Consider the following 71,806-nt stretch of genomic DNA (forward strand, 5'->3'; position numbering starts at 1 on the left):
TCAGATAACGCAGGAGCCCTTCAGGACTCAGTTCAGCAAGGTCACGGCTCAAGCCTGAGATCAGGGCCTCTTCCCTTGACTCCACAGAACCTCCTCAGACCTCCTTCCTCACCATGGGCATCATTATTGGCCTGGTTCTCCTCATGGTGGCTGTGGTGACTGTGGTGACTGGAGCTGTGATCTGGAGGAAGAAGCGCTCAGGTAGGGAAGGGAGGGAGGGACCTAAGTTTTCTTGTCTCAGTGGGGTTTCAAGCCCAGGTAGAAGTTTACCTGCCTGGTTACTGGAAAGTACCCTCCACACACATGTGGAGACTGGAGCTGATGCTAACATTTTCTTTTCTAAAGCATGTGTGAAAATGAAATACAAATTTTTCACCTTCCCAATTCCAGTTGGGGACCAGGTTTCCAGCACTTGAAGGTCAGAGGGAGGTCCTTGCTGAGGACAGACGTCCAGGAGGGCAGGTGGCCCTGTCTTTACACGTCTCCCTTCTCTGTGTTCCTGATCCTAGCATGAGTTAAGATCACAGTTCCAGAAGGTTCTCTGGGGTCCAGGACTAGGGGTTGCTCTAGGAGCTCATGACTCAGCCTTCTCCCTGGCCTCTCACATGGTATTTTCTTATCACAGGTGAAAAAAGAGGGACCTATACACAGGCTTCAAGTAAGTACAGAGGGCGTGACTCCTGAGACCCTTGTGAGGGTACAGACAGGAGGCCATTGGGGACTAACCCTCCTCAAAGTTCCTTCTCCAGTTTCTCATCTGTGGGTTCTGACCATGTCCTGGTCTTGTTCTCCCGCAGACAATGACAGTGCCCAGGGCTCTGATGTGTCTCTCACAGTTCCTCAAGGTGAGACCCAGGAGGGTCTAGATTGGAAGGGGGATTGGGGCAGAGGGGACACACTGGGTGGTGGGGATCTTTGAGTGGGACATGTGAGCGTGTGGGGGGCTGTGGAGAATATGAGTGCTTACATGACCGACCTGAACTGGTTCCTGATTCTGTTTTCTCACAGTGTGAGACGCTGCCTTGTGGGGACTGAGTGATGCTGTATCCCGCTATGTGATGTCAGATCCCCGGACCCCTCTTTCTGCAGCTGCATCTGAATGTGTCTGTGCTCCTAGTAGCATAACGTGAGGAGCTGGGGAGATTGGTCACCCCTGCCCACCACACCCCCTCCCGCCCTGACCTATGTTCTCCTTCCTGATACACTGTCCTGTTCCAGCAGAGTGGGGGCTGGGCTGTCTCCATCCCTGTCTTCGCTTCATGTGCACTGAGTAATGATGTCTTATTCCCTTATTGAAAATAAAATCTGTATATATGAATTTGTTTTTTTCTAATTGGTGCCATGAAGGCGGATCAGATAATAAAGGTGAGGATTCCTAAAGTTTGAAAGAGGAAATAAATGGAAACATTGAGAACCTTCCAGCTCCATCCACATTTGCTGTGCTGAGTCAGCTGCAGGAAGGAAAGGCCGAGGCTGTGAGGAGCTGAGTGTGGACAGGGCTGTGCCCAGAATCGGTGCCTGGTGGGCATGCATGCACTGTCCATGCACCGCCCATGGTCACTCCTGGGCTGGGTCCTCGTCTCCATTCCTTTGTCCTTGCCCCTTCAGTAAATCCTTGTCCCACCAAGAACCCGTGATCAAGGGATTCAGAAGTCACCTGGGCCTTGTTGTATCTCCAGGACCATGGGCAGGGTGCGTTTCTTAAATGGGTAAGCTAGGATCAGGCCTTGGTCCAATCCTTAGCTCCTGTCATTTTTGAATGTGTTCATATTTTGCTTATTTAGTTATTGCTATTATTGTTGGTGTAATAACTGTTCTTTTTCACGTGTAGAGTCATGGTCTCATTTGTCTCTGGATGACTCCATCTCTGACAGCAGCAGGGGTCACTTTGTCTGTCATTGTCCCCACAAGTGCAAGGGGTCCATGCACACAGGATCTCAGCAGTGTCAACAGAGGAATTTCAGAGTCATCCAGCTCTTGCCCTCCTAGAGATTTTGCTGGATTCTTTCCAACTTTTCTCCATCTTTTTAAAGAAATCACATGCTGGAACTTGCATAGTTTCATATCTTGACTTAATTCTTGATGGACTTCTCTCTTCTCTGCAGTCTGGCCCCTCTTCTGCCCTCACATCATCATCTCAAATCATGGATTTAGAAAGCAGAGTCTAATAAAAACACAGCAGGTTGAATATAGGAGCCAGAAGCGAATGATCTTCCTTTCTGAAGAGATAAAGAGCCTTGTGTGTGGTGTGCAGGCTGATTGGTGGTGGAGGGAAGGGAGATCAGCCTTTGTGAGTAAACTACAAGCAGCATGGAGGTCAGTGCGAATGGATGTTGTACAGTAACTGCCACGAGACAGCATGTGGCCTGAGGTCACATCAATAAAGACACTCTCTCTGGAATAGGGAAGCACTTTACTGATCATTCAACTGATATTTGTTGTGTGACGGAGACATGACACACTCTTTTTGCATCTAGGAGAGCTCAGCGAACTGACAACAGACAAACCCTGTCCACCATGTGCGGTGTGTTCTAGGGGGAAGGGGCAGAGCATGACTATGAGCCTAGTGAGTGAGGAGTGTTTCCCGTACAGGTTGGTAAGTGCCCTGAGGAAGGTGACCCAGAGTATGAGTGTGTGGGGACAGGGCAGGTGGCTGTGTTACTAGGCGGGAAAGAGGCCTCACTGAAAAGGTGACTTTTAAGTAAAGATGTCAAGAACATGAAGGAATGCCCACAAGGAGGTCTAGGGGAGGTCCTGTCCAGGCAGAGGAGCCTCCAGGGCACATGCACGCGAGCAGGAGAGTGTCTGTGTTCAAGGGAGAGCCAGGAGGCAGCTGGGGCTGAAGGAAAAGGAACTGGGCTGAGAGCCCTTGTCCAGCCAGATCCTGTGGGCCTCCAGGAGGTTAGAGGGGGTTGATTTTATCTCAACAGGATATGAAGTTATAGAATGATTTGAACAGAGGAGGACCTGGTGTGCCTGCTCTCTGGAAGTGTCAGCCAGGCTGCTGTGCAGAGTCAGGAGGTGAAGGACGAGGGAGGCACAGAGGAGCCTGAGGGAAACAGCGCAGGGTCCAGGCTGGGGAGGCTGCTTCTTGTCTGGGGTGTGGGCGGGGAAGATAGTGGTGAGTGAGTGGATTCTTGATCTGTTCTGAAAATGCATTTTACAGCATTTCCTAGAGGATTAAATCTGAGTTATGAGAAAGAGTAAAGGAGGACCTCAAAATATGAGATTTGTAAGTAAGCATGTGGGGCACCTACTGTGGAAATGAGGGGACTCTGGAAGGATCATATTTGAGGAGGCATCACCATCAGCATTTGGTTTAGGAAAGTGGCAACTGAGTTGTGTTTACTAGTCTGGGGTTTAGGTGACTTGACTGGAGAAATAGATGGAAGAGGTGACACCATGTAAATGATGTTTAGAGCCTTGAGAACAGATGAGGTCACAGATGAGGGGAGAATTGGCTACAGAAGCAGAGGGGCGAGGACTGAATCCTGAATCCCCTGTGCTATGGGAACTGATCAGACCACACACCTGAGCAGACAGCACCATTCTGACACCGCGTCTAGACGGTACATGGAAAGGGGTCCTGATCTTTGGTGAAGGACCTGAAGGAATGTCCTTCACCTGCTCTCCTTTTAGAGACAGAAGGTCTGGAATAGACTTATAGCACGGTTGGTGCTGATCTTCAGATCACACATTTCATAGCAAGAACACAGATTTCGATTCCCACCTGGCTGTGCACCAGCCTCCCCTGTATGGCTTGTCCATGATAGATTTCCTGAACTCTGAGCCCTACACTCTGAGATGGTGGACCTGGGAGGAGTCCTGAGTATTTGGTAACAATCTCTACAAGTGGTCTTGAGCATTCTGGGATCCTCTGACGTTAGAGATCAGAGAATGATTAAGGTGGAGAGGGGTCTTAAACACACATTCAAATGTTTGTTGTTTTTTTTTTCCTGAGAGGAAAAAGACAAAACATTTGGTGTGAGTTACATGTTGTTTCTGCCATGTGCTATCGCCAGGCTGAAACTTTAGGAAGTGATTATCAGCTCACCATAAAGACAGTCTCTACGTTGCTAAGAGAGTAGATCTAAATTTTCTCCACACACGCAGAAGAGGTAATTATGGGACATGATTCAGTTGTCAGACAAAGCTATGGTAGTGATTATTTTGCAGTACAGAAGTCTATCAAATCAACAACTATACACCATCAACTGACTCAATATTGTATATCAATCATAATAAAGCAGAAGGAAAAGTCTCTGAATCCTGCTCTCTGAGACTTCCCTGCATGGTACTCTTAGGTAGTTCTGGGTGGAAAAAAAAAAAAAGATTTCAAATTGTTCTAAATGGAACAGAGAGAGGCACACTTGTGGTTTTGAGTTTATTGCAGGGAAAACCAATGAACAGCCCTGAGGCCACAGCCGGCAACAGAATCCTCAGTCCCACTCAGGTCGGGTCCCACACAGGAACCCCTTCCCCTGCAGCTGAGCACAGACACCACTTTCACAGCAGTGTCAGCCTGATGCTGGGCAGTGGACCCTGTGGTAGACCTGCTCTCTGCTGCTCCTGACACCTGGAGGGCACCCTGCCACCTCTGCCCCGTGTGCCACGTGCGCCTAAGGCATTCAGTGCAGTTCCAGTCTCTCTGTGGCACCATGTCCTAAGGAAGAGTCCAGCATGTGGTAACCTGCCTGGTGGAGCCTCAGCCTCTTTCTACCTGTAGGGATATTTAGGAAGCAAGGTTTTCTCTCTAATGGAGGAGGGTGTCTGCCTTCTGCCAAGAGCATCAAGTGTGAAATTCCCGTCATTTGGGAAGAGGGTACAGATTCTGGGGTTGGAGAAGGAGAGTGAGGGAGGGGAAAAGAATGACAAATTTCAGTTTTTTTGAGCAGTAATCTAGATCAGAACTTGGTCTGCTACGTTGTAACCAGTCAGGTTGGATGAATGAATCATATCTTTCAAATTCTTCTGTGATGTGGCGTTATGAGGGCCAGTTTCTGTCTACTCTAGTTTACACTCTCAGATAAGCAGAGTGCACTTCTGAATGATGAAATGATTACTCACAATATCCTCCAGCTGCCGTTGTCTTTTTCCAGGCTTAAAAAAGGAGATCTATAAGTCTTCATGGGACCCATACATATATACTGACTTTTTATTGCATGTTTATTTTGTAAGTTAGGCAATGCAAAAGAAAGGCAATGACAATGTTCAAACTACTGCACAATAGCACTCATCTCACATGCGAGCAAAGTAATGCTCAGAATTCTCCAAACTAGGTTCAACAGTATGCGAACCTAGCACTTCCAGATGTACAAGATGGATTTAGAAAACGCAGAGGAACCAGAGATCAAAGTGCCAACATTTGTTGGATCATAGAAAAAGCAAGAGAGTTCCAGAAAAACATCTACTTCAGCTTTATTGACTACACCAAATCCTTTGACTGTGTGGATCACAATGAACTGTGAAAAATTCTTCAAGAGATGGGAATACCAGAACACCTTACCTGCCTCCTGAGAAACCTGTATGCAGGTCAAGAGGCAACAGTTAGAACCTGACATGGAACGACAGACTGGTTCCAAATTGGGAAAGGAGAACATCAAGGCTATATATTGTCACCCGGCTCACTTAATTTATATGCAGACTGAATAGTTAAAGTGGTTCAGTTGTGTCTGACTATTTACAACCCCATGGACTGTCTGTGGAATTCTCTAGGCCTGAATACTGGAGTGGGTAGCCTTTGCCTTCTCCAGGGGATCTTCCCAACCCAGGAATGAAACCCAGGTCTCCCGCATTGTGGGCAGATTCTTTACCAGCTGAGCCACAAGGGAAGCCCAAGAATACTGGAATGGTAGCCTATCCCTTCTCCAGCAGATCTTCCTGACCCAGGAATTGCATTGCAGGTGGATTCTTTACCAACTGTGCTATCATGGAAACCCTATATGCAGAGTACACCATGCAAAATGCTGGGCTGGATGAAGCACAAGCTGGAATCAAGATCGCTGGAAGAAATATCAATAACCACAAATATGCACCACCCTTATGGCAGAAAGCGAAGAGGAACTGAGGGACTTCCTGATGCGAGTGAAAAAGTTAGATAAAACTCAACATTCACAAACTAAGACCCCATCCAGTCCCATCATTTTATGGAAAATAATGAGGAAACATTGGAAACAGTGACAGACTTTATTTTGGGGGGCTCCCAAATCACTGCAGATGGTGACTGCAGCCATGAAATTGAAAGATGCTTGCTGCTTGGAAGAAAGCTATGACCAACCAAGACAGCATATTCAAAAGCAGAATCATACTTTGCCAACAAAGTTTCATCTAGTCAAAGCTATGGTTTTTGCAGTAGTCATATAGGGATGTGAGAGTTGTACCATAAAAAAGGCTGGGCACCAGAGAATTGATACTCTGGACCTGTGGTATTGGAGAAGACTCTTGAGAGTCTCTGGGAGTGCAAGGAGATCCAACCAGTCAATCCTAAAGGAAATCAGTCCTGAATATTCATTGGAAGGACTGATGCTGAAGCTGAAACTCCAATATTTTGGCCACCTGATTTGAAGACTTTACTCATTGGAGAAGACCCTGATACTGGGCAAGATTGAAGGCAGGAGAAGGGGATGACCGAGGATTAGATGGTTGGATGGCATCACCAACTCGATGGACATGAGGTTGAGCAAACTCCGGGAGTTGGTGATGGACAGGGAAGTCTGTCGTGCTGCAGTCCATGGGGTCGCAAAGAGTCGGACACAACTGAGCAACTGAACTAAAGTTTTGTATTTCTTTGCATATATGCATTTTGCTGGGGAAAGTATCTATAAAACTGATCAATTTACATGACCCACACAAATGTCTTTTAAAAGTACTAGTTTCGACACCAAGCTAGAATCTCTAGTCCATAAGGACTATAATCCAACAGTCTTAGCAGATCCAGGACATGATAAAAATGCTCATTTTTTTCTTGGCAATTTCCAGTCTGGGTCAAGATAAGGTAGTTTACTTTCTTATGCTCACTTTCAATGTCTGTATGTTTCTTATTGTGAGCTGATAACAAGCATTTCACAAAAAAGCACTGGCTCACAGAAGAGATAAAGTATCATTGGTTTGGGTGGACTTGTATTCTGACAACTCCCTGGTGCCAGAAAAATAGCAGGATTGAAAAAATAGGCCTCGAAGATTCCATTTTTAGTAACATGGTTGGCCTGGTTTTAAGGTCTACTTGTCCAGTGAAAGCAAATAAAAATAATAGATTAAGTATAAAAAGCTTCCATAAGTACAGTACCAAGAGAATAAATGTTTAGGCCAAAATATAAATGTGGGCAATATTTCAGAGGGAGAAATTGTTTTTACCCTTAAGGCATTAGCCAAATCTGGAAAAATCTTCCCTTTCGTTTTCTCAGGCTTATGAGCTGTGATAGGAAATGTAACCCAGAGCTTGTTCATGTGGGAAGCATAGGTGACATCCCCTCCTTAAAAATCCAGAAACCAAGATTCATATCCTCAGAGAGGATGTGGAGAGTTTGGAAGGATGGAACCTGCTAGTAGGAATGTAAAATGGTGTTGGAAAACAGTCTGCAAGTTCCTCCAAGTTTGAACCTAGTGTTACTCTAGGACTCACAAATTCCATTCCTAGGTATTCACCTTGGAGAAATTAAAATGGTAGTCCACACTATCATGTTTATAGCTGACATTCACAGCAGCATTAATCATGATAGCCAAACAGCAGAAATAACTCAAATCTCCATCCCTTCATGAATAAATTAGTAAAAGCGATACAAAGCTGCATTGGAAAATGACTTGAAAATGAGAAGAAGGAAGTACAGATGCCTAGTACATGGATGCCTAGCATGGTGAACCTTGAATACATTATGCTCTGTAAAAGAAAATGAGAATAAAAGATATTAATTGTTGGATTTTATTTATAGGATTTATAAGCAAATCCCTTAGACAGAAAGTAGCTTAGTGTTTGTCTAGAGATGAGGGAAATGTTAAAGGGAAATAGAGGCTGACTGCCCAGGAATAAATTGGTACCTCAGTGCATGCTCAGTTGCTTGTTCATGTCCAACTCTGGATCTCTTGGACTGTAGCCTGCGAGGCTCCTCTCTCCATAGAATTTTCCAGGCAAGTATACTGGAGTGAGTTGCCATTTCCTTCTTCAAGGGATCTTCCCAACTCAGAGATCGAACCCATGTCTCCTGATTCTCTTGCACTGCAGGCAGATTCTTTACCACTGAGCCACCTGGGAAGTTGGTACCTGGATAACAATATTCTAAAAATGCTTCTGGGTGATGAAAACCGTTCAAAATTGACTGTGGCAATGGTCACACCTCTCTGTGAATACGCTATAGTTGATTCTTTTCAGCGGGTGAATTATTTTTCAATATTGTTGGGAAGATCCCCTGGAGAAAGGAATGGCTACCCACTCCAGTATTATGGCCTGGAGAATTCCATGGGCTGTATAGTCCATGGGGTTGCAAAGAGTCGGACACGACTGAGTGACTTTCACTTAAAGTTGTTCTAACAAATGCTATGTTGTTGTTGCTCAGTTGCCTAGTCGTGTCTGACTCTTTGTGACCCCGTGGCCTGCAGCATGCCAGGCCTCCCTGGCCCTCATCATCTAATGGAGTCTCCCCAAGTTCATGTCCATCGCATCAGTGATTCCATTCTGCCATGTCATCCTCTGAGGGCCTCTTCTCCTTCTGCTCTCAATCTGTCCCAACATCAGGGACTTTTCCAATGAGTCGGTTGCTCACATAAGGTGACCAAAATACTGGAGCATCAGCTTTAGCATCTGTCCTTCCAATGAGTATTCAGAGTTGACTTCCTTTAAGATTGACTGTTTGATCTCTTTGCTGTTCAAGGGACTCTCAGGAGTCTTCTGCAGCGCCACAGTTCGAAAGCATCAATCCTCTGGTGCTCTTCATGGTCCAGCTCTCACAACCACACGTGACCACTGGGAACACCATAATCTTGACTATACAGACCTTTGTTGGCAGAGTGATGTCTCTGCTTTTCAACACACTCTCTAGGATTGTCATAGCTTTCCTGCCAAGTAGTGATCGTATTCTGATTTTATGGATGCAGACATGATCTGCAGTGATTTTTGAGCCCAAGAAGAAGAAATCTTTCTGTGGAAAGCTCTTAAAGGGATGGGAATACCAGACCATCTTACTGTCTCCTTAGAAACCTGTCTGCGGGTCAAGAAGCAACCATTAGAATGCCATGTAGAACAACAGAGGGGCTCAGGATTGAAAAAGTATGACAGGGTGACAACAGAGCTTTCCGCAGTTTGTCATGATCCACACAGTCAAAGGCTTTAGTGTCGTCGATGAAACAGAGGTAGATGTTTTTCTGAAATTCCCTTGTTTTCTCTGTGATCCAGAAAATGTTGGCAATTTGATGTCTGGTTCCTCTGCCTTTTCTAAACCCAGCTTGGACATCTGGAAGTTCTTGGTTCGCATTATTCTGAGGCCTAGCATGCAAGATTTTAAACATGACCTTACCAGCTTGTGTTGTTGTTCAGTTGCTCAGTCGTGTCTGACCCTTCGCAACCCCATGGACTGCAGCACGCTAGTGCTGTTCTTCCCTGTCCTTCACCACCTCCCGGTGCTTGCTCAAACTCGTATCCATTGAGTCAGTGATGCCATTCAACCATCTCATCCTCTGTCGTCCCCTTTCCTCCTGCCTTCAATCTTGCCCTGCCTCAGGGTCTTGTCTAATGAGTTGGCTCTTTGTATCAGGTGGCCAAAGTATTGGAGCTTCAGCTTCAGCATCAGTCCTTCCAATAAATATTCAGGGTTGATTTCCTTTAGGATTGACTGGTTGGTCTCCTTACAGTCCAAGAGACTCTCAAGAGTCTTCTCCAACACCACAGTTCAAAAGCATCAATTCTTTGGCACTCAGCCTTCTTTATGGTCCAACTTTCACATCCCTACATAATTACTGGAAAAACCATAGCTTTGACTAGACAGACCTTTGTTGGCAAAGTAATGTCTCTGCTTTTGAATATGCTGTCTAGGTTGGTCATAGCTTTTCTTCAGAGAACAAGCATCTTCTAATTTCATGGCTGCAGTCACCTTCTGCAGTGATTCTGGAGCCCAAGAAAACAAAGTCTGTTACCGTGTCTATTGTTTCCCCATCTGTTTGCCATGAAGTGATGGGACCAGATGCCATAATCTTACTTTTTTGAATGTTGAGTTTTAAATCAGTTTTTTTAACTCTTCTTTCACCTTCATCACGAGGCTTTTTAGTTCCTCTTCGCTTTCTGCCATAAGGGTGGTGTCATCTGCATATCTGAGGTTATTGATATTTCTCCCTGCAATCTTGATTCCAGCTTGCGCTTTATCCAGCCTGGAATTTCGCATGATGCACTCTGCATATAAGTTAAATAAGCAAGCTGACAATATACAGCCTTGATGTACTCCTTTCCTGATTTGGAATCAGTCTGTTGTTTCATGTCCAGTTATAACTGCTGCTTTTTGGCCTCCATACAGATTTTCCAGGAGGCAAGACAGGTGGTCTGGTGGTCCCATCTCTTTGGGAAATTTCCACAGTTTGTTGTGATCCACACAGTCAAAGGCTTTAGCATTGTCAATGAAGCAAAAGTAGATGTTTATCTGAAATTCTCTTGCTTTTTCTATGATCCAGTGTATGTTGGCACTTTGACCTCTGGTTCCTCTGCCTTTTCTAAATCCAGCCTGAACATCTGCATGGGAGGTGAGTGCAACTCTCTGACGGTTTGAACATTCTTTAGTACTGCCCTTCTTGGGAAGTGGGATGAGAGAATTGACCTCTTCCATTTCTGTGGCCACGGCTGGGTCTTGCAGATTTGCTGACATATTGAGTATAATGACATATTGATGCACTTTGAGAGCATCATCTTTTAGGGTTATGAATAGCTCTACTGGAATTGCATTGCATCCACTAGCTTTATTGACAGCAGTGCTTCCTAAGGCCTGCTTGGCTTCACACTCCCAGAATGTCTGGCTCTGGGTGACTGACCACATCATCATGGATATTCAGTTCTTTTTTGTACAGTTCTTCTGTGTATTCTTTCCATCTCTTTTTCATCTCTTCTGCTTCAACTAGGTCTCAGCCATTTCTCTTTTATTGTGCCCATCTTTGGGAAAAATATTCCCTTGATATTTCCAATTTTTCTAAAGAGATCTCTAGTCTTTCCCCTTCTGCTGTTTACCTCTATTTTTAAGCATTGTTCATTGAAGAAGGCCTGCTTGTCTCTCCGTGCTATTCTTTGGAACTCTGCATTTACTTGGGTGTATCTTTCCCTTTCTCCCTTAGCTTTTCACTTCTTTCTTCAACTATTTGTAAAGAATCCTCAGATAACCATTTGCCTTCTTGCTTTTCTTTTTCCTTGGGGTGGTTTTGTTCACTGCTCCTGAACAGTATTACAGACCTCTGTCCATAGTTCTTTAGGCACACAGTTTACTAGATCTAATCACTTGAATCTATTCATCACCTCCACTGCATATTTATAGGGGATATGATTTAGTCATATGTGACGTCCTAGCAGTTTTCACCACTTTCTGTGGCTTAAGCCTGAATTTTGCTATAAGAAGCTGATTATCTGAGCCACAGTCAGCTGCAGGTCTTGTTTTTGCTGAGTGTATACAGCTTCTCCATCTGCAACTACAAGGAATATAATCTGATTTCAGTTTGACCATTTGGTGATGTCCATGTATAAAGTCGTCTCTTGTGTTGTTGAAGGAGAGGTGTTTGCTATGACCAGTGAATTCTCTCAGTAGAATTCAGTTAGCCTTTGCCCTGGTTCATTTTGTACTCCAAGGCAAAACCTGCTTGTTACTCCAGGTGACTCTTGACTTCCTACTTTTGCATTCCAATCCCCAATGATGAATATATATATTTTTAATATTAGTTCTAAGGATGTCTTCTAAATCTTTATAAAACTGATCAACATCAGCTTCTTCAGCATCAACAATAGGGGCATAGACCTGGATTACCATCATGTTAAATGGCTTGCCTTGGAAACGAACTGAGATCTATCTGTCATTTTCGAGGTTGCTCCCAAGTACTGCATTTCAGACTCTTCTGTTGATAATGAGAACTACTCCATTACTTCTATGAGATTCTTGTCCACAGTAGTAGATATAATGGTCATTGGAATTAAATTTGCCCATTCCCGTCCATTTAAGTTCACTAATCCCTAAGATGCTTGTGTTTATTCTTATCATCTCCTGCTTGACCATGTCCAATTTACCTTGATTCACAGACCTGATATTCCAGGTTCCTATGCAATACTGTTCTTTGTAGCATCAGATTTTATTTTCACCCCCTGACACATCCACAACTGAGCATAATTTCGCTTTAGCCCAGCTGCTTCATTCTTTCTGGGGCTGTTAGTAGGTCTCCGCTCTTCCCCTGTAGTATATTGGACACCTTCCAACCAGGGGGACTCATCTTTCATTGTCATACACTTTGTCTTTTAATACAGTTCCTGAGCTTCTCATGGCAGTACACAGGGGTGGCTTGCCGTTCCCTCCTCCAGTGGATCACGTTTTTCAGAACTCTCCACAGTGACCCATCCACCTCGGGTGGCCCCACACAGCATGGCTCATGGCTTCACTTCAAGCCCCTCTGCCACAGCAAGTGCTATGGCTCATGTTAAATGAAGCACTGATGCCTGAACCACCATGGCAACTGTACAGAAAGTCATGAAAAAACTCAGAGAAGTAGGCATGCTGGTATAAAAACAAAACTGGAAAAAAAAACAGGTAAATATTTCCAAAAGGAAAGTGTTTATCAGGCAATAGGGAATGAACAAGCGAGTAGTATTAACCTCGCTGTCCTGTGTAGGCAGAGCTGATCTAGGAGATAACACTACAGCAGCAGCGGAGATAATATGATCCCAGAGGGCAGGGGAAGAGGTGACAGCAAGGCAGGAACAGGGACCAAATTTCTGAATTAACCAACAATGTCAGGATAGAAGCAGGATATTCTAACTGTAAGGGGTCTATGGAAATGGTTAATAGATGGTGATGTTTCTAGAGGCAAGGTAGATGGACAGGCAGCAAGAGTGTTGCTTAGTATTATATTGATAGACCGAATTGAATGAGTTGAAGGCTGAGGTCAGCTGCCTAATAGAAAGTTCCCATCCCTTATCTAGTTTCCAGACATGAGCCAATTCTCACACCCAGAACTCACTTGCTGAAGAGAACCTAAGCACCCTGAGGACATACCCTGCAATATGGAGCAGCTGTGTTCAACAGTAATTCCCCACATCATTCCATGTGGGTGCCAATGGCCATTGTTCTTATTTCATTCACTGATGAAAGGGAAAATCTAGATCCTTCTAGGTCTATGGATACAAGTCAAATTTGACCCTGATGCCTGCCTGCAATCACGAATCCCCAGTATAAGTGAGGCATATGGGGAACAGAAAATAATGAGCATCCTGTCTTAGGGCTACACATATCTCACGGCTTCTATGAATCTATACATCCTCTTGGTGCCAATTTCTCCACCTAGAGTTACTGGTATAGAGGTATTCAGACTTGGCAAGAACCCACATGTTGATTTGTGTGTGTGTGTGGAGTAAAAACACTTTTAGTAAGAAAGGTTTAGTGGAAGACCCTGAAAAAGCCTTTGAAGTTCAGCCAAGACAGAGTATTAAAAGCAATATTGTGTCCTGGGGATAATGAAAGATGTTAATGTCATCCTCAAAGACTTACAGGATGCAAGCGTGGTGGTCACATCATATCCAGTTAATTCTCCACTGTGGTTCTTGCAGAAACTGGCAGGATAGTTGCCAGTGATAATGAGACAATGGTAACTCTCAGCCTGGCTACTTTCGTTCCATTTCCTACCTTTATGTTTCTACCTACAAAGCTCTCCCATTTAATTCCAAATAACCTGGAAGACTGCACTAGTATTTTTGGAACAAAATTTTGATCTGGATACCTGCGGAGTGAGACCCAAAACCCTGGACTTGAACTATTTATTTTGGTCTCTGCCTTAGTTCTGTGAGGAGCCATGTGGTCAGATGATCCCATGTCATCCTGTGCTTGGCAGATCTAAGGTGCTCCCAGTGTTCCCTCCTCTGGTAGCAATACTTCTGTATAATACTCACTTTTGGAACATAAGCTGGACTAGTGACTCTCTGGTAACAATTAGGAAATTAATAAATGTACATTTTGGGATCACAGGGAAAAAAGATATGAGGGACCCGTGATTAGCTGTCTCAGGACTGGCTGTGCAGGCCAGGCTGGGGAAGCAGATTCCAGAAGGAGGATGAGTGACCTGCATCCCTTTCCTCCCTGAGAAGTTCCTCCTCTAGGTCTCAGCCTCCGCAGGCCCTGCCCTCAGACAGGAGGACGAGGAGGAAGAGACCACCAGCAGAGATTCTCATCCTGTCTGGAATGTGAAGGAAACTGTCTGTAAAGAGGACAGGAAGGAAAGTGAAGACACAAACTCCCCCAAACGGATACCTGGGGACCAAACCCTCCCCTGTCAGACCCCATGGCTGGGGAGATGAGGAGGGTAACATCTTCAGGCTCCCTGTGCTGCCCACCACCCACAGCCCAGCTCTCCCTTCCTCCAGCTCACAGTAATGTCCCGGGAGCCAAGGGTGACACTGTAAATACATCTCTGCTCATCTCACAACACACCATCATGAACACACACTCCTGGGAATCCTGTTTTCCCGATATGTATTAATTCACTCTGTGCAGCCGAACCCAAGTACCACTGGTCTCACAGGAAGGAAGCTGGTGTGTGTCTCCCAGGACTGAGGCAGGGAGCTCCAGGGCTGCTAGGGGGGCCCTGCAGGGCTGCGTGGGCTTCCCTGGTGGCTCAGGTGATAGAGAGACCACCCCTCACGGCAGGAGACTCGGGTTCGATCCCAGGGTTGGGAAGATCCCCTGGAGAAGGACATGGCAACTCACTCCAGTGTTCTTGCCTGGAGAATCCCATGGACAGAGACTGGAGGGCTACAGTCCATGGGGTCGCAAAGAGTCAGACACAACTGAGCGGCTGACACTTTAACCTTAGGGCAGCCCTGCAGCACGAGGTTGTCCAGGCATCCAGGTCCCCGTGACCTTTCCTCTCTGCTCTCCCTGGGACGTTGCTCTTGTTGGCATGGACCGAGGAACCCAAGACCACGTTCATGGTTTGGGACCAACCAGGGAAAGCAGGAAAGGAGCAAAAGTTTCTTCCCTTGAAGATCAAAATTCAAAAATTTACATCTGCTTCATCATATTAGCCAGAAATTAACCACGAAGACAAGTAGTCTCAGAAAGATTGGAGAATGAGTACTTTTTAAATCTGATGACTTTGTCTAGAAAAAAATTCTATTATTATGGACGATGTACGATTTCTCCTATACTTAAATGTTTAAAATCAGCAGTGGAGAATCACTATTATCAATATCTTAAACTCAATTAGATTTGTATTTTAAAAATGGAATAGTCTCAGAATATATTGCTATTGATAACAAAGTTGTAGATAGACTGTATGGAAAATACCATCTTACATAATGGACTCTCCTTAGAATACTATCTAAATTGTAACACTTACCTTGTCCAGGGAGGAAATGTGGAAAGATTTTGATGGGATGGAGGAGGAAATATACTTTTCACTGTAATCCTTTATGTCATATGAACTTTTTAGACTTTATGTACGTATTAGTTGAAGAAAACCCCACACTGATTTGCTCATCATTTGTTATGCTGTTACTATATGTCAGGCTCTGTACTGGGTCTCAGTGAGTGACACACCAAGGGATTCACAGCAGGGTGGAATGAAATGTAAATGTAAGGCAGTCTATAATTAGTTGTTGGGAAACAGCTTCCGGGAGGGAGGGAACTGATGGAGAACCTCCTGTGTGCCAGGAGTGGCGCCCCCTGCTGGGGACAGGAAGAAAACTGAGGTCTATGTTCTGGTGATCTCCTGAAAGATGATGCTGTGAAAGTGCTGCACTCAATATGCCAGCAAATTTGGAAAACTCAGCAGTGGCCACAGGACTGGAAAAGGTCAGTTTTCATTCCAATCCCAAAGAAAGGCAAGGCCAGAGAATGCTCAAACTACTGGCACAATAGCACTCATCTCACACGCTAGTAAAGTAATGCTCACAATTCTCCAAGCCAGGCTTCAGCAATACGTGAACCGTGAACTTCCTGATGTTCAAGCTGGTTTTAGAAAAGGCAGAGGAACCAGAGATCAAATTGCCAACATCCGCTGGATCATGGAAAAAGCAAGAGAGTTCCAGAAAAACATCTATTTCTGCTTTATTGACTATGCCAAAACCTTTGACTGTGTGGATCACAATAAACTGTAGAAAATTCTGAGAGAGATGGGAATACCAGACCACCTGACCTGCCTCTTGAGAAATCTGTATGCAGGTCAGGAAGCAACAGTTAGAACTGGACATGGAACAACAGACTGGTTCCAAATAGGAAAAGGAGTCCATCAAGGCTGTATATTGTCACCCTGCTTATTTAACTTCTATGCAGAGTACATCATGAGAAATGCTGGACTGGAAGAAGCATAAGCTGGAATCAAGATTGCCGGGAGAAATATCAGTAACCTCAGATATGCAGATGACACCACCCTTATGGCAGAAAGTGAAGAGGAACTGAAAAGCGTCTTGATGAAAGTGAAAGAGGAGAGTGAAAAAGTTGGCTTAACTTTCAGAAAACGAAGACCATGGCATCCGGTCCCAACACTTCATGGGAAATAGGTGGGGAAACAGTGGAAACAGTGTCAGACTTTATTTTGGGGGGCTCCAAAATCACTGCAGATTGTGACTGCAGCCATGAAATTAAAAGATGTTTACTCCTTGGAAGGAAAGTTATGACCAACCTAGACAGCATATTCAAAAGCAGAGACATTACTTTGCTGACTAAGGTCTGTCTAGTCAAGGATATGGTTTTGCCAGTAGTCATGTATGGATGTGTGAGTTGGACTGTGAAGAAGGCTGAGCACCGAAGAATTGATGCTTTTGAACTGTGGTTTTGGAGAAGTCTTGAGAGTCCCTTGGACTGCAAGGAGATCCAACCAGTCCATTCTGAAGGAGATCAGCCCTGGGATTTCTTTGGAAGGAATGATGTTAAAGCTGAAACTCCAGTACTACGGGCACCTCATGCAAAGAGTTGACTCATTGGAAAAGACCCTGATGCTGGGAGGGATTGGGGGCAGGAGGAGAAGGGGACAACCAAGGACGAGATGGTTGGATGGCCTCACTGACTCGATGGACGTGAGTCTGAGTGAACTCCAGGAGTTGGTGATGGACAGGGAGGCCTGGCATGCTGCGATTCATGGGGTCGCAAAGAGTCGGACATGACTGAGCGACTGAACTGAACTGAACTGAACTGAAAGGAGACTAGAAAAAACTCACCCAAACTTTCCTTTTAGCAATGAGCTTTTGCCCATAGTGTATTCTCACTATGAGAACAAAAGAATAATGGGCAAAAACTCACTGCTGAAAGGAAATGATATAAACCTTTATATATATATATATATTAGGTCTTTCCAGGTGGCACTAGTGGTGAAGAACCCACCTGGCAATGTAGAAGACATAGAGACGCAGGGTCGATCCCTGGGTCAGAAACAGTCCCTGGAGGAGGGCATCTGAACCCCCTCCAGTATTGTTGCTTGCAGAATCCCATGGACAGGGGAGCCTGGCCGGCTACTGTCGATAGGGTAGCAAGGAGCAACATGACTGAAGCAACTTTGCATGCACGCACATTGCTTTTTATATTTTGATGTTTTTCCCCCTGTATGATCCTTAAGGTGGGTTACATCTTAACTGATTATTATAATCTTTAATACCATAAAATAGCCTCTGTTTCATTAATATTTTTTTGCCTTGAATAATCCTGTTTGATAAGATCAAAATCTCAGACCTTTTTCATTTTAGATTTAGTTTATATATCTGCCCAGCTATACCTTAATTGTAAATGTAATGCTTTTAAAAATGTATATTTAAAGCTTAATTTTAATTTGTCTAGTTCATATATCAGATAATTTGTTTAGAGCCTATAGTATCAGTAGCATGTTTCAAAGAGTTTCAAAGGTGGAAAATGCCTTTCTTTCTTTTTGAATACTGTCTATAATTGACATATCGGTGGGTAGGGAATACTTGGATCATGACTCTTTCTTCAGAACTCTATATTCTACTCTTGTACTCTGACCTTGAAACTGACCACCTGGAAAACCATCTTGTCCTCTCTGGGTCTCTGGGCTACTGTTAGAGCTCGTGTGCATGTGCAGGCAGTGATGGTGGGAAATCATACCTTTCTCTCAGGAGGTCTCACTGTGACGTCATCAGTCTAGATATCCTGGAAGAAGTTCTGGGTTGAAAAGCCAATCAGTCCTGCAATCAAAAATTGGGCAGAAGAATTTTCAGATATACTTCTTTCTTCAGAGAAAGGACTCAGAGAATTCAGTCGTAAAGGAGGGGGTTCTGAGCCTAGAAACGTTCGTTCTTTCTTGTAATGTGTCCTTAGGTTGTGAGCGTGGCTGTGACTTCTCAGAGTTCCTTGCTCTTGTGTGGGTCATTCACATCAGACAGGGACGCTGGGGAGGGAATCTAAGTTCAAACCACGTGATAGTCTAAGAACAGAACCTAGACTAAAATACAGTCACAGCCAGAGGTCTCCAGATGGTAAAAAGATATTGCATATCTAACAGTGAGGTAAAAAGAACACTGGGAGAGTGTCTCAAAACATTGACAGTACGAGTGAGGCAATTTCTTCAAATATTAAAAATAGAATTACCACATGGTAGCATTCCCACTCGCCAAAGAATTAATAGCAGAATCTCAAAGAGATCTTCACACTCTCACGTTCATAGCAGCATTATTCACCACAGATGGGATGTAGGAACAGCCCACACGCCCATCGATGGATGAATGGAGAAACAGAATGCGGCACATGCAGACACTGGAATACCACCCAAACTAAAGAAGGCAGGAAATCGTGCCACCTACTCTATCATGGATGAACCTCGAGGACAGTAGGGTAAGTGAAAGGAGCCAGTCACAAAGAGACAAGTGATACATGATTCCATGCATATGAGGTCTCTCAAGTAGTCAAATCCATAGGGACAGAAGTGGATTAGTAGTTGCCAGGGTTTGAGAGGAGGGGGAAATGAGGAGCTGCTGTTTAATGGGTACAGAGTTTCAATTTTTCAAAATGGAAAAGTTCTGGAAATCAATTGCATAATTATTTAAATATACTTAACATTAATGTTAGCTGACTCATTGGAAAGGACCCTGATGCTGGGAAAGATTGAAGGCAGGAGGAGAGGGGGACGACAGAGGATGAGATGGCTGGACGGCATCACCGATACGATGGCCATGAATTTGAGCAAGCTCTGGGAGTTGGTGATGGACAGGGAAGCCTGGCGTGCTGCAGTCCATGGGGCTGTAAGGAGTCAGACACAACTGAGCGACTGAACTGAACACTAATGAACTATACGTTTAAAAATAGTAAAGATGGTGAATGTCATGTGCTTTTACCACAATAAGATTTTTTTAACAATTTAAAGAATACTGGGAGAATGAATCTCAAAGAGGTATCTGTGAGAGTGGAGAGAAAAAGTGCGGTTTAGGACTAGAAGTTTCAGACTTAGTTTAACAACAGGTGGAGGTATGGCCAAGGTACTCTTTAATGAAGCACCAGGTGGGTTCAGCATTTGTTGGTATATATGCTTACAATAACCAATTTAGACTGCACAGCTCTGGTGTCTCCTGAATTGCTTTCTGTATTTCACTTGAACTTTCATGGTGCCCTGTCATCATCTAAAGTTATATGAGCCAATGTAAGAGAACTTGACCCCGAAGCTGTGGTGTTAAAATTGCTTATTGTTGGGAATTTCCTGGTGGTCTAGTGGGTAGGACTCCATGCTTTCACTGCCGTCGGCCTGGGTTCAATCCCTGGTCTTCCCGCCAGCCAAGTGCTGTGGCTAAAGAAAGAAAAACAAGAAAGAATTGCTCACTGTCCTTTTGTTCTTTCACTCTAGGAAAATTGATGAGGGATCTGGAATATAAGACAAGTGAGTATCTAGGGGGGATCATGGCTGAAGTTTGCAGCTTTCCTGTGAAGGTCCATTACTCAAGGTCAGCACTTCTGTTTTAAAAAGGAAGCTTTTTGTATAACTAATGTATCCAAATTCTTTATCCTGATTTCAAAATCAGATTTGCCCAGCTATAGTGATCCCAGGCCTTATCACTTTCCCTCTCAAGTCTCATCGCACTGCCTGAGGCCTTGAATTTTCTGTGTTCTTTATACTCTCTAGATATGGTTGCTAACAGTCTGAACACAAGGTCAAAAGCAGTCTTTGTCCTGGTCCCCTGAAGAGCCTCCCACCATTGTCATGAAGGCCCAGAACCTACGGGACAAATCTCATTTGTATCTTTTGTGAGGCCACACCTTTGTCTCCTTGGCCCCACAGTGAGGAGCCTCCTGAATTCCCGGCCAGCCAATGGCTACCTCCCAGTGTCTCCAGATGGGAAGAGTATGGTGTTCACTGGCTTGTGGATGAACAAATGCCAGCGTGGTCAGCGATTTGATCCGGAGCCTGGGGTGCTGGGCAGTAAGGGCTTCACATGGGGCAGAGTGTACTGGGAAGTGGAAGTGGACAGGATCTGGTGGGAAGCAGAGGAGGAAGAAGACGCAAGGAGACACAGGGCTGGAAGCAGAGGCGTGTTTGGCAGTAACGATCTTGGTGGATTTATAGGCATCACTGATGGGTATCCTTCTCCTGGATATAGAGAGGAGAATGAGGAGCTGGAGGAGGAATGGTCTCAGGAAAATGGAATATGGCCAAAATTCTGCCTGGGGGGGTGGGAGGGGGCTGGCAAGAGTCAGTGGTGGGAAGATTTCTCAGCTTCACCTCGAGGAGGGGTCTGGACTCTGCAGCTGTCCTCAGCTGGGGTGTCTATATGCACCAGCCCAGGGCCCTTCCAGATCCTGTCCTACTGCCCCCGGCAGATTGGAGTCGCTCTGGATCATGATGGTGGGAAGGTAACCTTTACCAATGCCAGAACTCAAGAGTTCATCTGTGAATTCTCATCTGCCTTCACCGGGAGAATTTTCCCTTTCCTGTGGCTTAACTCAGGAGGTCCAAACTTACACTGAGACCCTGAGGAAGACCTCCTGGCACAGCCCCAGGTTTTTTTCATTTAGCCTTTGTTCTTTTCATCGTTCCCAGCTCTCTGCCTCAGCTGGATCATCCTGCTAGGTTTCTGAAAGCACTCAGAGGACTAGAGCCTTCCAGCAGAGTGAGGAGTCTCCTGTCCTCGCTGCTTTGTCTCTATAATGAAGACGGTAATAGCTGATCTTCTTTCTCTAAGGGGAATGGTTGGAGTGTCTTTAGAGTACTTACTAAAATATGTGTTTACTAATAATCAATTACTTCTGTTGCCTTTGATTTGGTTTTTCATCTGTTGTTGAGACAAACGTATGAGAATGAGTGACTTTACATAGAAGTTCAGCCCCTGCCACAAACAGTAACTGATGACAACCTCCATACCGATCTTTCTAAAGCACCTTTTCTGCCCCATCATTTCTCCTGTCATCCTTCTAAGCAGCTGAGGAAACGGGAAACATTTGGCAATTCATACCAGTTCCACATTTGATATGCTATGAGATTTGAGATGTCTGCTGTGCGAATTCCTTTATCTGCCATGTTCTGATAATTTTTGCAATAGGAAGGAGCGAGGGGAAGCCATGTGAGGTTCAGGTGTATGTGAGCTTTTGGAAATCATTTGGTTCTGAAATAAGTTTTGTGTCAGCTGTGTTTTGAGATGGTACAGATACATACTTAGCTTAGTATTAAATTAGCAGTCTTACCTATAAGCAGCAGAAAACAAACTTGGCTAATTTTAGAACACAGGAAATTTGTCAAACATCACTGGGGCATGTGGAGTGCAAAGAGAGAGGGATACTTGTGCCTGCCAGCTTGCAAACTCTGGAGACGGGTCCACATGACCCCCAGAGAGCTGGGAGCTGCAGGGAGAGGGGGAGGAGGTGGAAGAGTCAGCAGGACTTGAGAGGATCATAGGGATTGACAGCATATAAATAGAAGACATGCATAAGTCCAAGCCAATGGAGAGTGGATATGATCTGGCAGGGAGCAGAGGATGAAGAAGTGATTATTATCGATGGGAGTGCAGCCAGAGGTGTGTTTGGCAGTAGCTATTCCAGTGGATTCACAGACCCAACTGATGAGTACAGTTCTCCTGGATAGAGAAATGAGAATGAAGAGTTTAGGAGGGAATGGGCTCAGGAAATTAGTGGATGGAATAGGCCCCAGTTCTTCACAGAACTAACTCCTATATCAAAATCTGGCATAAGTGCACCAGATTGCCAGAGTATAGCACGCCTGCCTGTGCCCCAGCAGCAACAACAGAAGGTTAGGGAAGTATGTTTTCAGCTTCTGTAATAAGGCATGGTCTCATCAAGACTCATGTAATCCAGCATTCTCAAGGCATGGGAGCAGAGGCGAGGTGCCAAAGAACTTCCCATACTTAAACTCCTGGGCTCAAGATGTGGGGAAATTTGCTCTGATATCTCAGTTGTTTAAGAATGTTTTGTTGAGGGACTTTCTTGGTGGTACAGTGGGTAAGAATCTCCCTGCCAATGCAGGGGACAGGGGTTATGATCCCTGATCCAGAAAGATTCCACACGCCACAGAGCAGCTGACCCCATGTGCGGCAGCTACTGAAGCGCCTGAGCCCAGAGCCTGTGCTCCACAACAAGAGAAGCCGTGGCAGGGAGAGGCCAGTGCGCTGCCGCTAGAGAGCAGCCCTCTCGCTCTCTGAAAGCAGAGAAAGCCCACATGCAGCAGTGAAGACCCAGCTGAAAGGGGAAAATTAATTAATTTTTGAAAAAACCTTTCCCACAGAGGAGAGATTGCATTCCCCTGCCAGGAACAAGCATTTGATATGCAAACTAACCGATCCAGAGCCCTCCCTCCCCTGTCTGGCCTTTGGACCCCAAGAGGCAATACTCCTCTGCCTCTGTGACCTGGAGGCCACCCTGGTGGCTCAGTCAGTGAAGAATCCACCTGCAATGTAGGAGGCCCGCCCCAGTGCAAGAGACCACCTGCAGCGCAGGAGCCCCAGGTGTCACCCCTGGAAATGGCAATCACCCCAGGATTCTTGCCTGGGAAATCCTATGGACAGAGGAGCCTGGCAGGCTACAGACGCCAGGGTTGCAAGAGTCAGACATGACTCAGCAACTAACCCACCACCACCACCAATGATCCCAGGGCCAGAACCAGACACCTAAAGACCACCTCTAACCCAAAGCCTGCTGAAGTTATTCATACCAGCCAATGTTAATCTGTTTACCCTGCCCTCCCTTGACTTTCCCAAGGAGACCCACTAAAGGTCCTAGCCCTTATCTTCCTCTCATCTTTGCCAAGCTGACAGATTTTAATTTTTCTTTCCACTTTTCCTTTCATAGTCTCATTTTTCCCATTTATTAATAATAAATTATTTGATATTTGCATTTCTTCTTTTCCAAATTGTTTGCTTATAATTTTATTTTTCACTTGCAATGTAAGAATTTTAAAATATTAAATTTAAGGAAGCAGAAAAATCAGCCTCCTGACCCCAGGGAACAGGTGTGACACTCACAGCTAGACCTCAGTGTTTGAAGCTAGCCCTGGTGGCTCGGCATTTAAAGTGTCTGCCTCCAATGTGGGAGACCTGGGTTCGATCCCTGGGTCTGGAAGATCCCCTGAAGAAGGAAATGGCAATCCACTCCAGTATTCTTGCCTGGAGAATCCCATGGACGGAGAAGCCTAGTAGGAATAAACTATTTTATAAAATACCAATATCAATACACTGAAACCATAATAAAGTGACACAAAATAAGACAAGACTATACACAGTTTTGCTTAAGAGCAGAGAACACAGGGTGCAGTGCAGCTCACAAAGTACTGAACATCCCGTCCTGGGTACCAGGAGTGACGGCTGCTGCTTTTTCCTTGCTCTAGTCTGCCCTCCTTATAGATAAGACTGATTCGGACACCCAGTCATGTAACTGACCATGCTTCCTGGCAATATTCAGTTTAGAGTAAACCTTTCTTTTATCCAACCAAAGCCCAAATTCCACAATAACACATTCTTTCTTATACTTTCATTCTAAAATGCCCTATGAATTCCTACGATGTGTGCCCTCCTTTGCTGCATAAGTAGTAACCACAGTGTGTTCAACTAGGTGTGTACCTGGCATCTCTGACTGAAAAATGTTGATACATGCTAACCTTTTTCTGTCTGATTTTTTATGTGTCTTTGAATTTGATTATGGACATGTGTTTGCATGGTTGTAAGTTTGTAGTTGCCATAGAAAGTTTATTCTTTCTTGGTGTTTTGTTGTTTTTTTTTTAATCTCTGGGTCGGGCTTAGAAAATTCTTCATTCTACAATTGTGAAAATTCTATGTATATTTTCATTTAAGTAGAGACGATGAGGAGGATGGTGTCCAAGGGTGAAAGGAAACAAAAAGCTGAAACTGGGGGCAGGTACCACTTTACACACACTATGGGGAGGAATAACAGGTAAAGAATTCTAAGGTGGTGGAATTCTAGGGTTTACATCTGCTTTCTATTTCATAACTATGTAGGACCTACAGAGTATTTTATAATGCGGTATTCAATAAGTACTTTCTTGTGGCTAAGTGAAGACATAAGTGCTTGCTTATGTTTACCAGGTTAGCAAAAACGACATCAGAGTCTCAATGTAATATAGACCAAAATTGGCTCCAATGATGGGTGTTTTTGAAAAGTGATGAACTTGAAGTTATAGATTATATTTCGGTTAATGTCTGTGCACTCTAGATGTTAAAGAAAATGAAAGCATTAGTCGCTCTATCATATCCGACTCTTTGCAACACTCTGGGCTGTAGCCTGCCAGGCTCCTCTGTCCTTGGAATTTTCCAGTCAAGATTACTGGAGTGAGTAGCCATTCCCTTCTCCAGGGGATCTTCCCAACCTAGAAATGGAACCCAGTTCTCCTGCATTAATTTTCTGGACTTCTGTACTTCAAGGTGATGTCTAAGACCCACAAAAATAAATGTATAAAGATAACTTCAGTGTACTTCAATCTGTGACTCATACAGTATCTCCGGAGAATGAAAACTAAAACACTTAGATATGTTCTGTCAGCTATGGTAGCTACTAGGCACGTCTGTGTGTGTGTAAGTCACTCGGGCATGTCCAACTCTCTGTGACCCCATGTACTGTAGCCCACCAGGCTCCTCTGTCTTTGGAATTTTCCAGGCAACATTACTGAAGTGAGTAGCTATTCCCTTCTCCAGGGGATCTTCCCAATCCAGGGGTGGAACCCTGGTCTCCTGCACTGCAGGGTTATTTACTGTCTGAGCCACCAGGGAAGCCCACTACCACATATAGCTATTTAAATTTAAATGAAATTAAATAAAACTTCAACTGCTCAATGACATTAACCACGTTTCAAGTGCTCAATAGCTCAGTAGCTAGCACCGACCACATGGAAAGTGCAGACTTAGAACTTTGAGTAGCACTATTATTTTTACTATTATTGGGCTTCAAATAAGGTGCATTAGACCCATTTAAAACCAAAGGGCCAATATTGTTTCTCACACAGATCACATTTCTGTCTGGGATATGGATCAATATTAAGCTGGCATCAACAAATTCATTATTTAACTTATATGCTGAGTACATCATGAGAAACACTGGCTGGAAGAAGCAGAAGCTGGAATCAAGATTGTGAGGAGAAATATAATCTCAGATATGCAGATGACACCACGCTTATGGCAAAAAGTAAAGAAGAACTAAAGAGCCTCTTGATGAAAGTGAAAGAGGACAGTGAAAAAGTTGGCTTAAAGCTCAACATTCAGAAAACTAAGATCATGGCATCTGGTCCCATCACTTCATGGCAAATAGATGGGGAAACAGTGGAAACAGTGTCAGACTTTATTTTTTGGGCTCCAAAATCACTGCAGATGGTGATTGCAGCCATGAAATTAAAAGATGCTTGCTCCTTGGAAGAAAGTTTATGACCAACCTAGACAGCATATTAAAAAGAGAGACATTACTTTGCCAAGAAAGGTCCATCTAGTCAAGACTATTGTTTTTCCAGTAGTCATGTATGGATGTAAGAGTTGGACTATAAAGAAAGCTGAGCCACAAAGAACAGATGCTTTTGAACTGTGGTGTTGAAGAAGACTCTTGAGAGTCCCTTGGACTGCAAGGAGATCCAACCAGTCCATCCTAAAGGAGATCAGTCCTGAATATTCATTAGAAGGACTGATTCTGAAGCTGAAACGCCAATACTTTGGCCACCTGATGGGAAGAACTGACTCATTTAAAAAGCCTCTGATGCTGGGAAAGATTGAAGATGGGAAGAGAAGGGGATGACAGAGGATGAGGTGGTTGGATGGCATCACCGACTCAATGGACATGAGTTTGAGTAAACTCCGGGAGTTGGTGATGGACAGGGAGGCCTGGTGTACTGCTGCAGTCCATGGGGTCGCAAAGAGTCGGACACAACTGAGTGATTGAAGTGAATGGAAATGAACAAATTCAAAATGGGTCATGAATGAATTTCTCTCTCTTGTCTTCAGGCACAAACTGTTCCCATTCCAAAGGGGAAACACCTGTCATCCAACTCCCTGTCTATGGAGATACTCTGGCATCAATTTTCTAGGGTTAAGTTCTCTTTTAGAAGAGCCGAGAGGCAGAGCCGTAATAAGGAAAGGTTTGGGAGGCAGGGAGTCCAGTTCCGGAAGAGGTATTCTCAGAAGTGAAGAGGAGGCAAAGAGGTGGGTGGCAGCTTGTAGTGGCAGTTTAGTTGGTAAGTCGTGTCTGACTCTTAAGACCCCATGGACTGTAGCCTTCCAGGTTCCTGTGTCCATGGGATTTTCCAGGCAAGAATACTGAAGTGGGTTGCCATTTCCTTATCCAGGGGATCCCCCTGACCCAGGAATCGAACCTGGGTCTCCTGCGTGGCAGGCAGATTCTTTACCGACTGAGCTACAAGGGAAGCCACCAGCTTGTAGTCTCCCTGCTTTACTCAGAACAGAAATTCTCAAAGTCTGGTCTGTGGAACCCTTGAAGTCTCTGAGATCCAATTATGGGTCAAAACTACTTTCATAACATTACCAAAAATTTATTCACCTTTTTTTTAGTTTATTTACTTTTATTTTGGCTGTACAGGGTCTTCACTGAGGCACTGGGGCTTTCTCTAGTTGCAGAGCCTGGGCTCTAGAGTGTATGGGCTCATTAGTTGCCCTGTGGTACGTGGGATCCTAGTTCCCCAACAGACACTGAACTCACGTCCCCTGTCATTGGAAGGCAGATTAGTAACCACTGCTCCACCAGGGAAGCCCCTACCTTTTTCACTGTGCTGACATTTGCTCTGAGGTAAAACTTAGCAGAAATAAGGGTTATTTCAACAAACAGCAATAGCAGTTATTGTATTCTTCACCATCATTCAATTGTAGAATAGAAAAGCAAGTTTCACTGAAAAATATCCAGGTTGTAGTATTAAAAATTATTAAGTTGCTACAGTCACCAATCTTAAGTCCACAATTTAGAATATTTGATAGGATGAAATGGCTGCTGCTGCTACTGCTGCTATATTCTAAAGTACCATGTCCCAAGGAAAATCATTATTCTGAGTTGACTTAGCTTCTTTTTTTATGGAATGCCATTTTCACTTTGAGAATGAAGAATAGGAAAACTATGACTGTTTACATTTAGTTATTTTGGCATAATGAATGGGAGCTTCTCCCTTCTAGAATAGCAACTGACACTATTTTTTGCCCATGATAAAATGCAAGCTCTCATGAGAAAATTAATCTTGACAGCTTCCCAGTACTGACAAACTTTTCTAGTGTCAACTGCGGTGATATTAACAAATGTGATTGTTTGATAATCTTAAATTTTAACACTTTAAAATCTATACAACTTGGTGAAACAATACACTACTTAAAAAAAATCACGCATTAGCACAATATTCATTCAATGTTCAGGACAGACCTTATATTCATATACAACAGATTTGGAAATACTCAGTGACAGTTACAGGTTATCACTGAAAATAAGACACTACCTGTAAGCCGCTACCACTTGTTTAGTGTTGTATCAAACTGGGAACCACAGTTACCTGAAAACGTTATTCAAGATACTTCTGTTACCTATTTGTGTGAGGCTGGATTTTTTAATATACTCAATCAAAAAGATTAAAAACAGAAGCAGATACACAAAATTTTCAGTCTTTTAATGAGACATACAAGAAAAGAATGTAAACTTTTGCAAGAATGTAAAATCTAGAAAAGATCACTTCTCACTATACTGTTTTATTTTGAAAATAGTGATTTTTTTCATGAAAATGTCTTTTCATGTAATGGTTCTTAATATAATAGTTGAATCAATAGATTTCTGTTTGTATTTCTAACACGGTAAATGTTCACAGATGAAACCCACATAAATGGTATTGTCTTTGAGGTCCCAGGTCCTAAGCCCACAGACAGATTCTGAGACGGCCCTGGGCCAGGACTCAGGGAGACAGTGTAACAGGGTCCTCCAGGCAGGAGCAGCAGGGTCAGGGCAAAGTCCCAGGTCCCCGAGCAAGGCGATCGGATCTTAGGCCAGAAGGTGATGTCTGGGGGATAGGGAGGCAAGTGTCGAGTAGGGGCAGGGGTTCCGCACCTCTCTGGAGTTTCACTTTCTCTTCGCTCAAACTGTGTCGGGCCTTTCTGCCTGGATACTCATGACGAGTTCCCAGGTCTCACTCCCATTGCGTCTCCGGTTTCTAGAAGCCAATCAGAGCCGTTCCTTGGTTTTAGGGTCTCTACCGATCTGCCTGCGCTGATGTTTTCGTCGGATTCGGACGGTGGAGGCTTTAGGAACTCAAGAATTCCGCTGCTCTCAGAGTGCCTGCCTCTGACCAAAATCTGGGGGAGGGGTGCTCTGCAAGGGGGAGGAGCAGAGGACTGCCCGCCGAGGCGCAGGACCCCCAAGAAAGGCGGATTTCCCCCACCTCACCCTCAGCCGCCGACAGACCCCACACATACCTCGGCTAAGAGGAGCCTGCAGTGCTTTTGTTCGTGGGTTTGTTTGTTTGTTTTTTTTTTTTCGGGTTTTGTTCCAGAATCGGCTGATTCTGCGCAGCTAGAAGCCTGGCTCAGCTACGGCCTGTGGGGCCCTGGGAAGCCTCCCTCTCTGGGACCCCTGACCCCAAACCCTGGGTCATCCTCGGAGCCAGAAGTTAGATTTGAAAGTGGAGGGATCAGGCCTCGGGGATTCAGACATCAGGTCTCTGTCTGTTACGTCCACGAAGGGGATGAAGAGGCAGGAGGCTGGGGTCCTGGGCTATTAGGACTCAGGGCAGAGGAGTACTCTTCCAGGCTTCAAAGGGTGGGAGGTGTGTGATGCCTGGAGAGGAGGGCAACCCCCCCTTGGTGTCCTTGAGTGTAGGTCTAGGGAGGCGGAAGGTCATTTTCCTGCCTCTGGAAAATGTTAGGGGGACCCCTGGCCCCCACTCATGCCTGATCTCCTTGTCACCCTTGTGGCCTCCAGGTCCTGTCCTTTGATCTCCTGGAAACACCTTCATGGCCACCAGCTGGGCAGATCTTTTTCCCAATCTGTTGGGCGTCTTTCTGACACATCGCTCCCTGCTGTTTTAGCAAATAAATGGACAATTTCCCAGTAGCCCCTGACTGTGAGCTGAGGATGGGCTCTCCCTTCCTTAAGTCTCCCTGCCCCATCCCCTCTCCCAGCATCGTGTATGGGGGTGTGTGGAGTGGGACTGAGGTGGGGGTATTTCTCTGGAAGAGAAGAATTCTTTTAATCTCCTGTGCTCTATCCTTTTCTCTTTTCCCTTCTTCCACCTGTACTTGAGTCACAGCATACCTGCATGGATGTGAGAGTTGAACTATAAAAAAAGCTAAGCGCTGAAGAATTGATGCTTTTGAACTGTGGTGTTGGAGAAGACTCTTGAGAGTCCCTTGGACAGCAAGGAGATCCAACCAGTGAATCCTAAAGGAAATCAGTCTTGAATATTCATTGGAAAGACTGATGCTGAAGCTGAAACTCCAGTATTTTGGCCACCTGATGGCAAAGATTTGACTCATTTGAAAAGACCCTGATGCTGGGAAAGATTAAAGGTGGGAGGAGAACGAAGGACAAAGGATGAGATGGTTGGATGGCATCACCGACTCAATGGATATGAAAGACAGTGAAAGTGAAGTCGCTCAGTCATGTCTGACTCTTTGCCACCCCATGGACTGTGGCCCACCAGGCTCCTCCATCCATGGAATTTTCTAGGCAAGAGTACTGGAGTGGGTTGCCATTTCCTTCTCCAGGGGATCTTCCTGACCCGGGGATCAAACCCTGGTCCCCCACATTTCGGGCAGATGCTTTACAGTCTGAGCCACCAGGGAATCCCCAGTGGATATGAGTTTGAGTAAACTCTGGGAGTTGGTGATGGACAGGGAGTCCTGGCTCACTGCAGTCAATGGGGTTGCAAAGAGTTGGACACGACTGAGCGACTGAACTGAATTGAACTGAACTGATACATGTAATTTCAGAAAAATACTGAAAACATAAGTATAGCTTACCAGCAAAATATAGAGCTGACACCTGTGTGTTTATCATCCCGGTGGAAAACAGAGCCTCTACCAGCACCCAGGCCAGAAGCCCCTGTGCCTCTCCCCACACAGACCCCACCTCCCTGTGTTCACGTCCACTCAGTGACCCGCCCCCATCCTCTCCCCTCTGGTTCCTCCCCGGTTTCTCCCCCCACACACCAGTGGCCTCCATCCCATAATGTCAGTGTTTCCTGCCTCTCCGCATTTCTCCAGGAGCCTCCCCACCTTTACAGGCACTTTGGGATCTCCTTTCCCTCCTCTTCCTCCCCTCTTCTACCGCATCCTAGGAATGGAGGTTCCAGAGCTGATTCCCCGGAGGGAGAGTCTATAAGTCTGGCAGTAGCCAGATGAAGTGACAGTACTTGGGCTCTGAGGTCCCATCTCTTGATTTGAAGACACGCTGTATGCTTGTGGGGTCCACTTTGGACCTGGCATAACAGCCTGGATATCTGATCCTCTCTGAGGCCAAAGTCCTTGGTTATTTAATGGGGAGAGAAATGTCCATGTCAGCGTGTATTTTGGGTGACAATTCAGGCTTTGAATTTGACACTGAATGGACACCAGCTTATGTACACAGCACTCACCCACTGCTGCGAGCCTAAGGAGAGCCTGGGCAGGTCTCTGGTAAGGAGGTCAAAGGGGAGCTCAGGTGTCCAGTCATCAGCCCTGTGGCCACACGGGGTCACGACCACTCTTTCCTCTCCAGTTCTGCACAGGGAAGGCAGAGGATGCATTGTGGTCTGAGTCAGACAGAGATGGCTGCCCTGGTCGAAAGAAGGGGTGAAGGTGCTTTCTGAGCAGCTCTGGGGTCAGGCTCGAGGGTACAGCAAGGATTAGAGGAGAGGAGACCCTGGAGCCCTGCCCAGTATCTCGGGTTTCCACCTTTTCTCTCCATGTCTCCTGTCTGCAGCTCCTTGATGAAAACATCCTGGAAAGTTGATAACTGCTTCTTCCACTTCCTGTTCATTTCTAGCTGATATTAAAATGTGTTCTCATTTTAGTATAGTTTGAGATTTACAAACAAGTAGCAAAGTTAGTAAAGAGTTACCATATATCCCACACTCGGTGAAGACATTTTATACCACCATCATACATTCCTCACAGCTGATGACCAATATTAATACAGTGTTACTAAACTCCAGAATTTATTTGGACTTCATTAGTTTTCCTTTAACCTGACCCAGGATCCTGTCAAATACACATATTAAGTCTGAATCGTGTCTCCTTCAGGCTCCTCTGGCTGTGACAGTCACAGACTTCTCTTGTTCTTGATGACTTTGATGTTTCGGGGAGCACTGCTCACAGACATAGTAGACCATCTTGCGATCTGACTGGGGCCCAGGGTTTTGGGGAAGAGGACCACAGAGATGAGTGACAGTCTCCAGTCACCAAGGGGATGCACTGTCCACTGGGATATCACTGATAAGTTCACTTCATCACCTGGCTAAGGTACATTTCTCAGGTTTCTTTGTGAACTTCTATATTTACTTTCCCACTCCTCACTCTGTGATCTCTAGAAGAAAGTCACTATGTGCAGCCCACACTTAAGAGGCGCTCTGATATACACATTGGTGTGCAGAGGTTTGTGCAAATATGTTTTCAAATGAATTCGAGAAATACTAGATGGATCAGGAGACAGGATGGAGAGTTTCTGTGTAGCTTCATTAGAAACTGCTGGCCCTCATTTCTGGTGGCTGTGACAGTTCCTATTCCTGCCCCAGTGAATGAGGGTTTCTGCTGCTCCAGCCTTGGCATCATCAGTTCTTGGACTGTAGATGTGCCATCAGGTGTGATGCACATTGCTGTCTTTGCAATTTACATTTCCTAACAACATAAGGGAGAAGGCAATGGCACCCCACTCCAGTACTCTTGCCTGAAAAATCCCATGGACGGAGGAGCCTGATGGGCTGCAGTCCATGGCATCACTAAGGGTCAGACACGACTGAGGGACTTCACTTTCAATTTTCACTTTCATGCATTGGAGGAGGAAATGGCAACCCACTCCAGTGTTCTTGCCTGGAGAACCCCAGGGATGAGGGAGCCTGGTGGGATTCTGTCTATGGGGTTGCACAGAGTCGGACACAACTGAAGCGACTTAGCAGCAGCAGCAGCAGCAACAACATAAGACGTTTAGCATCTTTTCATATATATTTCCATTGTTTCATCTTCTAGAAGAGGTTTCTGTTTATTTTTAAATTGTTATTTTCATTTTGTTGAGTTGAAGAGTTCTATGTATATTCTAAAACACGTCCTTTATCAGATATGTGAATTTACAATAATTTCTCCCAGGCTGTGGCCTGAGCATTTTTACTGATCTAACAGTATTCATTAATGAACAGTATACGTTTCTGGAAAGAAAAATGAGAAAATTTTAACTGCAGTTGTTTCTGAGAAGAGGACTTGAGTGAATGGGGAATGAGGGGAAGAATATGAATTATTTATTTTTGTGTGTGCTTGAGTATCTTTTCAATTCTCTTGTCTGCTGGTAAATAATGCTTTCAAAAGTTACATGAAAATCCCTTACATTTGTAAACACTTGACAGATCACCTTCATCTCATACCCTAGGACATACATTTGGTCCTGTAGCTGGGCTGGAGCTCACCACGCATCTGCGTTGTTCTCCTGTTGAACATAAGTCATCTCACAGAAGATCAGCATCAGACAAGGACATCTGAGTGCATGACACAGAGAGACAAAACAAGAACAGGACGCATTCTGTACCAGCACAGACCAACCAGGCAGCCCGGCGCCCCTCACCGTGGACCAGACCTCTCCTTGTGCTGATCCAGTCCAACTCTCACATCCATACATGACCACTGGAAAAACCATAGCCTTGACTAGACGGACCTTAGTCAGCAAAGTAACGTCTCTGCTTTTGAATATGCTATCTAGGTTGGTCATAACCGGATGTTATGTTGCATGTTAATTTTGTAAGTTAGGAAATGCCAAAGAAAGACAATACCAAAGAACGTTCAAACTACTGCGCAATAGCACTCATCTCACATGCAAGCAAAGTAATGCTCAAAATTCTCCAAGCTAGGCTTCAGCAAAATGTGAACCTAGAACTTCCAGATGTACAAGCTGGATTTAGAAGAGGAGGAGGAACCAGAGATCAAAGTGCCAACATCCATTGGATTGTAGAAAAAGCAAGAGAGTTCCAGAAAAGCATCTACTTCAGCTTTATTGACTACATCAAAACCTTTGACTGTGTGGATCACAACAAACTGTGGAAAATTCTTCAAGAGATGGGAATACCAGACCACCTTACCTGCCTCCTGAGAAAACTGTATGCAGGCCAATAGGCAACAATTAGAACCAGACATGGACAACAGACTGGTTCCAGTTTGGGAAAGGAGTGCGTCAAGGCTGTATATTGTCACCCTGCTCATTTAACTTATATACAGAGTCAGTAGTGAAAGTGAAAGTGGCTCAGTCGTGTCCGACTCTTTGCGACCCCATGGACTGTCCATGGAATTCTCTAGGCCAGAATACTGGAGTGGGTAGCCTTTCCCTTCTCCAGGGGATTTTCCAAACCCAGGAATCGAACCGGGTCTCCTGCATTGCAAGCGGATTCTTTACCAACTGAGCTATCAGGGAAGCCTAAGGCAGAGTACATCATGCAAGATGCTGGGCTGGATGAAGCACAAGCTGGAATCAAGATTGCTGGGAGAAATATCAATAATCACAAATATGCAGATGACACCACCCTTATGGCAGAAAGCCAAGAGGAACTGAGGAGCTTCTTGATGAACGTGGAAGAGGAGAGTGAAAAAGTTGGCTTCAAACTCAACATTCAGAAAACTAAGATCATGGCATCCAGTCCCATCATTTCATGGCAAATAGATAGGGAAACAATGGAAACAGTGACAGACTTTATTTTGGGGGGCTCCAAAATCACTGCAGATAGTGACTGCAGCCATGAAATTAAAAGGCACTTACCCCTTGGAAGAAAAGCTATGACCAACCTAGACATCATATTTAAAAGCAGAGACCTTACTTTGCCAACAAATGTCCATCTGGTCAAAGTATGGTTTTTCCAGTAGTCATGTAGGGATGTGAAAACTGGACCATAAAGAAGGCTGAGCACCAGACTATTGATGCTCTTGGACTGTGGTGTTGGAGAAGACTTTTGAGAGTCCCTTGAACTGCAAGGAGATCCATCCAGTCCATCCTAAAGGAAATCAGTCCTGAATATTCATTGGAAGGACTGATGCTAAAGCTGAAACTCCAATACTTTGGCCATCTGATGCGAAAAACTGACTCATTGGAAAAGACCCTGATGCTGGGCAACATTGAAGGCAGGAGGAGAAGGGGATGACAGATGATGACATGGTTGGATGCCATCACCAACCCAATGGACATGAGTTTGAGCAAACTCTGGGAGTTTGCGATGGACAGGGAAGCCTGCTGTGTTGCAGTCCATGGGGTTGCAAAGAGTAGGCTACGACTGAGCGACTAAACTGAACCTTTGTATTCTTTGTATATGCATTTTTATGGGGAAAGTATCTATAAAATTGATCAGTTTACATGTGGGCCACACAAATGTCTTTTGAAAGTACTATTTTAGACACCAAGCTACAATCTCTAGTCCATGAGGACTAATAATCCAACAGTCTTAGCAGATCCAATGACATGATAAAAGTGCTCATCTTTCCCCTGGCAATTACCAGTCTGGGTCAAGATAAGGTAGTTTACTTGCTTATGCTCACTTTCCATGTCTGTATGTTTCTTACTGTGAGCCGATAACAAGCATGTCACAAACCAGCACTGACTCACAGAAGAGATAAAGTATCATTGGTTTGGGTGGACTTGTATTCGGGCAACTACCCTGGTGCCAGAAAAATAGCAGGATTGAAAAAATAGGCCTTGGAGATTCCATTTTTAGTAACATAGTTGGCCTAGTTTTAAGGCTTATTTATCCAGTGAAAGCAAATAAAAATAATAAGTATAAAAAGCTTCCATAAGTACAGTACCAAGAGAATAAATGTTTAGGCCAAAATATAAATGTGGGCAATATTTCAGAGGGAGGAGTTGTTTTTATCCTTAGGGAATTAGCCAAATCTGGAAAAAAAATCTTCCCTTTGGTTTGCTCAAGCTTATGAGCTGTAATAGGAAATGTAACCCAGAGTTTATTCGCCTGGAGAGCATAAGAGACATCCTGTCTGTGAAAATCCAGAAACCAAGATTCATATCCTCAGAAAGGATGTGAAGAATTGGGAACCATGGAACCTGCTGGTGAGAATACAAACAGGTGCTACCACTTTGGGAAACAATCTGGAAGTTCTTCCAAGTTTGAACCTAGTGTTACTCTAGGACTCATAAATAAATTCCATTCCTAGATATTTACCTGGGAAAAATTAAAACATCTGTCCACACAAAAGTTTATACGTGACACTCACAGCAGCATTAATCATGATAGCCAAACAGCAGAAATAAATTTCCATCCCTTCATGAATGAATAAGTAAAAGCGGTACAAACCTGCATTGGAAAATTATTTGAAAATGAAAAGAAGGAAGTACAGATGTCTAGTACATGGATGCCTAGCATGGGTGAGCTTTGAATACTTTATGCTCTGCAAAAGAAAACAAGAATAGAAGATCATACTAATTGTTGGATTTTATATAAGATTTATAAGCAAATCCATTTAGATCAAAAGTAGCTTAGTGTTTGTCTAGAGATGAGGGGAATGTTGAAGGGAAATAGGGGCTGACTGCCCAGGAATAAATTGGTACCTCAATGCTTGCTTGCTTGCTCAGTCTCTCGTTCATGTCCGACTCTTTGTGACCCTTCAGACTGTAGCCTCCAACTCGTCTGTCCGTGCAATTTTCCAAGAATACTTGAGTGAGTTGCCATTTTCTTTTCCAGGGGATTTCCCGACCCAGGGATCAAACCTGTGTCTCCTGATTCTCTCTGCAGATTCTTTACCACTGAGCCACCTGAGAAGTTGGTCCTGGGAGAACAACATTCTAAAAATGCTTCTGGGTGATGAAAACCTTCCAAAATTGGTTGTGGAGATGGTCACATTTCTCTGTGAATATGCTAAAATTGATTCTTTTCAGTGGGTGAATTATATTTCAATAAAGTTGTTCTAACAAGTGCTACATAGTTCAGCCTCCCAGTCATGTGCAACTCTTTGTGACCCCGTGGACTGCAGCACACCAGGCCTCCTTGTCCCTCACCACCCCTTGGAGTTTGCCCAAGTTCATGTCCAATGCATTGGTGATGCCATCCAGCCATCTCATCCTCTGACACTCTCTTTTCCTTCTGCCCTCAATCTTTCCCAACATCAGGGACTTTTCCAATGAGTTGGCTGTTCACATAAGGTGACCAAAATACTGGTGTTTCATCTTCAGCATCAGCTCTTCCAGTGAGTATTCAGGGTTGATTTCCTGACTGATTGGATCTCCTTGCTGTCCAAGGGACTCTCAGGAGTCTTCTGCAGCACCATAGTTTGAAGGCATCAATCCTTTGGCTTCCTGCCTTCTTTATGATTCGGCTCTCACAAATGTATGTGACCACTAGGAATATCATAGCCTTGACTAAAGGGACGTTTGTCGGCAGAGTGATGTCTCTGCTTTTCAACACACTGGCTAGGTTTGTCATAGCTTTTCTGCCAAGAAGTAATCATCTTCTGATTTTATGGCTGCAGTAACCATCTGCAGTGATTTTAGAGTCCAAAAAGAGAAAATCTTTCTGTGGAAAGCTCTTAAAGAGAAGGGAGTACAAGACCAGCTTATCTATCTCCTGAAATACCTGTATGTGGGTCAAGAAGCAACAGTTAGAACCCTTGTATAATGACAGAGGGGTTCAGGATTGAAAAAGAGTACAGCACGGTGACAACAGAGCCTTCCACAGCATGTCATGACCCACACAGTCAAAGGCTTTAGTGTAGTCAGTGAAACAGAGGCATATTTTTTTCTGGAATTCCCTTGCTTTCTCTATGATCCAGCAATGTTGATAATTTGATCTCTGGCTCCTCTGCCTTTTCTAAACCCAGCTTGGACATCTGAAGTTCTTGATTCACATTATTCTGAGGCCCAGCATGCAGGGTTTTAAGCACAACATTACTAGCATGGGTTGTTGTTCGTGTACTCAGTCGTGTCTGACTCTTTGCAACCCTATGGACTGCAGCATGTCAGGCTTCCCTGACCATCACCAGCTCCCAGAGCTTGCTCAAACTCATGTCCATTGAGTGTGTGATGCCATTCAACCATCTCATCCTCTGTTGACCCCTTCTCCTGCCTTCAATCTTGCCCAGCATCAAGGTCTTTTCCAATAAGTTGACTCTATGCATCAGGTGGCCAAAGTACTGGAGATTCAGCTTCAGCATCAGTTCTTCCAATGAATATTCAGGGTTGATTTCCTTTAAGATCGACTGGTTTGATCTCCAAGGGACTCTCAAGAATTTTCTCCACCATCACAGTTCGAAAGCATCAATCCTTTGACCCTCAGCTTTCTTTATGGTCCAATTCTCACATTCATACATGACTACTGGAAAAATCACAGTTTTTATTATACAGACCTTTGTCAGCAAAAGTAATGTCTCAGCTTTTTAATATGCTGTCTAAGTTGGTCATAGCTTTTCTTCCAAGGAGCAAGTACCTTTTAATTTCATGGCTGCAGTCACCATCTGCAGTGATTTTGGAGCCCAGGAAAATAAATTCTGTCACTGTTTCCATTGTCTCCCCATATATTTGCCATCAAGTGATGGGACCAGATGCCATGATCTTAGTTTTCTGAATGCTGAGTTTTAAGCCAACTTTTTCACTCTCCTCTTTCACCTTCATCAAGAGGCTCTTTAGTTCCTCTTCACTTTCTGCCATAAGGTTAGTATCATCTGCATATCTGAGGTTATTGATATTTCTCCTCACAGTCTTGATTCCAGCTTGTGCTACATCCAGCCCGGCATTTCACATGATGTACTCCACATATAAGTTAAATAAGCGGGGTGACAATGTACAGCCTTGATGTACTCCTTTCTCAATTTGAAACCAGTCCATTGTCCCACGTCTGGCTCTAACTGTTGCTTCTTCACCTGCATACAGGTTTCTCAGGAGACAGGTAAGGTGGTCTGGTACTCTTATCTCTTTTAGAATTTTCCAGTTTGTTATCCGAACAGTCAAAGGCTTTGGTGTAGTCAATGATGCAAAAGATGTTTTTCTGGAATTCTCTTGCTTTTTCTATGACCCAACAGATATTGGCAATTTGATCTCTGGTTCCTCTGCCTTTTTAAATCTAATTTGAACATCTGGAAGTTCTCAGTTCATGTACTGTTGAAATCTAGCTTGGAGAATGCTGAGCATTACTTCACTAACGTGTGAGTTGAGCGCAATTGTGCGGTAGTTTGAACATTCTTTGGCATTGCCTTTCCTTGGGATTAGAATAAAAACTGACCTTTTCCAGTCCTGTGGCCACTGCTGTTTTCCAAACTTGCTGGCATATTGAGTGTAGCACTTTCACAGCATCATATTTTAGGATTGGAAAAAGTACAATTGGAGGCAGGATTGCACTTGACAATTTTTCAAAATGATCCAGTAAGGATGACAAAAACCAGTCCACCTTATGAGCCGACTGAGCAGGAATTTGCCTTTTATGGGTCACCCAGCAGCAGGGCCAGCTCCAGGCCAGACGTCTGCCCCTTCTGCCTCTTGTAGCTGACCTCTTACTCCATGGTGATCAGGCCTCCATTTCCTCTTCCCCAGGCCATGTCACATGTTGGAACAATGCCAGGCAATCCGGGGAATGGTTTTAGCCCCCCGAAAAAACATCCAGGACACTATAGCTAAAGAGAGTGATTTTACCCCTGATATAGACCAATGAGGCATCTTCTCTTTCCCACTCTAAGTATAAGAGCAGGGACGCTCTCTAGCCCCTTTCCCCTCATCCCCACTTTGTGACATTCTCCTTAACTCTCCACAAGCCCAGCAGAGAAGGGCTTTCCTGAGGTCCTAAGGATCCCTGAGAGCCATTCACAGAGACTAATGGAAAAGAGCTTGTAGCTGTTGAGCGAAAAACTGTCCTCTTTACTTCCATGGATTTTGATTTAAATTTTGATTTTGATTCCATTATTTAAAACTAGATCTTTTTTTTTGAACTTCTGTAAGATTAGAAAACTGAAGAATTGTCATCTTGCTGAAACTCAGTCAGTATATGATTTCTTCTCTGATATTTTCCAGCTGAAAGATGAGGGAATCCAACCCGATAGAAGAATAAGGCAACATGTCCAGTATATTTCTAAGTATAATAAATGTGACTAAGATCCACCTAGAAGGCTAACCAGGAAAAGAACTTACAAGGAGACTATCAGGAAGTTTGGGGTCATCATGACAGTACTGAATTAATGACGCCTTCATGTGTCCAGTGTATGTGACTTAAAAATTACTCTGTAACTGCTGTGGGGCAGGTCTTTTCATTCATAATTTCACATCCCCTTAACAGTAATGCACCCAGGATAGATTCTCTAACATGTATTTATGCACAGGAAATTGATACTCAGGAAGAAGAACACATGCATTGAGCTCACAGCTCATATAGGCTGTTAGCCAGACAACAGTCCTAGCCTCGGTCTGGTTTCTATTTTGACTGGGGGTCTGTGTTCTCTGTACCCCACATGCTGCTTCTCCAACCCTAAGGTCCAGCACCCAGAGGACACGTGGGTCAATCAGATGCAGGGCAGGCAGTGGCACCACCAAGCCTGGGAGAGAACTACAGGGCAGCACATGAGGCAGCCGATGTTCAAACACTGTCCTCTCCCTCCCAGAAGGGCCTTCATGTCCACAGCCCGGGAGCGATAGAAGTTATACAGAAGACGTACAGGGCAGGGGCCGAGAGCCATCTCCCTCTGAGCACTAAGCACAGACCAGCCTGAGCCTAATAACCACAGCCCAGGAAGCCCAGGGTATCATTTCTAATGACGGGGCCTGTGTCCACTCACTCTCAGGGTTATGGAATGAGGATGGACAGGGAGCTGCTTCAGTTATCTTGGCTAAAATGAGGAGCTGGAAGAGAGAGATTTATAGAGGATGTTTGCAGACTTCCTGGTAGGTCAATGGTTAAGAATCCAAGTGTCAATACAGGGACCTGGGTTCAATCCCTGCTCTAGGAAGATCCCACATGCCTCAGAAAAGCTAAGCCTGTGGCCACAGCTACTGAGCCCACACACAGCAAACTCCTGAAGTCTGCCTGCCTAGACCCTTTGCTCTGCAGCAAGAGAAGGCACTGTGATAAGAAGCCCATCCACCATGTTAACAGTAGCCCCCACTCACCCAAACCATAGAAAGCCTCTGCCCAGCAAAGAAGACCCAGCACAACCATAAATAAATAATAGAAGGCTATTTGTAAGACAGCGGGGCCCATGAGGCTGACTAAGAAGGGAACGTGAGTCACACACCCCCACCCCAACTTGAGCTTCCGGCACGAGTGTGAGCAGTGGAACAGCAGAGAGGCCAGGTCTGACTCCAGGCACTGCTGATCAGCTCTCTCCTCCTCGGGGGCCGACTGCGGGCAGCGCTCACGTTACTGCAGCCGCACGCTGCATGTTGGGGCTGGTGATGGCCCCACGGAAGCGTGTGGGCCTGACACACCTGACAGCTTCCTGGTCTGTTCAGTCTTGAGAAAATCACACCAAATAAGGAGGGTGGAGCTGCAGAAAGTCATGACCGCCAGGAAAGTTAGGGTTTAGAGCTTGTGCTTAAAAATCATTCTAAACTCACTTGTACAGATGAGGTAAATAGGTTCTTAACGGCCAGGAAGGTTGGCCTGTGGCAGAATGTGGATGGAAACCCAGGACTGCTGCCTCCCAGTCCAGTGCACTTTTCATTGCTCCTCAAGGAAGGACAAAGCCTGAGGGTCCCAGGAAAAAAGCGGAAGACTCTCTTCTTTCTGTTTCATTTCCTCACAGAAAAAGGTGAGACCCAATGGAGCCAGAGTCAGGCCACCAGAAGATACAGGTTTGTCTGAGATGAGTCTATTCCTGGTCGCGGTTGAGTGTAAGATATTTGATCATAGAGTTTTAAGTGATGGATGAGAGTAACACTAAGAGGTGGCAGTCTAGTAGCAGGTTTTATTTCGTATTGTCCCAGTTCAATCCTCTTCACAAAAGGTTATTAATTTAGAGGAAACATGAGGAATCAAGATTAGATATCAAAAGGATACCCCAGTCTTTAGGAGTTCTGCATGTTGTAAGTCATATAATTTGTTCTTACAACAATGGGCGTGAGTTTCAGGACAGTTCACCTTGTGAACATGAGCAAATATGCTAGAAAAGGTGACCCAGGGTAAGGCCTATGTGCACAAAGCTAAGGGCCCTATTGAGGGATCACAGTCCATGCAAACAGCCCTATTTCCTTCTGTACAAGTTCAATGTGTGTTTGTGAATGAAATATGAAGTCTCAGCAGTCTGTGTTGGGGGAGCAATTGTGCTTAAAAGAGCAGAGTGAAGAAAGTTTGAGATTCTCTGCTGGAGGAAATAATAATTGAGACTTAAACTTTTGAAAGCATATGGTGATTTTCTATTTCTCTGAGGGGCCATGGCCATCAACCCAGAGAGAGGCCAAAGCATAGCAGGGTCTTCGTGAACTATAGGCTAGGGCAAGCTCCTCACTTAAAAATGGCTTCTACAGCAGCAACCACTGAAAGTGAATAAAGAAAAGTAAAGCATGAAGATATCTGGAAAGTTCCCTTTCATCTGAGGAGAATGCAGGAAATAGGCCATCCTCCAATGATCGCATCGGAGCTGCTCTCTGCCTCAGGTACCAAGTGACTGGACACAAACACCTCACCTTCCTGAGATGCACCCTCCTGCCCTTAAAAGAGAAGTAACACTTTCTCCCTTTGCCACATCACATTTAAGTTGCCAAGAGCCTTAAGTGTGTGTTTTGTAAACTGTAGGATGACACGGACATTTAAGTTCTTTTCATAATATCATTAATAATAATAATGACTTCTCCCATCCTGTGCAATAGGAAACTGAGGAACAGATGGCTGAAGGGGTCGGCTCTGAGCCTGGTGAGGGGTAGGATCTGGGTCTCCTATTCCAACCCAGTGGAGCCCTGACCCTCGGACGCTTTCTCTAGCTGTGCAAGTGGTCCTGAACCAGGACATTGCTCACTTAAAACTACTGTGTCCGAGAATGGGGAACATCTGGCTATGAGGGGCTCTGTGCTAGGACCATCTGCTCCTCCTAAGGGATTTACCACCGACCCCTATGTGCTGGTTCAGGATGGCTTCTCCTCTGGGACCACCCCTGGAGGGTGGCATCTTCACACTGGGTAGACTGCGTTCTGGGGGTGGCTCTAGAGTCAAATGGAAGAAAGGGAAGGATCTCCCACTGCCAGATGGAGGGGATCTGGGCTGTAGGGTCACCAGGGGATAGTACTGAGTGAACTCTCACATCCCCAAAACCAAACTGACTCTGATGAAAATTCCCCAATGATAGAGGTGACTTTAAATATCAGGAAGGGGCAGGTGACCTTCACTACTGCAGATAAAGAGGGTACCACTTTATTCTTCAGGTTCTTTTACAGGGAAATTAGTCTCATTCTTTGGCCTTGAGGAACCAGGGGTACTGCTGTATCCCTGAGACAGATATGGCCTTTTATGAGACCTGAACAGAAATGAGATTCTAATCACAATGGTCAAGGGCTTCCATGATTTATTGGTCAGCAGTGAGAGGGCAGATGTGGCAGCCTCCCTGCTACCACACCCCTGGGATTCTGGAGGACAGACAAAGCTTTGTTTCCTTCAGGTATCTGCGGGACTCCCCAGCCCACCCCCACTGCTCCCAGCACAGCAGGTTGCTACATGTTGCGCTTGCTACATGTCATCACACCATTTCCAGCCCACATCTCCCACCCTGCCCAGACCGCCTCCGTGTAATTGCCTCCAGTGGTCTTCAGACATCAACGTGCACAAGAACCTAGGTTGCTTATTGAAAATGCAGATTCCTGGGTCTACCCACAGAGAACCCAGTGCAGTACCGCTGCAAGTCGGGCGGAGCTTGAGAATTTTCTTTTTGAGAAGAGTTCTGAGTGTTTAGGGATGGCATTTTGAGAAAGACAGCTTTAGAGTAGTGCTTCTGGAATGCTAAGATGGAAGCAATTATCTCAAGAGCTTGTTACAATTCGGATCCTGATTCTCTAAATTGTGCGCTGGTCCCGAGACCCTGCATTGCTATGAAACTCCCACAGGGAGCTCTTGCTGCTGCTCCTCGGACCACACTTTGAGTAGCCAGAACCCAAAGATTTCTCAGCTATCTGGGCCTGTAAGCAAAAGCGCCACAACCAAACACAGTCCTAACTCTCTCTCTCAATGTCTGTGTAGAATCCACTCTCCTTCCTCCCGTCAGGTAGGTGCCCCCAGGGACGGTTCCTGCTCTGTCAATCCATCCGCAGCCCCACGCCTTCCCTCTGTGGAGCTCTGTCCCGACCTCTAGCTCTACCAGCCCTGCTATTAGAGGTACGAATATTCCTGGGTCTGTGAACTAGCAAACAAGGAAAGGGGCAGCATAACACACAAGGGCGATTAAGAGTCAGGAAGGAAAATCACGGAGTTTCCAAACCTGGACACTTCAAGTGAAGGACACTGGACTCTTAGACTTTCTTGGGGGGTTAGACAGATCATTTCCAGAGTTCTCAGGACTACTGCACAGTTTAGAGAATCAGGATCTATGTTTTAACAAGCCCTTGAGGCAATTGCTTACATCTTAACATTTCAGAAGCACTGCTCTAAAACCATCTTTCTCAAAATGTCATCTCCAAACACTCAGAGCTCTTCTCAAAAATTTGGGATTCTCAAATTCTTTCAGGTATAATCTATAGTCCCATTACTCTTTCTCTTGTAACAAAGAGAAATAGATGCATTTAAGTTTTCTCCTGAAAGAATAGCAATCTCTCTCTTTCTCTTTTTTAAATTTATTTACTCAGGCTGTCCTGCGTGTTTGTTGCTGTGCATGGGCTTTCTCTGGTTGAGCGGGGGCTTCTTGTAGCGGCTTCTCTGGTTTCGGAGCACAGGCTCTAGAGCGAGGGCTCAGCGGTTGGGGATCACAGGCTTAGTTGCTCTGCCACATGTGAAATCTTCCTGGAGATCGAACCCGTGTCTATTGCATTAGCAGGCAGATTCTTATCCACTGTACCACCAGGGAAGTCCCTCTGTATATTTTGAAAATTACTCTCTTGCGGTGAAAAAAGAAGACTCTTCTGAAATCAGTGAATGAAACCCTAAGACATATCCCAGAGCTCCTGCTGCTCCTTGGAAGTGCAGTGTTGTCTGTCTCTTGCTCCAATGAACCTTGGTCTCTGACAACCCCCAGCTCCTACAAGCTCTTAACTACTTGCCTATGTCCCTACCTCCATGATCAAATCCTCAGAGCTACTTGAGAGTGAGTATTTTGCCTTTTTCATTCAAGTTCACAGGGCGGCAGAAATGTCCAGTGAATGAAAGAATCCAGTGTTGGTTAAACCAGCCCCAGTGAACAGCTTAGGCTTTGCAGTGGGCACGGCACAGGGAGGAAACCCTGTACAGTGTTCTTTAGGCTACAGTGTCCATAGGATGCTTGTTCCCCGTAGGAAGGACAACCAGGGGTCATTGACAACACTCCTGCAGTGATCACGTTGCTGGAGGTGGGTTAGAGCAGAGTCTGTGCTGGGTATGAGCAGCACAATCATTTGGAGCCTCGAATGTTCAGAACACTGAGCTGGGTGAGTCTAGTGTCCTGCACAGATGAGCTGACCGGGGGGTTTCTCCTGCTGTCGTCTCCTCTCCATCTAGCCTGGTAGGCCCGTCTCTTCTGGGCATTCAGACAATGGGCTTATCCAGCATCTCTCTCTTCAAAGGCCCAGTTACCATGCATGCCCTCCCTAGGCAGGGTGTGGAATTTCCCACTTAGACTGACGCCCTCCTTTCATCTCATATGATCTAACACTAGAGCAGTGGCTCTCAGGCTCTTCAGCACAATTCAACGATTTCTTCCCTGCCTGTGTTTTGATAATGGTTTTAACAACCAAACTGATGTTTCAAAGTGATCATTTGTTTTCTTGTACTATTTATAAGAGATATTCTAAAGGTTGGCATGAAGCAGAGATGGTTACATCATCTTCAATATTGGAACATAAGTCCCAGAGAGCAGTCAGATACGAGACTGGGCCAGCTGCCCTGGGGGCGGGGGTGTGGAGAGGATGATGAAACTCAGGCTGATGGACACCAGCTGTCCATTCTCCTCCTGCGGCAGATGGTTCTTTCCTTTAGAGCCACTGACCCCCCTTCCTGAGGTATCTTTATTCACAAACTTGTGGCAAGAAACAATATTTTAAAAGTGACACAGGATCATCCAGGGCTTCCCAGATGGGTCAGTGATGAAAACTCCACCTGCCAATGCAGGAGAGGCAGGAGATGCGGGTTCAGTCTCTGGGTCTGGAAAATCCTCTGGAGGAGGAAATGACAGCCCACTCCACTATTCTTGCCTTGGAAATCTCATGGACAGAAGAGCCTGGAGGGCTACAGTCCAACATGTGGCAAAGAGCAGGACACGACTGAACGACTGGGCACAAGTAAATGATCACTCTAGAGGTGGCTGTCCTCCTCCTCTTGGGTTACCTCTCCTGACTAAGAACAGGGAAAACGCTGGACAGACCCATGGGCTGAGACTCACGGCGCATCTCCTGGGCTCACTATAGACTCCAGGCTCCACCCCACGTCCCCCTCTCTGAGCTCCAAGAGGGACCTATCTGACCACGAGCTGGGCAGCTCCTTTTCTGCTGCCCTGGGGCCACTGTTTTTGATGCAGTGGTTCCCACTGTCTTAGAAAATAAAGAGACAGTATCCAAGTAGCCCAGTGCTGTGACATGAGGACAGACTTGGATGTGGCTGTGATGTCTTAGTGGAACTCTGACAACCTGGCAGTCAGGGCCAGGGGGGCTCCCCCAGGGCTGCAGGGACCTTGCTCTCCTTCCTCTCCCTGCCGTGGTTCTCCCTGCACCCCAGCTTAAGGGGGGCTGGTGAAGGAGTTGGGGAAGGTCTTGTTCTAGAAGAGAGGAATTCCTTTAATCACCTCTCTTCTTTGCTTTTCTCTTTTCCCCTCTTCCATGTGCATTTGAGTTATACCATACCTGTAAGGACAGGAAAATACCTAAACTGTAAGTATAACTTCCAAGCAATAATATCAAACTGACATCTGTGTAATTATCATCCTGGTGGAAAATAGAGCCTTTACCAGCGCCCAGGCCAGAAGCCCCTGTGTCTCCACCTGCACAGACCCCACCTCCTTGCACATGAGTCTGCTAAGTGACCCTCCCCCACCCTTTTCTGGTTCCTCGCCCTCCACTCCCGAGGCCTCCATCCCATGATGTCACTGTTTCCTCCCTCTCCTCACTTCTCCAGGAGCCTCCCCGTCTCCACAGGCTATTATCTTGGGGATCTCCTCCTCTTCCTCCCTCTCTTTCATCTCATCCTAGGATGAAGAGTCCCGAGTTGATTCCCTGAAGGAAGAGCCTCCAGTCACAGAAGCAACAGGAACAAGTGACAGGAACTTGGGGTTCAAGGACTGATTCCAGGACACTGAGGGCACCCAGTATGTTTTTGGGGTCCATCCTGGACCTGGAAACCAGCTGTTATAGCCTGGAGATCGGCTGCTCCCTGAAGCCAAAGTCTTTGGCCATTTAATGGGGAGAAAAATGTCTATGTCAGAGTGTATGTTGGGAAAACAACTCAGACTCTGAACTTGATGCTGGATGGGGCCCTGACCCACTGGAAGGGAGATCCTGGGCAGGTCCCTGCTAAGGAGGTCAAAGGGGAGCTCAGGTCTCTTGTCGCCAGCCCTGTGGCCACATGGGAGCCCCGCCACTCTGCTCTCTCCTGTTCAGCACAGCCTGGGGAAAGGATGGGCTGTGGTCCGAGTCAGAAATGGCTGCCTTGCAGGCTGGACAGCAGCAATGGGGGATGGAGATGCCCTCAGAGGCATCTCTATTCTCACTATTAAGTTCAGCTCATCATCTGGCTAAGGCAGCATTCCCCAGCTATCTCCTTGTGACCTTCCATTTTCACTTCCCCGCTTTCCACACTGCAGTCTGTAGAAGGAAGTCACGGTGTGCAGCGCACACTTAAAGAGTGCCCTGCTAGTCCTTCCCTGGTGGTACCGTGGATACGAATGCCCTGCCAAGCAGGGGACACGAGTTTGATCCCTGGTCTGGGAATATCCCACTTGCAACTAAAGCCCATGCAGCCACGAGCCACAACTATTGAGTCCAAGTGATGTAACTACTGAAGCTCGTGCACCTACAGCCCGTGTTCCATGCGAAGAGAAGTCACCGCAACAAGTCCGAGCGCTGCAATGAAGAGTGGCTCCCGCGCTCCGCAACTAGAGAAAGCCTGAGCGCGGCAACGGAGATCCAGTGCCACCAGTAAGTAAATACATCATTTTTAAAGGGCTTTCTGCTATAAACATTGGCGTGCAGGCTTATGTGCAAAACTAAGTTTTCATATGAGTTAGAGAAATACTAGATTGATTAGTAGGCTGGATGGAGAGCTTCCATCCATAAGCTTCATAAGAAACTTCTGACTCTCATTTCTAGCGGCTGCGCTGCTTCCTATTCCTGCCCCAGTGAATGAGGGTTTCTGCGGCTCCACGTCCTGGTCAATACTAGGCATCACAGGTTCTTGGATTCTAGCTACTCTAATAGGGGTGTGAGGATGTATCATTGCTGGTTTTCTTTGCATGTCCTAATAACATGTGACATTGAGCATCTTTCCCTATATATTTTCATTGAGATGCCATCTTTGATGAGACGTCTACTCAGACTTTTCCTCACTTTTATTTTTTCCTCAATTTTAATTGAGTTATTTGTTTTCATATTGTTGAGTTTAAGTGTTCTATGCATATTCTAATATAAGTCCTTTACTAGATACGTAAATTTGTCAATAATTTCTCTAGTCACTGGCCTGAGGTCTATGACTGACATAGCAATATATATTAATGCATAGTTATATTTTCTAGTAAGAAAAAATAGAAATTGCTAACTGTCTTGATATCTAACTAGAGGACTTGAGTGATTGGAGGATGCAGGGGAGAATATGAATTATTTATTTTGCATATTCTTGAATATTTTTGCATTTCTCTCAGCTTCTCAGGTGGTGCTAATGACAAAGAATCCGCCTGCCAGGGCAGGAGACACAAGAGACGCAGGATCTATCCCTGGGTTGGGAAGATCGCCTGGAGGAGGGCATGACAACCACTCCAGTATTCTTGCCTGGAGGATCCCATGGACAGAGGAGCCTGACAGGCTATGGTTCATAAGGTCATAAAGCACTGACCACAGCTGAGGCGACTGAACACACATACACAGCCACACACACACGTGATACATGTGCAATGTATGGTATATGTGCAATGTATGGTATATGATCTAATGTATATTCACTGTGAAACAACTAATAAAGTGTTGAGAGTGATAAATCACAAAGTAAAAAACCCTGTAATCCTCACACCCAGTGAAATGTGGTTGCATTTTCTTTTAGTTTATTACACATCTTCCTGCTGAAACATTCTCTAAGCTGATGAGCACAGACCTTAGTGGCCTCCAGCCTGCACTCCCCTGATGCCGGTTCCCGTCAGCTCACTCTCACACCTCCTGAGCAGGCTAGTTCTCTTCCCTCCCTCCCTCCTCAGACCCTCCACTGCCTCCCTATTCCCTGTTCTTAATGGTGAGCTTTCCACTCAGAAAATAATACTCAGTCCATCCTCCTCCCCCCGCATTCCCACACTTGCACCTGTACCCTCACCTTCCACAGTGATGACGGACACCCCCCCACAACCTCTAAGGCTGCCCCTCAGCGTGGGCACAGGATCTGATTCCATCCTCCCCTGTGTCATCAGTTTCCCACTCTCTACTGGCTCCCTCAGTCCTGCATACAAACATGCTGCAATCCCTCTCATTAAAATTAATCAAACATAAATAAATAAATCCAAACAAAATCCTGCCATAAACATCCACCACTCTATGTCCAATTTCCTTCCAACTACTTCTCCACGTCTAGGACTCTTCTTCCGGAACAATTCCTGAGTCCAAAGTCCATTCTCTCACCTACTGGCTTGTCTTTTTATTTTTAATTAGTGGATCCATGCACAAAATTTTAAGAAATAACATACTTCTACAAGACTTGAAATCAAGATGGATATCTCCCATCTCTTGAATATCGGAGACCAATTGTTTTAGCTTCTTTCAGCTGATTCTGTTTCTTCTATGTCTCTAAAACACATATCTATAATACTCCTTTCTGGTTTTCAATTTTATGTACCATTTGTAGTTAATTGGTTTTTCTTCCACATACCCCATCTTTCCAATTTATAATTATAAATCTATCATTTTTGTAATTTTGATTAGCTCAATGTCCAATATTTGTATTATTATAATGATGCAAATCCTAGTCATGACTGAGCATTTAGTAGACTACAGTTTCTTTTGGTTCTTTCTCTTTTTTTTTTGGCGATGACAGACATCTTTATTACCTTGATTCTGGTGATATTTTCACAGGTGTTTGCACATGTACAAACTCATCAAATTATACATATTAAATATGTGCAATTTTTTATAGCAATTATACCTCAATGAAATTGTTGAAGATTTCTCTGGTGGTCCAGTGGTTAAGAATCCACCTGCCAGTGCAGGGCGTCGATCCTTGGTCGAGGAAGATTCCAGATGCCAAGAGGCAACTAAACCTGTGCACCACAACCACTGAGCCCCCACGCCCTAGGGCCAGTTCTCTACCACAGAGGAGCCACCGCAGGGAGGAGCCCCAGCACCGCAACTAGAGAGTAGCCCCTGATCACTGCGACTAGAGAAAGCTCACATGCAGCAAGGAAGGCCCGCTGGAGCCAGAAATAAATAAGGAAATACATTGTGAGAAAGTAAATAGAAAAGAGGAAGATTGGATTATATAGTTTCTAAAACTACTTTTCCATTTTCTATTTTTTGTTTTTTATTTTATAATTTTTATTAGAATATAGTTAATTTACAGTACAGCAAAATGAATCTGTTATACACATACACATATTGACTTTGCTTTTCTAAAGTGGATATTTTAATTCTCCCCGGAATATATATCTTACTTTTGTTGTACTCATTTTATGTTATTAATATTTATTTTAGCTATTAATTCTTTATTTGGCTGCACTAGGCTTCACTGTGGCATGTGGGATCTTTAGTTGCTTATGAATTTTAAAACAGAATAAGAAATAGTCAATGATATTCTTTCAGGTCCACTTTGAAAATAACCTTTTAGAATCTACCATTTGTATAGTTTTAGTTTTGTAAGAAAGATGAACATCCACAATGATCTGAAAAGAGTATTAAAAAGACTGCTCCTACATTTGTATAGGCCTTTTGATCTTCAGAGTCTTCAATCACAATAGTGGCTTCAGTGCAGAAGGAAACCTGACAATCCAGGGGTGGTCTAATGGGACAGATAACAGAGAGACTTGCAAAAACAAAAATGTAAAAAGCTCCACTCTTCGCACTACCCTGTCTATTCTGGGAAATGGCTATTGTTCACATTAAACTCGTGGATTATTAATATTATTCTAAATAAGCTAACAAAAAATTTTTAACTGTATTATTCTTTTATGGAAAATAACAATAAATTGGCCACATAAGATTATCCTTGAGGTCCTCACTAAGGACTGAGACTGGGTCAGGACTATAAGAGTAAGCATGAACAAGAGCTCTCGGTGCAGGAGGGGAGCTATCAGAACAAAGTCTCAGGTGCCCCAGGGCGTGAGGCTCTCAGGGTCTGAGTTAAGGGAGGTGTCTGGGGTGGGGATGCTCCTCTTGGGGATTCCCTGTCTCTCAAGTTTCACTTTCTCTCTCACAACATGTGTCGAGCCCTCCTGCCTGGATACTTGTGACGCGGCCCTAGTTCTCACTCCCATTGGGTGCCTGTTTTTAGAGGCCAATCAGTGTCCCTGTGTCCACCTCACACTGGACCCAGAAGAGGATGAGCGCAGAGTTGGGGCGGGACCCCACCTCAGTTTCCTCCCCCTCTCCCCACTTTGCTCCACTCCAGGCCCTTCTTCCTCCTCTAATCTTGAGGGTTTCGTGAATCTCCAGGCACAAACAGGAGGAGGGCATGAGGTATACAAACTTAGATCCCCACAGTCCTCTACAGGAAGTCCTTCCTGAAGTCTGCCCACTCCAGTTCCTGCTGCAGCCTCAGTGTTTGCCTAGTAGAGCCCTAGGTTTGGGCAGATGGTGATCCTGGAACATTACCCCTCCCAGTAATGCAGGGACACTCCTCACCTCCTTTAGGGCTTAGCTTAAACGTTGTCTCTGAGGAAAGCCTCCCTTGTATTTAAAATTACAGCCAGCTCCTGCTGGTTGTCTTCTTTCTCTAAATCACTCACTGCTTTATGGTACCCCGATCATTACTTCAAGGGCCTTGCTGTTTATTGTCAGGTCTTCCATCAGCATGTAAGTGGATCAAGGCAGGATTTCAAGTTGGTTTAAATACCCTGCCTAGAATAGTGCCTGGCACATAGTAGATGCCCCCAAAATATTTGCTGATGATTGAACACATCCTTAAAGCTGAGACTGGAGCAGGAAAGGCAGGCAGTTCCTGGTAAGGGATGAGGGTGAGACTGTGTTAGAAGAAGGAGGAGCTACTCACTAGTTTACCCCAGGCTGGCAGCCAAGCAGACAGACAGCTCCACAGCGCCCTCCGCACTTCACTTGTGGCCACAAGCACCGAGAACAGACAGACAGATCCCCAGCTGCCTCCACAGACTCCTACTCCTGAGGGATGCCTTGATCTGGTGGAGGAGTTCTTAGGTGGTGAAGTCCTCCAACTCCCAGTCTTAGATCCAGAATGAGCTGGTGGCATGGCTCAGCTGCAGCCTGTGGGGCTCTGGAGAGCCTCCGCTGACCGGAGAAGACCCCGAACTCCTGGGTCATCGATGGGGCTAGAAATTAGATTTGGGTCTAGGACATTTGATTTCAGGATTTGGAGGTGGGCCTGTCTATCAGGTTCACAAATGGGAAGAAGAGGCAGGATGCTTGGGTCATAGCTCTCTGGGCTGAGAAAAGAAGGCTGCCTTCCAGGCTTGAAAGGTCGGGTGGTGTGTTGCTGTTTAGTCACTGAGTCCTGTTCAACTCTGAGACCTCGTGGACTGGAGCACACCAGGCTCCTCTGTCCATGGGAGTTCCCAGGCAAGAATACTGGAGCAGGTTGCCATTTCCCACTTCAGTGGATCTTCCCCACCCAGGGATCAAACCCGTGTCTCTTGCATCTCCTTCACTGGCAAGTGGATTCTTAACCACTGTATCACCTGGGAAGGTCACACACACAAGATATATACAAGCATTTCTGCAATATTCCAAAGTACTAGTTCCCAAAGAAAATAATCTTTATGAACTGAACTAGCCTTTTTTTTTTTAATGGGATGCCATTTTTACTTGAAGGAAAGAATGACCCAGAATTATGGCTGTTTAGACTTGGACATTTGGCGGACATTTTCTTGAAAATGAACATGAGCGTCTCCATTCAAGAAAATAACTGACAGATGACAATTCACAGTACTTCCCTTGATAAAAGTTAAGCTCCCCAGAGAAAATCAGATTTCTGGAAAATGTGTGCACAATCACTGTAAGATTGAGAGTTTCTCAGTACTGACAAACATTTCTCTTGGGATCTATAGTAATATTAAAACAAATAATGATGTTTTAAATAGTCTGATTCCAGTGTTGATTTAAAGGAATCAACACTGAAAGAGGTACATAAGTTAGGTTGTACATAACTTAGTGAAACACTACATTACTTTAAAAACTCATGCATTAGTAAAAGATCCATTCAATGTCCAAGATAGGCCTGTGGATTTTAATGTAACAAAACAGAAAATATTCAGTCCCGGTGTTTCAGGTTCATTTAATAAAAGAAAGAAATAAAAACCCTCAAACCCTGAGAAACTACCAATTGTGTAATTTTTAGTATCAGACATGAATAGCTGAAATAATCAGAGACATTCAGATAATCAGAAACAATTATCTACAAAGGTTAGTAAAAATACTACTTCAACATATTTGTAAGGCTGTATGTTTTGTCATATACTTCTTCAACTAAAATAACAATTTAAATACAGAAGCAAATACAGAAATCCAGTGGTGTTCTAATGAGACAGACAGTTCAGTCACTAAGTCATGTCTGACTCTTTGCAACCCCATGCACTGCAGCACGCCAGGCTTCCCTGTCCATCCCCAACTCCCGGAGCTTGCTCAAACTCATGTTCATTGAGTTGGTAATGCCATCCAACCCTATCATCCTCTGTCATCCCCTTCTCCTCCTACCTTCAATCTTTCCCAGCATCAGGGTCTTTTCAAATGAGTCAGTTCTTCACATCAGGTGGCCAAAGTATTGGAGTTTCAGCTTCAGCATCAGTCCTTCCAATGAATATTCAGGACTGATTTTCTTTAGAATGGACTGGTTAGATCTCCTTGCAGTCCAAGGGACTCTCAAGAGTCTTCTCCAACACCACAGTTCAAAAGCATCAGTGCTTCAGCACTCAGCCTTATTTATGGTCCAACTCTCACATCCATACCTGACCACTGGAAAAACCGTAGCTTTGACTATATGGACCTTTGTCAGCAGAGTAATGTCTCTGCCTGTTTTTTTTTTTTTTTTTGTCTCTGCCTTTTAATATGCGGTCTAGGTTTGTCATAGCTCTTCTTCCAAGGAGCAAGCGTCTTTCAATTTCATGGCTGTAGTCACCATCCACAGTGATTTTGGAGCCCAAGAAAATAACATCAGCCATTGTTTCCACTGTTTCCCCATCTATTTACCATGAAATGATGGGACCAGATGCCATAATCCTCATTTTTTGAATGTTGAGTTTTAGGCCAGTTTTTTCTGAGACAAAAGACTTGCAAAAGTGTAAAAGTAAAAGATTTATTCTTCTCATTGTCTTGCTTATTTGGGGAAATAGTTCTTTCTCATTAAAGAAAACATTATTTCTGTTAACATGTAAAGATTTATCAGTATTATAACCCTGTCTGGGTTGTAATATGTTGGGCCTTCCCACGTGGATTCTCCTGACACTGTTCCAATTCTCACTCCCATTGCCTGTTCGGTTCTACAGAAACCAATCAGTCTCACTGTGGTAGACTATACGCAGTTCGTGCGATTTGACAGTGACGACCCAAATCCGAAGATGGAGGCACGGGCGCTGTGGATGGAGCAGGAGGGACCGGAGTATCGGGTTTGGAACATGCAGGGCATCAAGAACACTGCCCAGACTTTCGGGGTGAACCTGAACTCCCTGTGGGGCTACTACAACCAGAGCAAAGTGGGTGAGCAACGTGGGCCCGGATCCAGGTCACTACCCCCACCCCCAGGTACCAGCCAGGTTGCCTCAACGCGGGAGGACCCACTGGGGACCTTCAACCAGCCAGAGTCGGCCAGTCTTTCAGCCAATTTCATTTTCAGTTCAGTTCAGTTCAGTTGCTCAGTCCTGTCCGACTATTTGTGACCCCATGGACTGCAGCACACCAGGCTTCCCTGTCCATCACCAACTCCCAGAGCTTACTCAAATTCATGTCCATTGAGTCGGTGATGCCATCCAATCATCTCATCCTCTGTCATCCCTTTCTCCTCTTGCCTTCATTCTTTCCCAGCATCAGGGTCTTTTCAAATGAGTCAGTTCTTTGCATCAGGTGGCCAAAGTATTGGAGTTTCAGCTTCAACATCAGTCCTTCCAATGAATATTGAGGACTCATTTCCTTTAGGATGGACTGGTTGGATCTCCTTGCAGTCCAAGGGACTCTCAAGAGTCTTCTCCAACACCACAGTTCAAAAGCATCAGTTCTTTGATGCTCAACTTTCTTTATAGTCCAACTCTCACATTCATACATGACTACTGGAAAAACCATAGCCTTGACTAGATGGACCTTTGTTGGCAAAGTAATGTCTCTGCTTCTTAATTTGCTGTCTAAGTTGGTTATAACTTTTCTTCCAAAGAGTAAGTGTCTTTTAATTTCATGGCTGCAGTCACCATCTGCTGTGATTTTGGAGCCCCCAAAAATAAAGTCTGACACTGTTTCCACTGTTTACCCATCTATTTGCCATGAAGTGATGGGACAAGATGCCATGATCTTAGTTTTCTGAATGTTGAGTTTTAAGCCAACTTTTTCACTCTCCTCTTTCACTGTCATCAAGAAACTCTTTAGTTCTTCACTTTCTGCCATAAGGATGATATCATCTGCATATCTGAGGTTATTGATATTTCTCCCAGCAATCTTGACTCCAGCTTGTGCTTCATGTAGCCCAGCATTTCTCATGATGTACCCTGCATGTAAGTTAAATAAGCAGGGTGACAATATACAGCCTTAAAGTACTCCTTTCCCAATTTGGAACCAGCCTGTTGTTTCATGTCCAGTTCTAAATGTTGCTTCTTGACCTGCATACAGATTTCTCAGGAGGCCGGTCAGGTGCTCTGGTATTTCCATCACTTTGAGAATTTTCCGCAGTTTGTTATGATCCACACAGTCAAAGGCTTTGGCGTAGTCAATAAAGCAGGAGTAGATGTTTTTCTGGAACTCTCTTGCTTTTTGGATGATCCAATGGATGTTGGCAATTTGATCTCTGGTTCCTCTACCTCTTCTAAAACCAGCTAGCAGAGTAATGCTCACAATTCACCAAGCCAAGCTTCAACAGTGCATGAACTGTGAACTTCCAGATGTTCAAGCTGGATTTAGAAAAGTCAGAGGAGCCAGAGATCAAATTACCAACATTCACTGGATCACGGAAAAGGACGGCAGAAGACACGGCGGCTCAGATCACCAAGTGCAAGCAAGAGGCCTCTGGTGATGCACAGCGCGACAGAAACTACCTGGAGGGCACGTGCGTGGAGCGGCTCCAGAGATTCCAGGAGAACAGGAGGACACGCTGCTGCGCACAGGTAGGAGGGGCGCAGGGCCTCCCTGATCTCCCCTCGGACTGGAGCTGGCTTCCTAGGAGGAAAGGAAAGTGGAATCAGTATCAGAATACCACTGTTCCTTCTAGGTGGGAGAGGGAGGGATCCTTCTAGGGTCTTGTCTTCTGTAAGAGAGTGATGCATCCAGAGGGCTCGAGTCTCTCTAAGGGACAATTGAGGAGTCCAGTCTTGTGGGGATGGAAAGGAAGACTATCCCTGAAGCAACTGGTCAACAGTTCCCTATGGCCTTGGCAGCAATGTTGGTGAACCACGACTTTTTCTGTCAAGGCCTTGTTATTGGCCTGAAAACATCTTTGGAGGTCTGACTCCAGATTTTCTGAGTCATTCACTCGTCACTCAGATTGGGTCCAGAAATCTGTTTTATCCCTTTGAGACCTGGAGCCTTCTACATTAGTGTCTCATTCTAGAACTTGCCTTGGAATAGGAGATTTTCCCAGACCCCAGGGTCCAGGCTGGTGTCTGCTGTTTGTACTTCTTTTCAAACCCACTGTCCTGTCCATCCTCAAGATGCCTCTTCACTGGCCCATGGAGATAACACAAAGTGAATTTTCTGATTCTTCCTTCTCAGACCCTCCAAAGATCCTTGTGATTCATCACCCCATCTCTGACCTTGAGGTCACCTTGAGGTGCTGGGCCCTGGGCTTCTACCCTGAGAAGATCTCACTGATCTGGCAGCGTGATGGGGAGGACCTGACCAAGGACATGGAGCTTGTGGACACCAGGACTTCAGGAGACGGAACCTTCCAGAAGTGGGCGGCCCTGGTGGTGCCTTCTGGAGAGAGCAGAGATACTCATGCCCTGTGCAGCATGAGCCCCTCACCCTGAGATGGGGTAAGGAGGGGGATGGATGGTCAACCTTATTATCTAATCAGGAGCCTTCAGAAGAACTTCACCAAGGTTAGGATTCATGCCTGAGGTGAGGGCCCCTTTCCTTTCCTCCACAGGACCTCCTTAGCCCTCCATCCCCATCATGGGCATCACTGTAGGCCTGGTTCTCCTCGTGGTGGCTGTGGTGAGTGGAGCTGTGATCTGGAAGAAGTGCTCAGGTAGGGAAGGGAGGGAGGGATCTGAGTTTTCTGTCTCACTGGGGGTTTCAAGCCCGGGTAGAATCTTGCCTGCCTCATCCCTTGGAAGAACTATCCACACATATGTGCTTGCAGTTGGAGCTGAGTGCTAACATTTACCTTTCTGTAAAGTATATGAGAGCTGAAAACTAATTTTTCACCTTAATCATGCTGATGATGGGGACCTGATTCCCAGCAGTTGGAGGTCAGAGGGGAGGGTCCAGGCTGAGGACAGAGCTCCAGGAGGGCAGCTGTCCAATGCTTGCACATCTCCTTTTTTCATGTTTCCTGACCTTACCCTGGGTCTTCAGTGGGGCCAGGACCAGGGGGCTCCTCTAGGATGTCATGGCCCTGCCTCCTCCCTGGCCTATTATGTGATGCTTTCTCCCCACAGGCAGAGGAGGGAGCTATGTTCAGGGTGCTAGTAAGTTTGGGTGGGTTGGAGGGTTATCCCTGAGACCCTTGGAATAGTACAGATGAGAGCCCATGAGGAATCTCACCCATCCCATAATCCCTCTTTAGGCTCATCTCCTGTGGGTTCTGACCAGGCCCTGTTCTGTTTTATCCCAAGCAGTGACAGTGCTCAGGGCTGTGATGTTACCTTTCACCAGTCCTAAAGGTGAGACCCTGGAGGGCCTGAAGCAGGAGAAGGCTGGGTCAGAGGTGGCATGACTGGGTAATGCAGATTCTCTGAGTGGGCATTTGGAACATACAACGGACTGTTGAGAATGTCAAGACATTTGTGACTGACTTAAATTTGTTCATGATCATTTTCTTCTAAGCGTGGGACAGCTGCCTGTGTGGGATCCAGTGACACAAGATTAGTCTCCCCGCCCCCACCATTGTGACATCAGATCCCCTGACCCCTGTTTCTGCAGCTGCATCTGAATGCATCTGTGATTCTATTAGCATAACATAAGGAGGTAGGGAGACTGGCCCACCCCAGCCCACTGGGCCCCCTCCCCACCCTGACCAGTGTTCTCCTCCCTGTTGGACTCCCGTGTTTCAGCAGAGGTGGGGCTGGGCCCTTTCTACCTTTGTCTTAACTTCATGTTGTGCTGAGAAATACTGAAAATAAGACTCTGGATGTGAATTTGTTTTTCCTAATCCACGTCATGAGGGTTGATGGGTTAGAGAAAGATTCTTAAAGTTTGAGACAGGAAAACAAACGGAACCACGGAGAATCTTCCAGCATCTACATGTTTGCTGTGCTGAGTCTGATGTCAGTGGGACCACAGAAGGATACGAGGAGGTATGAGCCCTCTCCAGTGAGTGCTGAGTCCTCTGTGGGCTTCAAAGTGGTCACTGGTTGGATGGGTCATCTTCTCTGTTTCTTTGTCCTTTTCCCTTCAGTAGAAACTTGTCCCACCAGAACCTGTGATCACAGGGACACACAGGCAATCTGGGAGCTCAGCCAGATTGGGAATGACTGAGGTCAGTGATCAGAGAGCACTCGGGTCGGGGAGGAGTCTTAAATCCACACTTCAACAGTTGTATTTTCCCAGGAAGAAAAGGGCTAGAGATGCATGTTGGTTTCTCTACTCTACATAGGTACATAGCCAGGTGGAAGCCTGAAGAAGTGTTATCAGCTCAAACTAACGAAAACCAATGGATTTCTTTGAATCTATTACCTAAATGGATTTCCAACTCATTCCTTAGTGTAAACAAAAGAATACAAATTTTTCTGTTACACAAATGAAAATTGTGTGTATGTGTACTCTTGAGAGTCCCTTGGACTGCAAGGAGATCCAACCAGTCCATTCTGATGGAGATCAGCCCTGGGATTTCTTTGGAAGGAATGATCCTAAAGCTGAAACTCCAATACGTTGGCCACCTCATGTGAAGCGTTGACTCATTGGAAAATACTCTGATGCTGGGAGGGATTGGGGGCAGGAGGAGAAGGGGATGACAGAGGATGAGATGGCTGGATGGCATCACTGACTCGATGGACGTGAATCTGAGTGAACTCTGGGAGTTGGTGATGGACAGGGAGCCTGGCTTGCTGCAGTCCATAGGGTTGCAGAGTCAGACATGACTGAGCAACTGAATAGAATTGAACTGAACTGATACAAGTAATTTCAGAAAAATACTGTAAACATAAGTATACCTTACCATCAAAATACAGAGCTGACACCCATGTGTTTATCATCCGGGTGGAAAATAGAGCCTCTACCAGCACCCAGGCCAGAAACCCCGGTCCCTCTCCCCACACAGACCCCACCTCCCTGTGCTCATCTCCACTCAGTGACCCTCCCCCACCCTCTCCTCTTTGGTTCCTCCCACACACACCCGTGGCCTCCATCCCATAATGTCAGTATTTCCTGCCTCTCCGCACTTCTCCAGGAGCCTCCCCACCTTTGCAGGCACTTTGGGATCTCCTCTCTCTCCCTTCCTCACCTCTTCTACCGCATCCTAGGAATGGAGGTTCCAGAGCTGATTCCCCAGAGGGAGAGTCTATAAGTCTGGCAGTAGCCAGAAGAAGTGACAGTACTTGGGCTTCAAGCTCCCATCCCTTGATAATGAGGACACCTTGTATGTTTGTGGGCTCCACCCTGGACTTGGCATTACAGCTTTGATATATCTGATCCTCTCTGAGGCCAAAGTCCTTGGTTATTTAATGGGGAGAGAAATGTCCATGTCAGCATGTATTTTGAGTGACAACTCAAGCTTTAAACTTGACACTGGATGGACATCCGCTTGTGTGCACAGCACTCACCCACTGCTGGGAGCCTAAGGAGAGCCTGGGCAGGTCTCTGGTAAGGAGGTCAAAGGGGAGCTCAGGTGTCCAGTCATCAGCCCTGTGGCCTCACAGGGGCATGACCACTCTTTCCTCTCCAGTTCTGCACAGGGAAGGCAGAGGATGCATTGTGGTCTGAGTCAGACAGAGATGGCTGCCCTGGCCCAATGAGGGGGTGAAAGTGCTTTCTGAGCAGCTCTGGGGTCAGGCTCAAGGGGACAGCAAGGATTGGAGGAGAGGAGACCCTGGAGCCCTGTCCAGTATCTCGGGTTTCCATCTTTTCTCTCCATGTCTCCTCTCAGAAGCTCCTTGATGAAAACATCCTGGAAAGTTGATCATTGCTTCTCCCATTTCCTGTTTGTTTCTAGTTGATATTAAAATGTGCTTTCATTGTAGTATACTCTGAGATTTAAAAAAAGCAGCAAAGTTAGTAGAGATTTACCATATATCCCACTCTGTGAGGACATTTTATACCACCATCATGCATTCCTCACAGCTGATGACCAATATTGATACAGTGTTACTAAACTCCAGAATTTGTTTGGACTTCATTAGTTTTCCTTTAACCTGATCCAGGATCTTATCAATGGAGAAGGCAATGGCACCCCACTCCAGTACTCTTGCCTGGCAAAACCCATGGACGGAGGAGCCTGGTAGGCTGCAGTCCATGGGGTGGCTAAGAGTCAGACACGACTGAGCAACTTCCCTTTCACTTTTCACTTTCATGCATTGGAGGAGGAAATAGCAACCCACTCCAGTGTTCTTGCCTGGAGAATCCCAGGATGGGGGATCCTGGTGGGCTACCATCTATGGGGTCACATAGAGTCAGACCCAACTGAAGTGACTTAGCAGTAGCAGTAGCAGGATCTTATCAACGACACATATTAAGTCTGGGAATTGTGTCTCCTTCAGGCTCCTCTGGCTGAGACAGTCACACAGACTTCTCTTGTTCTTGATGACTCTGATGTTTCAAGGAGTACTGCTCAGAGATATAGTAGAACTCTTTCGATCTGGGGCCCAGGGTTTTGGGGAAGAGGACCACAGAGATGACTGACAGTCTCCAGTCATCAAGGGGATGCACTGTCCACTGGGGTGTGACTAGTAAGTTCACTTCATCACCTGGCTAAGGTACATTTCCCAGGTTTCTTTGTAATTCTATTTTTACTTTCCCACTTTTCACCCTGTGATCTTTAGAAGAAAGTCACTATGTGCAGCCCACACTTAAGGGGCACTCTCATATACACATTGGTGTGCAGAGTTTTGAGCAAATGTAAGTTTTCAAATGAGTTGGGGAAATACTAGATTGATCAGTGGACAGGATGGAGAGTTTCTGTGTAGCTTCGTTAGAAACCGCTGACTCTCATTTCTGGTGGCTGCGCCGCTTCCTTTTCCTGCCCCAGTGAGTGAGGGTTTCTGCCGCTCCGCGTCCTTCTGCTGCTCCAGCCTCGGCATCGCCAGTTCTTGGACTGCAGATGTGCCATCAGGTGTGATGCACATTACTGTCTTTGCAATTGACCTTTCCTAACAACATAAGATGTTTAGCATCTTTTCATATACATTTCCATTGTTATATCTTCTAGAAGAGGTGACTGTTCAGACTTTATTTTTAAATAGTTATTTTCATTATGTTGAGTTGAAGACTTCTATGTATATTCTAAAACAAGTCCTTTATCAGATATGTGTATTTACAGTAATTTCTCCCAGACTGTGGCCTGAGCTCTTTTGTTGATCTAACAGTATTCATTAATGAACAGTATACTTTTCTGGAAAGAAAAATGAGAAATTTCTAACTACACTTGTTTCTGAGTAGAGCACTTGAGTGAATGGGGAATGAGGGGGAGAACATGAATTCTTTATTTTTGTATATGCTTGAGTATCTTTTCAATTCTCTTGTGTGCTGGTAATAATGCTTTCAAAAATTACATATAATGCTTTCAAAATTACATGAAAATCCCTTACATTTGTAAACACTTGACAGATCACCCTCAGCTCATAGACTAGGATGTACATTCTGGTCCTCTAGCTGGGCTGGAGCTCACCACCTGTCTGTGTTGTTCTCCTGTTGGACGTAAGTCATCTCACAGAAGATCAGCATCAGACAAGGACATCTGAGTGCATGACACAGAGAGACAAAACAAGAACAGGACGGCATTCTGTACAAGCACAGACCATCCAGGCAGCCCGGTGCCCCTCACCGTGGACCAGACCTCTCCCTGTGCTGACCCAGAGAGCACTGCTTCCTCCCAGTCACAGCTGTATCCTCGCTCTAGTCTGCCCTCCCTATAGCAGAGGCTCACTGAGATGACCAGTCCCATAATTGCCCCCACTTCCTGACCACACCCAATCTACAGTGAGCCAGTCTCACTAGATGCTTCTCAAAATCATAGCCCACATCCTCTATATCAGCAGTCCTCAATGTTTTGGCACCAGGAACTGATTTCATGGAAGACAATTTTTCCATGGACCAGGGGTGGGAGGAATGGTTTCAGGCTGATTCAAGCACAGTATATTTATTGTACACTTTATTTCTAATCTAATGTTGGCACTGATCTGACAGCAGCTACCAATCCAAGCTCAGAGTCTGGGGACTCCTGGCTGTCTTACAAGGACACTATCGTCCCTGAAGCTGTGTAATCTCTCTCGCTGTATCCAGTATAAATTCAGCTTGGTTGCCTTCCGATTTGCTCGTGGTGGTCTTTGGCAGAAGAATATTGAGACATGTCACGTGTTTGCCAAAAATGTTTATGTGTCTCCATTGGAATAGTGGTATATGTTTGTATCTTGTGAGTGTCTGATTGACATAGGAAAGATTTATATCCTTTCATCTTTGGGTCATAAAACTCCTCTTTCCACAAGTGTAAAAAATTCGTGTATATTTTTGTCTAGGAGAGAGGGGTCCAAGGGTGAAGGGAAACAAACTGATGGAATTTGGGGTGAAAGTATAGCAGGAGCTGTAAGGAAAAAGTAGTAAGGTGGTGGGTTCTAATGCTGCATCTTCTGCTTCACAACTTTACAAGTATGTGCAAGTCCCACAAAGCATTAATATCTGTTGTGTTCAATAAACACTTCCTCTTGGGCTAAATGCAGACTTCTGTGTGTCCTTATGTTTACCAAGTTAAGGAAAACCCCAAGAGCTCAACGATTATATCTAGTGCTGGGCAGTTTTGAACACTTACGACCTTAAGGTGATAAACCATGGTTTGGCTAATGTCTGAACACTCTGTTAAAATACACATTAAAGAAACTTTCAGAGCATGCTTTATTTTAAAGCTATATCTAAGATCTGCACAGACATATCCATGACTTCAAGATTATTTTAATGTGCATCAACCTATGAGTCACAGTATCTTTTAGGCGAAAGAGATTAATTAACAACATTCTAGACATTCATTGACCAATATGCTAGCTAGTAGCCACATATTGCTATTCAAATTAAAATAAATAAAAGTGCTCAGCACAACAGACACTTTAAGGTGCTAAATAGCCTCATGTAGCTACTGGCTACCTGACCGGACAGCACAAACACAGAACAATTCTTTCACCACAGAATGTTCTGTTGGAATGGACTGCTCTTCATGGTTTGTGGGCCTCAAGTCAGGTGCATTAGACCACGTGAGATGAAAGGGCCAATATTATTTTTCTTAGACACTACATCAGATTTCTGTCTGGGATATGAATACATATTAAGCTGGTGTGCAACAAAATCAAACTAGGTTATGAGTGGTTCTGGCACCTTCAGGTACAAACTGTTCCTAGTTCCAAAGGGAAACACCTGTCCCCTCACCTCCCTTCCCAGACTGAGGACACTCTGGCATCACTTTCTAGAGGGTGAGTTCTCTCCAAGAGGGGCCCAGGAGCAGGGCCTTCAGTTAAGTTTGCGGAGGCAGGGAGTCCAGCTCAGGAAAAAGGATTTTCCAAAATGAAGAGGAGGCAAAGGCAGGGGTCAGTTGAGAGACACCCTTCTTCATTCAAAACAGCAGTTCTCAGAGTGTGGTCTGTGGAACCCTTGATGTCACTGAGACCCTTTCATGAGATCCCTGAGGTGAAAGCTACTTTCATAGCATCACTCAGATATTAGTTGACTTCTCACTATGTTGACATTTGCTTTGAAGTATAACTTAGTAGTTACGGAGACTATGGTAGCAAACTGCACTAGTAATTATTTTCACCAAAACTTTCTTTTATAAAAAACGAAAACTAATAATCAGGTTTGCTTTAAAAACATCCAGAATGACACATTAAAAATTCTATCTGTCCTTAATAAACCAAAAATTTTAAAAATAAATGAAAAAGAATACATATACACATGTATAAGTGAATCACTTTGCTGTACAGCAGAAATTAACATTATAAGCCAAATATCCTTCAATAAAATCACTTTTAAAAATAAATAAAATGCTTGTTTCCTAATCATCATTCTAAAATACACATTTTAAAAGTATCTTCTGTGATGACATGGAAAGTACACATCGAGCACTTCTACTACATTTCAAAGTCCTGTGGCCCAAGGAAAAACGTGAGATCTGAACTACCCTCTTTTTCATGGAAAACAACTGTTCTTGAAAGAATGACTGAGCAGAGAGATCTGTATAATTTAGTGAAACAATGTATTACTTTGTAAAAATCTTGTATTAGTACAAGAGATGTTCAATGAGCAAAATAGGCTTACGGATTTTAATGTAACAGAATAGAAAATAGTTAATGATATTGTTTCAGGTCCACTGGGGAGGGGTGGGGGAACCTTTGAGAAACTACAATTTGTATAGTTTTACTTTTGTATTCAAGATGAACATCCACAATTATCTGAAAAGATTATTAAAAAATACTACTCCTATGTATGTGAGGGCTTTTTCACTTTCACAGACTACAATCAAAATAACAGATTGAATCCAGACACAAACATGAAAATCCAGCGGTCTTCTAGTGAAAGAAACAGGAAAGATACTTGGAAAAAATGTAAAAAGCTCTATACTTCTCACTACTCTGTTTATTTTGGGAAATAGTTATTCATATTAAATGCACGGGTTATTAATATTATTCTAAATAAATGAACAAAAATCTTTAGTATAATATTTGTAGTATGGAAAATATGCACAGAAGTGGCCACATAATACTAACCTTAGGGTCCTCACTAATTTGTAAGATTGTGTAGATATTTTCATCAAAATTGCAAACAGCCCCAGAGCTAGGACTCAGGGAGACAGTGGGACAAAGAGTTCTTGGTGCAGGAGGGGAGTTCAGTTCATCACTCAGTCGTGTCCAACTCTTCATGACCCCATGAACTGCGGGACGCCAGGCCTCCCTGTCCATCACTATCCCCGGGAGTTTGCTCAGACTTATGTCCATCAAGTTGGTGATGTCATCCAACCATCTTAACCTCTGTCATCCCCTTCTCCTCCTGCCTTCAATCTTGCCCAGCATCAGGGTCTTCTCCAATGAGTCAGTTTGTCCCATCAGGTAGCCAAAGTATTGGAGCTTCAGCTTCAGCATCAGTCCTTCCAATGAATATTCAGCACTGATTTCTTTTCCGATTTCCTGGTTGAATTTCCTTGCAGTTCAAGGGACTTTCAAGACTCTTCTCCAACACCACAGTTCAAAAGCATCAATTCTTCGGCACCCAGCTTTCTTTATAGCCCAACTCACATCCATACATGATACTGGAAAAACCATAGCCTTGAATAGACAGACCTTCTGATTTTTAATATGCTGTCTAGGTTGGTCATAGGTTTCCTTCCAAGCAACAAGCATCTTTTACTTTCATGGCTGCACTCACCATCTGCAGTGATTTTAGAGCCCTCAAAAATAACGTCTGCCACTGTTTCCATTGTTTCCCCGTTTATTTGCCATGAAGTGATGGGACGAATTGCCATGATCTTAATTTTCTGAATGTTGAGTTTTAAGCCAACTTTTCCACTCTCCTCTTTCACTTTCATCAAGAGGCTCTTTAGTTCTTCTTCACTTTCATCTGCATATCTGAGGTTATTGATATTTCTCCTCACAATCTTGATTCCAGCTTGTGCTTCATCCAGCCCAGCATTTCGCATGATGTACTCTGTATGTAAGTTACATAAGCAGTGTGACAATATACAGCATGACATCAGTTCAGTTCAGTTCAGCCGATCAGTCGTGTCTGACAGCTTGACATACTCGTTCCCAATTTGAAACCAGTCTGTTGGTCCATGTCCGGTTGTAACTGTAGCTGCTTGACCTGCATACAGATTTCTCAGAAGGCAGGTCAGGTGATCTGGTATTTCCATCTCTTGAAGATTTTTCCACTGTTTTTTTTTTTGTTTTTTTTTTTTTTTTAATCCACACAGCCAACGGCTTTGGCAGTCAATAAAGCAGAAGTAGATGCTTTCTCTCTTGGTTTCTCCATGATCCACTTGGATGTCTGGCTCCTCTGACTTTTCTAAATTCAGCTTGAACATCGGAAACTTCAGGGTTCAGGTTCTGTTGAAGCCTGGTTTGGAGAATTTTGAGCATTACTTTGCTAGCAGCGTGTGAGATGAGTGCAATTATTCGGCAATTTGAACATTCTACGTAGCAGGAGGGGAGGGATCAGGGCAAAGTCCCAGGTGCCTGGAGGACGAGCGGTTCAGGATCTCAGGGTCAAGGGCGGTGACTTGGAATGGGACGCTCCGTGTCGGGGATTCCCCGTCTCCCCGAGTTTCATTTTCTTTTTCACAACCTGTGTTTAGCCCTGCTGCCTGGACACTGGTGATGCGGCCCCTGTTCTCACTGCCACTGGGTGCCCGGTTTCTAGAAAAACCAATCAGCGGATCGCTGTTATAAAGTCTCCACCCACCCGCCCAGACTCTGCTTCTTCCCAGACCCAGAGGATGCGAGTCATGGGGCCGCGAACCCCCTTCATGTTGCTCCTGGGGACCCTGGTCCTGACTGAGACCCTGTCTGGTGAGTGCGGGGTCGGGAGGGAACGGTCTCTGCGCGGAGGGGGGCCGCCCGGGAGTCTGGGGGGCAGGACCACAGGGAAGGGGCGACCCTGATGTCCCTGCCCAGAAATCCCCCCTCCCCGGGTCCCAGCCTGTCCCTCCCTTGCTTCCCCACCCCTCTTTTCCACCCCTTTCGAAGTTCGGACAGGTTTTCGACCGCTTCAATCTCATTGGCCCTACACCCCCTCCGCCCTCCCGGCCGCATCACCTCGGACCCGGGACCCGCGCCGGGAGGAGGTCGGGCCGGGTCTCACCCCTCCCCGCCCCCAGGCCCGCACTCCCTGAGGTATTTCCTCACCGCCGTGTCCCGGCCCGGCCGCGGGGAGCCCCGCTTCATCGCCGTCGGCTACGTGGACGACACGCAGTTCGTGCGGTTCGACAGCGACGCCCCGGATCCGAGGATGGAGCCGCGGGCGCGGTGGGTGGAGCAGGAGGGGCCCGAGTATTGGGATCGGGAGACACGAAAGGCCAACGATGACGCACAGACTTTCCGAGCGAACCTGAACACCCTGCGCGGCTACTACAACCAGAGCGAGGCCGGTGAGCGACGCGGGCCCGGGTCCGGGTCTCGCCCCCATCCCCAGGGACCGGCGGGGTCGCCCGAGTCTGCGGGTCCGAGGGTCACCCCGACACTGCGGGACCCGCCCGACCCCCGACCCGGGAGGAGACGGGGGGACTTGACCCGGTTTCATTTCAGTTTGGGTTTAATCACCGCCGGTGGTCGGGGCGGGTCAGGGTCTCACACCCTCCAGTGTATGTACGGCTGCGACGTGGGGCCGGACGGGCTTCTCCTCCGCGGGTTCATGCAGTACGGCTACGACGGCAGAGATTACATCGCCCTGAACGAGGACCTGCGCTCCTGGACCGCGGCGGACACGGCGGCTCAGGTCTCCAAGCGCAATGCTGTGGCGGCAGGTGGTGCGGATCACTACAGGAACTACCTGGTGGGCGAGTGCGTGGAGTGGCTCCGCAGATACCTGGAGACCGGGAAGGACACGCTGCAGCGCGCAGGTGCGAGGGGCGCGGGGCCGCCCTGATCTCCCCTCGGGCTGGAGCTGGCTTCCCACGAGGAGAGGAAAGTGGGGTCCCTGTGGGAACAGCGCGCCAGGTTCTTGTCAGGAGAGGGAGGAAATCCGCCCGGGTTTTCAGAATCTGTACAAGACAGTCACCAGTGGCCCCACTTGTCTGAAGGACAATTAAGGAATCCAGTGTCTTTGAGGAAGAAGCAGGAAACAAACCATCCCTGAAATAGCTGGTCAGCGGTGCCCTTTGACCCTGGCCACCATCTTGTGATCCATGACTTTCTCTCTCAGGGCCTATTCTCACCCTGAGAGCATCTTAGGAGGCCTGACTCTAGCTTTTCTGAGTCATTCAGCCTCCACCAGAGTCAGGACCTTTAGTCTGTATTCTCCCCCTCACATTTTTAGAGCACCTATCCTAGTCTCTCATTCTAGAAATTTCCAATGACTAATACACATCATCCCTGATCTCTGAGATGAGGCTGTTATCTAGCTCTTGTGCTGCTTTTTTCAAAACCATGGTCCTGAATGTTCTGTAGCTCAGAGGGTCAAAAAGTTCATAATACATCTGGAGGTCTGATGTACAGCCTGGTGACTATAGTTAATCCTGTACTATATACTTTAAAATTGATCCTAATCATTCTCATCAGCCCTGGCAAATAGACGCACACATAACATAAGTTAATGAATACATTAATTACCTTCACAGTGTCCATATATATCAAAGCAACATGTAGTACACTCTAAATGTGTACAATTTTTGTTAAGTATACATCGGTAAAGCTGGGTAAAAAATCACTGTTCTGTCCTTTCTCAGGATGGTCACATGACACTGCTTCAGTGACCCATGGAGGTAACACAAACTGTGAATTTTCTGACTCTTCCTCAGACCCTCCAAAGGCACATGTGACCCATCACCCCACCTCTGAGCGTGGGGTCACCCTGAGGTGCTGGGCCTTGGGCTTTTACCCTGAGGAGATCTCACTGACCTGGCAGCGCAATGGGGAGGACCAGACCCAGGACATGGAGCTTGTGGAGACCAGGCCTTCAGGGGATGGAACCTTCCAGAAGTGGGCGGCCCTGGTGGTGCCTTCTGGAGAGGAGCAGAGATACACGTGCCGTGTGCAGCACGAGGGGCTTCAGGAGCCCCTCACCCTGAGATGGGGTAAGGAGGGGGATGGGGCTAGAGCTTCCTCTCAAATAAAGCAGGAGCCCTCCAGGACTCAGTTCAGCAAGGTCAGGACTCAAGCCTGAGGTCAGGGCCTCTTCCCTCACCTCCACAGAACCTCCTCAGACCTCCTTCCTCACCATGGGCATCATTGTTGGTCTGGTTCTCCTCGTGGTGGCTGTGGTGGCTGGAGCTGTGATCTGGATGAAGAAGCGCTCAGGTAGGGAAGGGAGGGAGGGATCTGACTTTTCTTGTCTCAGTGGGGGTTTCAAACCGAGGTAGAAGTTTACCTGCCTGGTTACTGGAAAGTACCCTCCACACACCTGCAGAGTCTGGAACTGATGCTAACATTTTTCTTTTCTAAAGCACTTGTGAAAATGAAAGAGAAATTTTTTGCCTTCCTAATTCCAGTTAGGGACCAGGTTTCCAGCACTTGAAGGTCAGAGGGAGGTCCTTGTGAGGACCTCCAGGAGGGCAGGTAGCCCAGTCCTTACATGACTCCTTTCTCTGTGTTCCTGATCCTATCATGAGTTTTGACCACAGTTCCAGAAAGTTCTTTGGAGTCTGGGACTAGGGGTTGCTCTAGGATCTCATGACTCAGCCTTCTCCCTGGACTCTCATGTGATATTTTCTTCTCACAGCTGAAAAAAGACAGACCTACACCCAAGCTGCAAGTAAGTATGGAGGGTGTGATTCCTGAGACCCTTGTGAGGGTGCAGACAGGAGGCCATGGGGGGCTCACCCTCTTCAAAGTGCCTTCTCCAGTTTCTCTACTATGGGTTCTTACCACATCCTGGTCTTATTCTCCCCCAGGCAGTGACAGTGCTCAGGGCTCTGATGTGTCTCTCATGGCTCCTAAAGGTGAGACCCTGGAGGGTCTAGATTGGAAGGAGCATTGAGGCAGAGGGGACACACTGGGTGGCGGGGGTCTCTGAGTGGGACATGTGAGCATGTAGGGGGCTGTGGAGAATGTCAGCTCTTACATGACTGACCTGAACTGGTTCCTGATTCTTTTCTCTCACAGTGTGAGACAGCTGCCTTGTGGGGACTGAGTGATGCTTGGTCCCACTTTGTGACCTCAGATCCCGGGACCCCTCTTTCTGCTGCTGCATCCGAATGTGTCTGTGCTCCTATTAGCATAACATGGGAGTTGGGGAGACTGGTCACTCCTGCCCACCACGCCCCCTCCTGCCGTGACCTGTGTTCTCCCTGATACACTGTTCTGTTCCAGCAGAGATGGGGCTGGGCCATCTCAATCCCTGTCTTTGCTTCATATGCACTGAGTAATGATGTCTTATTTCCTCTTTGAAAATATAATCTGTGTATATATATGAATCTGTTTTTTCTAATTGGTGCCATGACGGGGGATTGGATAATAAAGGTGAGGATTCCTAAAGTTTGAAAGAGGAAATAAATTGAAACACTGAGAACCTTTGAGATCCATCCACAGGTTTGCTGTGCTGAGTCAGCTGCAGGAGGGACAGGAGGAGGCTGTGAGGAGCCGAGTGTGGACAGGGCCTGTGCCCAGTCAGTGATCAGTGTCTGGTGGGCATGCATGCACTGCCTATGCACCGCCCAGGCTCACTCCTGGACAGGGTCCTTGTCTCCATTCCGTTGCCCTTGTCCCCTCAGTAAATCCTTGTCCCACCAAGGACCTGCAATCATGGACTCAGAAGTCACCTGGGCCTTGTTGTATCTCCAGGACCATGGACAGGATGCTTTTCTTAGAAAGTTAGCCTAGGATCAGGGCTTGGACTAATCCTTAGCTGCTGTCATTTTTGAATGTGTTTATACTTTGCTTATTTAGTTATTGTTATTATTGTTGTTGGTGTAATGACTGTTCTTTTTCATGTGTAGAGTCCTGGTCTCATTCTTCTCTGGGTGACCACATCTCTGACAGCAGCAGGGGTCACTTTGCCTGTCACTGTCCCCACAAGTGCAAGGGGACCATGCACACAGGATTCTCAGTGGCTCCAAGAGAGAAATTTCAGAGCCATCGAGCTCTTGCCCTCCTAGAGATTTTGCTGGTTTCTTGTTTCCAACGTTTCTCCATCTTTTTAAAGGAACCACATGCTGGAACTTGCAAAGAGGAGAGACCCAATAGTTTCATATCTTGACTTAATTCTTATTGGACTTTTCTCTTCTCTGCAGTCTGCCCCCTCTTCTGCCCTTACATCTTCTAAGGCTACTGTTGGCTCCCATCTCAATACATGGATTTAAAAGCAGAGTCTCATAAAGTCACAGCAGGTTGAAAATAGGAGCTGGAAGTGAAGGATCT

At 45.6% G+C, this 71,806-nt stretch overlaps 2 protein-coding genes and 1 pseudogene across 3 annotated transcripts in view; all 3 read left to right on the forward strand.

Moving 5' to 3' along the window:
• Positions 1 to 1,318, forward strand: part of LOC102181202 (BOLA class I histocompatibility antigen, alpha chain BL3-7) — a 3,757-nt gene extending 2,439 nt beyond the window's left edge. Inside the window, exons 5-8 of the mRNA XM_018038833.1 lie at positions 88 to 201; positions 626 to 658; positions 798 to 845; positions 1,009 to 1,318. Coding sequence (XP_017894322.1) covers positions 88 to 201; positions 626 to 658; positions 798 to 845; positions 1,009 to 1,013 — 200 coding nt within the window. The 3' untranslated portion in view covers positions 1,014 to 1,318. The remainder of the gene's footprint in view (positions 1 to 87; positions 202 to 625; positions 659 to 797; positions 846 to 1,008) is intronic.
• Positions 19,628 to 58,326, forward strand: LOC108633433 (annotated as a pseudogene).
• LOC108633459 (BOLA class I histocompatibility antigen, alpha chain BL3-7-like) lies at positions 67,175 to 70,962 on the forward strand. Of its 2 annotated transcripts, none has more exons than XM_018038834.1 (8): positions 67,175 to 67,303; positions 67,612 to 67,881; positions 68,077 to 68,352; positions 69,250 to 69,525; positions 69,644 to 69,748; positions 70,170 to 70,202; positions 70,342 to 70,389; positions 70,553 to 70,962. In XM_018038834.1, exons 1-8 carry the CDS (start codon positions 67,231 to 67,233, stop codon positions 70,555 to 70,557), a joined length of 1,086 nt encoding a protein of 361 aa, XP_017894323.1. In that variant the 5' UTR covers positions 67,175 to 67,230; the 3' UTR covers positions 70,558 to 70,962. The 2 variants fall into 2 exon arrangements, with proteins under 2 accessions (XP_017894323.1, XP_017894324.1); XM_018038835.1 differs by having other exon boundaries at positions 67,200 to 67,303; positions 67,481 to 67,881; positions 70,553 to 70,858.

This window comes from Capra hircus, chromosome 23, assembly GCF_001704415.2.
Source record: "Capra hircus breed San Clemente chromosome 23, ASM170441v1, whole genome shotgun sequence".
In the NCBI taxonomy this organism is placed as follows: Eukaryota; Metazoa; Chordata; class Mammalia; order Artiodactyla; family Bovidae; genus Capra; species Capra hircus.

Coding starts and splice junctions, on each gene's coding strand:
- LOC108633459 (XM_018038834.1), top strand. CDS start 67,231: ATGCGAGTCATGGGGCCGCGAACCCCCTTCATGTTGCTCCTGGGGACC. Junction 68,353..69,249: donor GGACACGCTGCAGCGCGCAG/GTGCGAGGGGCG, acceptor ACTCTTCCTCAG/ACCCTCCAAAGGCACATGTG. Junction 69,749..70,169: donor CTGGATGAAGAAGCGCTCAG/GTAGGGAAGGGA, acceptor TTCTTCTCACAG/CTGAAAAAAGACAGACCTAC.